At 38.5% G+C, this 72,089-nt stretch overlaps 2 protein-coding genes and 1 long non-coding RNA gene across 3 annotated transcripts; all 3 read right to left on the bottom strand.

Annotated features, from left to right (window-relative positions):
* Nucleotides 1-14,705: 14,705 nt before the first annotated feature.
* Nucleotides 14,706-19,892, bottom strand: LOC132603178 (uncharacterized). The gene is made up of 2 exons (XR_009567992.1): nt 19,561-19,892; nt 14,706-14,982 (listed from the first exon to the last, which is right to left on the bottom strand). It is a non-coding gene; the product is annotated as an uncharacterized LOC132603178 (long non-coding RNA).
* A 2,581-nt stretch (nt 19,893-22,473) lies between these two features.
* LOC132603179 (uncharacterized) lies at nt 22,474-24,049 on the bottom strand. The gene is made up of 2 exons (XM_060316107.1): nt 23,733-24,049; nt 22,474-23,255 (listed from the first exon to the last, which is right to left on the bottom strand). The coding sequence occupies exons 1-2, from the start codon at nt 23,887-23,889 to the stop codon at nt 22,987-22,989; spliced, it is 426 nt and encodes a 141-aa protein (XP_060172090.1). The 5' UTR covers nt 23,890-24,049; the 3' UTR covers nt 22,474-22,986.
* A 13,644-nt stretch (nt 24,050-37,693) lies between these two features.
* Nucleotides 37,694-44,231, bottom strand: LOC132603180 (protein MANNAN SYNTHESIS-RELATED 1-like). Its single transcript, XM_060316109.1, has 6 exons — nt 44,053-44,231; nt 42,233-42,362; nt 41,702-41,772; nt 40,086-40,171; nt 38,948-39,548; nt 37,694-38,246 (listed from the first exon to the last, which is right to left on the bottom strand). Exons 1-6 carry the CDS (start codon nt 44,155-44,157, stop codon nt 37,965-37,967), a joined length of 1,275 nt encoding a protein of 424 aa, XP_060172092.1. The 5' UTR covers nt 44,158-44,231; the 3' UTR covers nt 37,694-37,964.
* Between the last annotated feature and the right edge of the window lie 27,858 nt (nt 44,232-72,089).

Genomic DNA, 72,089 nt, shown 5'->3' on the forward strand with positions numbered 1-72,089 from the left:
CTTCTAATTAATACTAACTTTTTCTAAAAGAATTAAGGGTATTTAGTCATTTTAACAAAAGAATAGTTTACCAATACTTTTTACCAAACACATCAATTGTTTATCAACACTTTCAATATTTTTATCCAAACACGTAACAACTTATTTATGAGATCAATTTCAACACTTAAAAATGCTTTTCAACTCTTATAACTTATCAGCTATTTATAATCATTCACTTTTATCCTTTTTCTTTGCGGGAAAATCTTCAACAATTCAAGGTAACCAAATATGCAAAATGACTCTTATCAAGGAGTTAGAAAACAAAAACTTATCAGGCCAGGAAAATATTTTCATCATACCAAACAAGCCCCTGTCGTTGGATATGTAGAACCTGGTTTAAGTAGTCTTCTAGGATGAAAAAATGTATATATCTTTTCCCTAATAGAAAAGATGAAGTGTGACAAAACATCCATAATCCACCGTCAATTCTTCCCCAACCATCCAATATCCTAAGGCCTATCTGATGAGGTCTTTCATTGTTTTCATGTCTGTCCATAATATATATGTTGAATTACTTTCGGCTAATTACCTATACATGTGAATTGTGACGTTTGACATGGTTTGTCTTTCTTCCTTTGTTTATTATTTCATCGATAAGGTTTTCTCCTTTGTACTGTCACTTCCTGTTTCTTTGTCTTCTTTTTCCATTTCCTTTTGGAAATAACGGTCGCCAACTACTTTTTCTTCCCCCCCCCCCCCTTTTTTTTTTTTTAAACTTTAGGCCTTCATAGTATGATCTAATTAAATTAAATTCGCATCAATAATATGTTTGGCCAAACTTTGAGAAATCAAAAGTGTTTATTTTATTTCTAAAAAATACTTATTTTAGAAAGTTGACGTGTTTGACCAAACTTTTAGAGAAAAATTAATTGTTTTAGAGTAGTAATATAAACAGTTTTTTACAAGCAAGAAAGAGTATTTTTTTCCCTAAAAATACTTTTGGAATATGGCTAATGGCTAAACACTTTTCAAAATAAGCAGATTTCGAAAGCTTGATCAAACAGACTAAAAAAATAAGCATGTTCAACGGAAGAGTTCCAGAGAGGTAAAATTCTCTTTATCAAGAGGGTTCATCATTCTCATAACTCAAAGCTAAAATTTCTGATTAAGAGTGAAAGAATTTTCACCATCGCACTGCACTGATAATAGTCATCTGTTATTCAACGGGGTCTTGCAGTTATTACCAACCAAAAACGAACAATATATATAACGTTACAAGCATGTCCACCACATAAAATATGTAGTAATATTTTAAGAAAAAAGGAATTCACCTAAATAATTCAAAATAAATACAAAAACTGAAAAGGTATTATAGGCTAACGGCCAATGGAGCTCCTGACCTAATAAAAATCAACCAATCATATGATACTGACAAGATTATATTATTATATTTTATTATATAGATTATGGTTCCAAAGGTGAAGTGCAGGTTATCCACTTAGCTATATTATCTTTATATCCTCTTTACCCAATTGCCCCATTTGATCAGTTTGGTCAGTTGGCAGTTGCCCATACTTTGCTTTTCAGCAATTTATAGACAAGTGTTGTTTCTTGGGAAAGCTTTTGAATTTGAGGCTAGGGTTTATTTCAAATGTATATATGTATGTGAATGGGTTCGCGGGATTCCTTTGCTTATATTTTCAAAAATCCGCGATCACTTTCATGTAGTAGTACCTTTTTTTAAATCCTTTTATTAGGTAGAACAGATTTTAATCTCAACTATAATGATCAGAGAAGTTATAAGCTCAATGATAACTCTCCTGATGATCATAATAATAATAGTAAATTAGTAATATAATAATAATAATAATAATAATAATAATAATAATAATAATAAGTACAAGCTCAATGATAACTAGCCTGATGAAGGAGAGAGTTTCTTTATTTGCTATTGCTATCATAACACAAAGAAGTCTAATAGTTGCGCGTTTTCCCTTCTTTAGCCCTGAAAAGAGAATATGCATCTCTGGACTCTTTCCATCTCATAAGTGAATTTCCTTCAAAGATACTTGTATACGGTAGAAATCGGATATGAGGCGAACCGGTGGAACGAGGAACCAGAGGAAGGAATGAGAATGTGAGGGATACTATTCGCCCTTGACCGGGGTAATGCTTGGGCCGGTGCTGGGCAAGGGCACCGACAGGTTTGCCTTCGACGTTGTCGTAGTGGCCAAGCCCGGTGACCCGAGCATCCAAGCCCGATGACCCGAGCATTCATGGCCGTTTGTCCGAGTAGCCGTTGGTCCGTGTGGCCGTTGCATGCGGGCCACACGCCAGTAGCGTCCTGCCACAGTCAACTACCTACCATGCGTGTGTCAGACGGCACCGTCAGTCTAATCCCACCAAATCTGTGCAGAGCTGTCCTTGTTATTATTATTTTATTATTTCCCATTGTATGAGACCCATGGAGGTGACACTATAAATAGGGCATATCCTCCTCCTTTGAGGGGGTTGGCTCCTTTACTTTCCAAGAACATTTATAATAAAAGAGTTCATACATACAATCTCTCTTTCAACATCTGATTCGGCCAAGGCCGTTTATTTATATTTATGTTGTGTTTATTCCATCAATTATCCCACATTGTTTATAAGCGTTTGTATTCATAGCGAATCGCCATCATTAGCCATTTTATTGAGGAACTCTCACCTATACATTTTCCCTATCTAACATACATCAAGATCCAAGCACATATCCTATACCCACATACAAATTTAATTAATTATCCGATTCCGGGGTAAACAGTTTGGCGCCCACCGTGAGGCAAGGATAATAGTAGTCTTTGGCCTTGATTTCTATTATATTCATCAAAATAAAAAACGTCCCTGCGAAAACAGGCTAAATGGCTGACATCGAACAATCCGGTCATGTCAATAACACCGAGATTGTGGCGGAAAACGAAGGAAACGGACTACGGGCATTACCGAACGCCGCTGACCCGAACCCCGTCGATTCAAGGGAGGGACTCAACCGGAAAAATACCGTGGATCAAGAGAATGCCACCCTACTGGCCACTGATCCTCTAAATACTCACAATTCCGTTACATTGTCCCGGGATCGGGGCAGGAGAGAACCGGACGCACCAAACGACGGTGTTAACTTACGTTTAATTTTCGAAATGTTGCAGGAACAAAGAGCGGCAATCGCCGAGCAAGGAATGGCAATTGCCCAGCTGCATAACGGAAATGGTGAAGCAGGGCCGGAAAAGGCAGAGGGTATTGCTGAAACCGGAAGAAACGAGGCACGAATGGTCGAGAGCAACGGCTCCGGGGCCGGCTCCTTTACCGAGGTTCTGAAGATGCTCGAAACTTTGGCAAAACGGGTAGATTCAACCGAAAAGAGGGTCGAGACATATAATTCTCGGGTGGACCAGATACCGGGGGCTCCACCTTTGCTGAAGGGGCCGAACTCGAAAAGGTACATTCAAAGGCCTTCTCCACCGAGTGCGGCCCCGAAACTGATCCCGAAGAGGTTCAAAATGCCCGATATACAGAAGTATGACGGCACAACGGACCCGCACGAGCACGTGACCTCATATACCTGTGCCGTAAAGGGTAATGATATGGAGGAAGACGAGATCGAGTCGGTGTTGCTGAAAACATTTGGGGAAACTCTGTCGAAGGGAGCGTTGACGTGGTATGACCACCTACCCGAGCATTCGATCACTTCTTTCGAAATGCTCGCCGATGCCTTCATGAAGGCACATTCCGGTGCCATAAAGGTGCAGGCCCGTAAGGCCGATATCTTCCGAATAACTCAAAGGGACGATGAGCTACTACGGGAGTTCGTCACCCGGTTCCAGAGGGAACGGATGGAACTCCCCCCGGTGCCAGTAGAATGGGTCGCGCAAGCTTTCACAAAGGGGCTCAACATGCTAAGTTCAGTTGCCTCGGCCAAATTGAAAGAAAATTTGCTGGAATACGAGGCCGTGACATGGGCCGATGTCCACAATGTGTATGAGTCGAAGATTCGGGTGGAGGATGATCAGTTCGAGCTCTCTTCGGTAAAGTTAAAAGTGAATAGAAGTTCCGAGAAATCGAAGAAAGGTTATGAAACGAAGTTCGAATTATCAAAAGAAAGGTTTCGGCCATACTCCCACTCGGAGAGATCAAATTTCAGGTCGGAAGGGCCAAGGGAAATCCCGAGCCACTTCTCAGGCCGAGGCAGCAAGCGGGTCGAGCGCCCGTCAAACAGCCGGGGACTCTCGTTCAGGAGCGATGCCGGAAGTTCCGCCAGCAATAAGGGTCCACCGAAGATTTCGGAGTACAACTTCAACGTCAATACCTCGGGCCTTGTCTCGGCCATCGGTCGCGTACCGGATGTGCGATGGCCGAAACAACTAAGGTTAGATCCGGGACAACGGGATCCGGACGTGGTGTGTGACTATCACGGAACCCATGGTCACAAAACTGAGGATTGCCGTCAGTTAAGAGAAGAGGTAGCCCGGTTATTGAAAAACGGCCACCTCCGAGATCTATTGAGCGAGCGAGCCAAAAATCACTACAAGGAAAGGGAAGCTCATTGAAGGGTCGAACCGGTTGAGCACCAGCATACAATCAACATGATAGTGGGGGGTATTGACATTCCCCGGGGGCCGATAATGAAACGGACCAAGGTCTCTATTGTTCGCGAAAAATGCATCCGAGACCATTCAACCCGGGGCTCTATTTCCTTCGATGACGAAGACGCGGAAGGCATCATTCAACCGCACAATGATCCGCTGGTAATTTCTATACTCATCTTTAAAACTAAGGTTAAACGTATTTTGGTTGACCCAGGTAGCTCGGCCAACATCATCCGATGGAGAGTGGTCGAACAGCTAGGGCTGCTAGATCGGATCGTATCGGTGGCTCGGGTACTCAGTGGGTTCAATATGGCTAGCGAAACTAAGAAGGGAGAGATCTCGTTGCCCGTGAACACGGATGGAACCATTCAGCAAACGGTGTTCTATGTGATCGAAGGCGACATGAAGTATAATGCGTTATTGGGCAGGCCTTGGATACATAGCATGAGGGCAGTTCCCTCAACACTACATCAGTTGCTGAAATTCCCCACCCCGGAGGAGGTGAAGAGCATCCGAGATGAGCAGCCCGCAGCAAAAGAAATGTTCGCAGTAGAGGAGGCGGCGCCCCGGCCCAAGGAGCCGGCTCAGGAAAAGAAGGGTGTAACCGGAGGGGAGGTCCCCAAATAGCAACCAAAGTATATCGGGCCAGATCCAGTGCATGAAGAAGATGACTTCGGGATACCCAGATCCTTTTTCATGCCGGATGACTCGGACGCGACCAAATCAACCGTAGAGGAGCTGGAGCAGATCATCCTGTTCGAGTTCTTACCGGACAGAAAGGTATACCTGGGCACGGGTCTTACCCCGGAGCTCAGGCGCAAATTAATTGAGTTTCTTCGAGTTAATGTCGATTGCTTTGCATGGTCGCATATAGATATGACAGGTATATCACCAGAAATAGCATCACACAAACACATCTTGGACAGGAAGTTTCCCCCGGTGAAGCAAAAAAGAAGGCCCATGGCGGAACCAAAACACGCCTTCGTGAAAGACGAGGTAACAAAGCTTTTAAAAATAGGTTCCATCCGGGAGGTGAAATACCCGGATTGGCTTGCTAACGTGGTGGTGGTGCCCAAAAAAGGTAACAAATTTCGAATGTGTGTCGATTATAAGGATTTAAACAAGACATACCCGAAGGATTCATTTCCATTGCCTCACATCGATAGAATGATCGATGCGACGGCCGGACATGAAATGTTAAGTTTTCTCGATGCTTACTCCGGGTACAACCAAATCCGGATGCACCCGGAGGATCAAGAGAAAACGTCCTTCATCACCCGTTATGGGACTTACTGTTATAACGTCATGCCTTTCGGACTAAAAAATACCGGTGCAACTTACCAACGCCTAGTTAATGGAATGTTCGAAGAACAAATAGGGAAATCAATGGAAGTTTATGTTGACGATATGGTTGTTAAGTCCCTGGAAACAGAGGACCATTTAAAGCATTTGCAGGAAACCTTCGATGTACTCCGCAGATACAACATGAAACTCAACCCGGAGAAATATGCCTTCGACGTAAGGTCTGGTAAATTTCTGGGGTTCATGGTGTCAAACCGGGGAATTGAAATCAACCCGGACAAGATCAAGGCCATCGAGGACATCGAGGTCGTGAACAACATAAAGGGGGTACAGAAGCTCACCGGGAGGGTAGCAGCGCTGAGTCGCTTCATATCGAGGTCCTCGGACAAGAGTCATCGTTTCTTCTCTTTGCTCAGAAAGAAGAACGACTTCGTTTGGACACCGGAGTGCTAAGAAGCCCTACGAGAGTTGAAGAGGTACTTGTCTAGCCCTCCGTTGCTGCACACACCAAAGGCCGATGAGCCACTTTTCCTCTACCTAGCTGTCTCCGAAATGGCGGTAAGTGGCGTTTTGGTCCGAGAAGAATCAGGTACGCAATTCCCTATCTATTATGTAAGTATAACTTTGGGGGATGCAGAGACCCGTTACCCCCATTTGGAAAAGTTGGAATTAGCACTGGTAAGCGCTTCCAGAAAGCTCAAACCTTATTTCCAATGCCACCCCGTATGTGTAATAACCACTTACCCTTTAAAAAACATCATGCATAAACCTGAGTTGTCAGGTAGATTAACAAAATGGGTTGTAGAGATTAGCGGTTACGATATCGAGTATAAACCTCGAACGGGCATTAAATCCCAAATCTTGGCCGATTTTGTAACAGACTTTACCCCGGCTATGGTCCCGAGGTTGAAAAGGAACTTTTTCGGACCTCGGGAAAGACCACGGGCATTTGGTCTCTACACATGGACGGGGCCTCGAACCTTAGAGGTTCCGGACTAGGGATTGTCCTTAGGACCCCAGCTGGGGATGTCATTCGACAATCCGTTAAAACTGCTAAATTGACTAACAATGTAGCCGAGTATGAGGCTATGATTGCAGGTTTGGAATTGGGTCGAAGCATGGGAGCCGAGATAATCGAAGCAAAGTGCGATTCGCTTTTGGTCGCAAACCAGGTGAACGACGTGTTCGAAGTAAAGGACGAACGGATGCAGAGGTACCTCGAAAAAACCCAAGTGGTGCTTCATCAGTTTAAAGAATGGACCTTGCAGCACATACCGAGGGAGCAGAACAGTGAGGCCAACGCATTGGCAAATTTGGGATCCTCGGTCGAGGGGGAGGAAATTGACCCTGGGGCAACGGTGCACTTATCAAACACGGCCATAGAAAGCGGACACGCCAAAATATACACAATGGGCTTAACTTGGGATTGGCGCAATAAGTACATCGACTACTTGCGTGACGGAAAGCTCCCGAATGACCCGAAGGAATCACGGTCACTACGGACCAAGGCCGCCCATATTTGCTTAGTGGACGGCCAATTGTATCGACGCTCTTTCCTCGGCCCCCTGGCTAAGTGTTTGGGCCCCGGAGAAACGGAATACGAGATGAGAGAGGTACACGAAGGAACCTGTGGCAACCATTCCGGTGCGGAAGCTCTGGTTCGAAAAATCATCAGGGCCGGTTATTACTGGAATCGGATGGACGAAGACGCTAAAAGTTTTGTCCGAAAATGCGACGGATGTCAGAAGCATGCTCCGATGATTCACCAGCCCGGGGAGTTGCTGCATTCGGTGATCTCACCTTGTCCTTTCATGAAGTGGGGAATGGACATTGTGGGTCTGTTACCTCAAGCACCAGGTAAGACCCGTTTCATTTTGTTTATGACTGACTATTTTTCTAAATGGGTTGAAGCACAGGCGTTCGAAAAGATAGAGAAGGAAGTCATCGACTTCATATAGGATCACATCATCTGCCGTTTCGGCATCCCCTCCGAGATAAATTGTGATAATGGTCCTCAGTTCGTGGGTGGCAAGGTCAACAATTTCCTCGAGGGATTGAAGATCAATAAAATCGTGTCAACCCCGTATCACCCATGCGCGAACGGACAGGCAGAATCCACGAACAAAACGATAATCCAAAATCTGAGGAAAAGGCTTGAAGCATCGAAGCACCATTGGAGGGAGATATTGCCGGAGGTGTTGTGGCCTTACAGAACCACATCCAGATCGAGCACAGGGGAAACCCCGTTCTCATTGGTTTACGGAGCCGAAGCCCTTATCCCCGTGGAACTCGGTGAACCAACCCTCCGCTTCAGGTATACCACTGGAGAGTCAAACGGGGAGGCCATGGCCGTGAAGCTCGACCTCGCAGATGAACTACGCGAAAGCGCGTCGGTCCGCATAGCGGCCTAAAAACAGAGGATGGAAAGATACTACAACCGAAGAGCCAACTTTCGGCATTTCCAAGTTGGGGATTTAGTGCTTCGAAAAGTTACCTTGCACACCAAGAACCCCAACGAGGGAAAGCTGGGTCCGAACTGGGAAGGTCCGTACAAGGTAACCGGTATAACGGGCAAAGGATCGTATCAATTGGAGTCCATGGGCGGGCAGCATCTGCGTAATAACTGGAACGTGGCCCATCTAAAGAGATACTACTGCTAAGGTATGGTCTCCCCGTATCCTCTTATTAACTTTTCTCTTTTGCAGGAAGTCAAGAGCGGGACAAAATTAGAATTTAGATCTGAAAACACGTGTTGCACTCTTTTCCTTAGTACGGTTTTGTCCCAAAATGGGTTTTTCGACAAGGTTTTTAATGAGGCAACGAGTACAACGTGTTACTTAACAAATATGAAGGGCGAGTACCCGGATACCCGGTGTCGCATCCTCCGATTGGGGACATAATAGCACTCACCCGACCTCAGAGATCGAATAAGTGCTAGGGGAGTACTATGCAACACCGAAGATGACCCCGATTAAAGGAGACGGAGAAGCTCAACATTTGTCACGGCAAAACTAAGGCCCGGCCACAGCCTCCGATGTAAGGACCAAACGATCATAATGAATCGTGTCCCATTCAACATTTGCTACGGCAAAACTAAGGTCCGGCCACCGGCCATAGCCTCCGATATAAGGACCAAACGATCATAATGAATCGTGTCCCATTTTTCATTTACTACGGCTAAGGAAGAAAGAGTTAAAATTCTCATATGTACAAACATTTTGCAAACACAAAGTTATCAAAAGTTGGGACAACAGCTTTCTGTTAAATATACCCAGTTGATAACCATCGTATCTCGATACTGCCTCATTCGCACACCCTACGCCGGGTACCTTGGTCGAAATTCGACAAAGGCAACAAGATCACAATGATCCAAGCCAAAATTTGATAAGCCATCGGCCCCAAATATCGGATAAGACTTACGGGCACGATGAATTAACGACTACAAGTCGACTTGTCCTAGAACGGACCAAACAACTATAGCAAAAGCAGTAAACAAACATTCAAACGAAGAAGCAAGAAAGATACACCTTTCATTTATACAACGGATGTCTCTTACATCAAAAGAAAAAACAAAGTCCTACAAAGGCAAAAAATAAAAAACAGAAAGCAAGGCACAAACCCTATGCTATCCGGCATGACTAGAGGTGGAGGAGTGCTCGGACTCGGTTCGCTCGGAGTCGTCTGACTCGGACCCGAGGGCACGATCGGCTTCTTCCTCCATCCTGTTGGCCTCGAGTATCAGGGCCGGAAGATCAGAGAGACCATGCTCGGCTTGCTCGAGGGTGATCCGCCGAGACTTCCACTTCTCATACTTGGAAGCAATAGCAGTGTGAGCCTCGGCTGCCTCAACACTTCTCCATGTTTCCTCCAAGTCGGCCTCAGCCTTGGCCAGTTTCACTTCGAGATTGGCCCGGTCCTCCTCAAGAACACTGATCCTGCCAGTGGCTGCCTCCAGCTCAGCCTTAAGGGCGTCATTGGCGATAACCGCCTCCTCGAGCTCGGTTCTTAGGCCTTGGCATATCCGAGATCGCTCTTCGGCTTTCTCTTCTAACACCCTCCTACGCTCTTTGGACAAAGCGACCTCGGACTGGAGCTGCCGGTTCCTCTCGTCCAGGCCCATTGCATCAGCCTTCACTGAGTCCAGCTCCCCCCGGAGTCGGGAAACAGTGGTCTCGAGCTCATCTAGCCTCGAGGAAAACTGGGCTTTATCCCGGCTAAGGCCGATCTTTTCAACCTCAAGGCTCCGGTTATAATCGGTCATAGCGGCCAGTTCACTCTTCAAGCGACGGTTCTCGTCCTTAGCCGCATCGAGCTCAGGACGGAGGTTGGCCAGCACAGCCGCCCGATTCAACTCTTCTCCCATCTCCTGAAGAAGATGCCGGTATTTCTCCGTTTCTCGACCTTGGGCATCCAGTTGGCCTCGGAGATCATCTATCTCATGTTGGGCACGGATGAAAGCTTCATTAACCATCACCACACTCTACGGGTGAAACAAGTCAGAAGGCTTAGGCGAAGTAAGGATAAAATCCACAGATAAACCGTACAAGGATGACAGAAGAGCTTACCCAGTTGCTTGCATGCATACCCTCGTTAATGAGGCACTACCAAGTGAGCCCGGTCATTTTGCGCTTGTCCGAGTCAGAGATAAGGGGCCGCAAATAGCTCGCTACGCCACCGGACGCGATAGAAAGCTGCAGTCCTCGGGTACGGTGACTACGGCCGATCTGGTTCTCCTTGGCTCCACGCTCGGGGCCGGGAAGATATTTACCAAGATGTCCCTGACCCAGATTCGGGGATCCGGCTGGCCGGCCTCGTGGCCCGAGAAATAGGGAGATGACCAAAGCCCGCTGCTTCGCCGGTAGCAGGGGGGTGCTCGAGAACATGTCGTCAAAATCGTCCACCCGCAGAGCCGGGGTAGATGAACTTGGAATAGCCTCAATATTTTCGGCAATGTCCGTGGGCTCTGCAGTTGCAACCGGCTCATGCTCGGAAGACGGATGGGTGCTTGCGGGGGCTCCGCCCTCCGGTACGGGGGCGGTCCTTTTATCGGCTTCAACAGCAGCCGCTTCCCCGGACCTTTTCCTTTGCAGGGGAGTGTCTTCCGAAGAGGTTTCACCTGAAATGTCGACAAAGTCAATCGACCGAAGAGGAGCTGGTGAAAATATTTCTTCCGCACCTGAATGTGGAGCGGGAACCAATAGACCTTCGCCAATGGAAGGAAGGGGCGGAACGGAGACCGTCTCCTCCGGTATTGGAGCCACGGAGGGAACGGAGCCGACTTTCCGAACAATGATGTCGGGCTCTGTCTCTTCCCTCGAAGGACGGGCAACACTCCTCGCTTTCTTCCTTTTTGGCGTCTGCCCCTTTTCGGAGGGCCATTTTCTTTTTGCGGCATCGGTGAGGACACGAGAGGAACCCGCTGTGTCAAATTCGGACGCCGGTGCTGGAGGGGCGGTCCCCGACTCCGATCTGGGGGCTACCGAGCCCTTAGGTAAATCTAAAAAGACAAGATGTTAGCACAGATCAAAGGACGGAACAAGTAAAGGAGAATGCAGCAGAATAAAAATAGGAGGCTACCGTGATTTTGGGCGATCCATCGGCCACGAGACAGGTGAGCCCATGTCCGGTCGTCATAGGGATGCTGGGCGAGGAGCACAGTGACCTAGTCATTCAGATTCCGGATGACCGGAGGAACGTACCCATTGGCTGGCAAATGTAAGAAAGAAACAGTGAGGAAGCAGAATCAAAATTTGACGAAGCAATACTAAGGCAATTGTTCGAGTCTTCGGACTTACGCTTGTTATTCCACTTCTCCGGGAAAGGCATGTGCTCGGCTGGAATTATGTCCTCGGTCTTCACCCGGACGTATCTGTCCAACCATCCCCGGTCTCTGTCTTCATCCATTTTCGAGAAGAATGGATTCGGGCTGCGCTTGGCCAGTTTCATTACGCCGCCCCGGAACAGCCTCGGGGAGTATAGGCGTATCAGATGGCCCAGTGTGAACTCCTTCCCGGCGTTGTTGGCCAACAACCGGAGACACGCCACGACCCTCCAAACATTTGGGCCGATCTGAGCCAACGTGACGCCGTAAGTACGGCACATGTCGAGAATGACCGGATCCACCGGAGGGTCGAGTTTGAGGGTGAAGGGGTACGTGTAAATATACAGAAACCCTTCACAATGGTCGGTAACGGATTCATCTGGTCCGGGGGCGAAAATCAGAATCGGACGGGTGTCCCACCGGCAATCGGCCCGGACTATGTCGAGCTTCTCCTCGGTAATAGACGAGGGATACCGCCTCACATCGAACCCCCTGTCTTAAACGGAGGAAGTCTTTTTGACCTCAAGGTCTTTTTTGAAATTAAATTTAGCCGGTATGATATCCGAAGCCGTGGGCTCGAATTTAGCCGGGGACGCAGACTCGGCTCCCGGGGACGCTACCGGTGGAGCATCATGGGAATTGGATTCGGACATCTTGGGAATATGAAAGAAAAAGGGTCGAAGAGAGGAATTTAAGAAGAACAAAGGAACTGATGGTTCGAGAAGAGGCGAAGCGTAAAACGGAGACGCTCGAGCAAAGAATATTCGACAGCAGTGGTGTCAAAGTTGGTTCTTTCGCACACAATATGAAGCAATGAATCAATAGGAAGACCAAATATGGATTTGATTGTGTGTGGTGCAAGTGGAAAAAAGGAAGAAATGAAGTGAAGTCGGAGAGGATGCAGAGCGTGAAAATGGTAAAATGAAGGGGTGAAGGGCCTTATATAGGCATGGGAGAGGAACGGTTACCGAGGACGACCAATCATACGGCGCCACGTATCCCCATCATTAATACGAAGCGACTCTAAACGACATGAAAAAGGCGGTTGACAGAAGTGGACCACCAGGGGCGAGACACGTGGCCGATAAAAGGGGATGCGTTACGCAACCGTTCCCGCCAAAATATGAAGATAACGCCGGGCTGACAGAACCACCAGTTTGGGAGTTTAACCACTCCCCGTTACTCCGACAGATCGGAGATCCGGGAAGTGTGGGGGCTATCTGTATACGGTAGAAACCGGATATGAGGCGAACCGGTGGAACGAGGAACCGGAGGAAGGAATGAGAATGTGAGCGATACTATTCGCCCTTGACCAGGGTAATGCTTGGGCCGGTGCTGGGCAAGGGCACCGACAGGTCTGCCTTCGACGTTGTCGTAGTGGCCAAGCTCGGTGACCCGAGCATCCAAGCCCGAGGACCTGAGCATTCATGGCCGTTTGTCCGAGTAGCCGTTGGTCCGTGTGGCCGTTGCATGCGGGCCACGCGCCAGTAGCGTCCTGCCACAGTCAACTACCTACCATGCGTGTGTCAGACGGCGCCGTCAGTCTAATCCCACCAAATCCGTGCAGAGCTGTCCTTGTTATTATTATTTTATTATTTCCCATTGTATGAGACCCATGGAGGTGACACTATAAATAGGGCATATCCTCCTCCTTTGAGGGTGTTGCCTCCTTTACTTTCCAAGAACATTTATAATAAAAGAGTTCATACATACAATCTCTCTTTCAACATCTGATTCGGCCAAGGTCGTTTATTTATATTTATGTTGTGTTTATTCCATCAATTATCCCACATTGTTTATAAGCGTTTGTATTCATAGCGAATCGCCATCATTAGCCATTTTATTGAGGAACTCTCACCTATACATTTTCCCTATCTAACATACATCAAGATCCAAGCACATATCCTATACCCACATACAAATTTAATTGATTATCCAATTCCGGGGTAAACAATACTTGAGTTCGATTACAACTAAGAAAAGCTTAGCGAAAGAGGAGGAAAGAGCGTAAATCTAAATCTAAAAGTTTCAGTTGCTACTTTCTCTGCCCTATACTGAAAAAAGGAGCATTGTGAAATAGCACTGACATGTGTATCTAGGGAATAGTTTCTACAGAGTGAATTCTCCCCTAAATTTAACTATTCAATTTAATTTCGGAGAACCAAAATTCCAAATTTAATCTAGGACTATTTAATATTTTTTCATTCATTCTCATCCAATAATAAAAGACGTTTTTTATTTTTTAATTGTTTTCTGAATTTTGATGAATTATAAGATTAGAAAGGTCTTTTCATAATTTTATCAATTATTTGAGAATTATTAATACCTAAGAAAGATCTTTTTAAGTTTTGTTAGTAGGCACCTTTCCGTCACTTAACACCATGGTAGGAATTCTCCATTGCAATCATCTGGCTTTAATGCTATGAGTAACATCTCCATCTATTATTTTTGAAATAACGAGCGTAGATATGTAAAATATTTGCATTTTGATACCACAATCCTGTTTAGTCTCTCACCTTAACTTCTCTCTTCTTCTTCTGACTAAACTTGTAATGAATGTATTTAGTCTTACTTGTACTTATCCTAAAACCCTTACTCTCTAAGGTGCTTCTCCATACTTCAAGTTTTTGGCTGACGCCCTCGTTAGTATCACCAATTAGTACAAAATCATCAACAAATAACATACTCTAGGGGACCTCATCTTTTATTGTGTTGGTTAGCTCGTCCACAACTAGGGTAAACAAGTAGGGCTCAATGTCAGTCCATAGTGTAAACCCATTGTTATGAGAAACTCTTATGTATTACCGACTACTATTTTTAGGCTAGTGAAGACTCCTTAATACATGCCCTTTATGACATTTTGTCACGACCCAAAGTCGCTTAGTCGTGCAGGCACCTACCATTTTCTACCGTGGTAGGCGAACCCGTCCCTTAATCATTAATTCAACAACCATAAAGTAAATAGGAAAATAGAAATATAAGTCTCAAATGTAAATATAAATAAGTGCGAAATACAACACTAATAGAACCCCAAGGAACTGGTCTGAATACAGTACAAGAGCCACTACTAATCAACTACAAGTCTGGAATAATACAAAATCTCAAAATACAAATACTGTCTCAGAATGCAAGAAAAGACAAGTATAAAGAAAAAGTCTCCGGGCTGCGGATCCATCAAGCATGCTCACCCTAGACACTCAACAACAAAGCCTCGGGATCAGTCGCGAGGAGTGGACGTGGAACCTGTCACACAATCTGCACTCATAAAAGAATGCAGCAAGGTAGTATCAGTACAAACACTATGTACTGGTAGGTATTACAGCTCGACAATGTACTGGTAGGTAGTATAGGCCGAAAACAGTTAGCTACCATGTATAAAGGAAGAGACTAAGAATAGACATGCTCACAATCAAGTATAAACACAATACAATCCAAGAATAACCACTCAAGTACAGAAATAAGAAGTCTGAATCCAACAAGTAAGTGAATGTAATAATGAGTGCTTATGAAATGCAGTGATATGCAATGGCCAATGAAATCCCCGTACACATATGCTACGGGAGAAATACCCCCACGCTTCGACAGTTATGACTCATGGGAGACCCGCGAAGTCCATGTACCACTCTCGCGATCCCGGCAAAGACCTCGGGCATCGGACACTCTCTCGATCCCGGTAAAGACCTCCGGCATCGGCTTCTTATCTCTCTCATCTTCATCATCAGAACCAATTCTAAGCTCATTAGTGTATGATGAAAGATGAGAATGAGTGCTATGCATAATATCAATGTTAATGGGAACATATCAATATCAATCGTGTCACACATGGACACATATCACAATATCAAGAATATGCCATGTTCTTTCCTCTATCCGAGATGATACCCAATAAGTGAGAAATAACGGTTTCACAATCACGATAAGGCAACTAAGTATCAAGTCTAATATCATTCACGTGGCAACAAGCCAATAGATCACTATAAGGCAACAAGACCACAATCAAACAACAATATCAACCTAGGAAATCCATCCCAACTTCATACCCGAAGGCGTAACATGCTTTCTCCGACAATCACTAACTCTACATATGCTTCACTAACTGAAGTCTAACCATAAGGTAATCCGTAACCTACCTGGCAGCCGAGCGGGAGCCACAAACAATCAAATCTTCGCATTGCCTTTCTGGAGAGCCTCCAAGTACTCAAAGTCTATTCATTACCGAATTCTAAGTTAGAAATAAGAAACAACGATACCTATATAGCTATACTATCTTTCGAATCAAAATCAACTATGGAAAAAAGGGAAACCGGCCCACAAGGGCAAGACGGGTGTTTCAAAGGTGAAATTGGTAACCCAACATTCTAGCGGTTCAATTCTACTCTCCAATTGCTAAATTAACTCAAAATTAGGTAAATTTCATCATTCAAGTCAAAACCCCCAATTTGGGTATAAACTCTAACTTTCAATCCTTCAAATCATCAACATAAAAAGAAGATTCAAGCCTATTAGTCACTAATTCATCAAATCCATGCTTAGACTAGTCAAATCCATCAACAAATCTCGTTTTGAAAGACTAAAACTCAAATAATTAAGTAAACATCAAAACCATCTTCCTTTTTAAGATCTATAGATTTTCTACCATGGATTCATGCTTAAGGAAGGTAAATGAATGAAATCTAGGTTAGAGAACTTACCCTCAAGAGAAATACGGTTGAAACCTTCTCAAATTACCTAAAAGATTCTTAGGAACAATAAATGTAGGGGATAGAAAATGAAGGGTTTTAACTTAGCATTAAATAGCAATTTGGTCCACGACGTTCACTGCAGCGGTCACCAGTCCATTACAGCGGAGCCGCGCCAGCGGTCCTGTACATGTTACCGCGAGCCCGCTACAGCGGATCCCCGTCCGCTGTGGCGACTCACCACGATTCCTCATAACTCGCCATAGCGGACCAGGCCTCGCTGAGGCGGGTTCGCTATAGCGCATAGGGTGCCGCTACGGCGGACACCAGACACGAGAAAATTTCTAGTTTTTCACTAACTCAATCCCAAAATTTGACAATCACCCGAGACCTCCCAGATACAAACCAGACATGCAATCATGCATAAAAATATGCTACGGACTCACTCGTGGTCTCGGAATTCCCAATGGAGGTCTAATTGACCGGATCAACACCCAATGGCCAAAGACCAACTTTTCAACCAATAACCCAAAAAGCTTCTGAGTGCCTCGGGGACCGAACTGAACATCCCACCAAGTCATAATCGACCATCCGGACCTCTCGGAATCGATGGATTTCAGAAAAAAGATTCGTTTACCCAAAAGTCAACAATAGGTCAAACGTTTTTCAGTTTAAGGCTCTCTGTCCCAAAACATTATAATCCCGCCCGATCACCTCGGGGACCGTACTTCCCACCCCCACGGGTCAAAATCATACTAATAGGGCTCAGGGAAGGGTTAACGGAGGTAAATGGATAAAAAGCGCTATAACAACCAAACGGGTCGTTGCACATTTTTGCATTTGATATGAACTTATTTCTTCTCCATCACCCATTGGAGGATCTTTCGTGATACTATATCATATATTTTTTCTAAGTCAAAAAAACACCATTTGTAGATCTTTCTTCGCGATAAATTTTCATCAATCTTCTTAGCAAAAATATAGACTTAGTTGTAGATACACAGGTATCAATCTGAACTGATTCTCGTTCTCTTTTGTCATTCTCTATAACTCTTTCTCGAAGTTTCATCACGTGACTCGTGAGCTTAATGCCATGATAGTTTGCACAATTTTGAATAACTCCTTTGTTTTTATAAATCAAAATCAGGGCACTCTTCCTTCGTGCATCCTACCACTTCTTAATATGACATTGAATGGCTTTATGCACCATTCTACCTCGGCATCTGTAAGACACTTTCAAATCTCTATTGAGACACTAGCTGGACCACAAATTTTATAATCCTCATATTTTATGGCATCCTTTCCCTCTGGCGGCTTAGTTCAACGAGTGTAGCTAAAGTATTTATCATTCACAGATGTATGAAGGTATAAAATATTATTCTCTTGGTTCGAGTTTAACAATTGATCAAAATAGTCTTTTCATCTCTCCTTGATTTCATTATTCACTGACATCAGTTGTTGAGAATCATTTTTAACATTACACTCGGTTTAAATCCATACCCTTCTTCTCTGTCAGTCGTTTAAACATTTCTTTCTCCTTTTCTCGTGTCCCTAATTTTTCATAAAAATCCATCTAGAACTTCCCTTGAGCTTTTCTAGTACCCTTCTAGCGTTTGTCTTAGCTCTCTTGCATTCCTCAAAGAATTCTCCGTCTTTTACTTTTGACAACTTTTATAACACTCTGTTTAGCTTAAATAACGCTTTGTACTTTCTTATTCCACCGCGGGATTTTCGTGGTCTATGCATGAGACCGTTAAACACATCTAGCACTTCAGTTGCTACTTTTTTAATGCAAACATGTCATTTCCTTTAACAGGATCTCTGATTCTCCCTGAAGTCTCAAGCTCCCTTCTCCCGTATTATTTATTTTGGAACGCTAACTGGTTAGCTCCCTTTAATACCCACCACCTAATTTATGGTTGTTTGCAAGCCATCATCTTTCTCAATCTACTATTATAATTTACATAGAAGACTAACCTATGTTGGATGGTCATAGCTTCTCCTGGAATAACCTTACAGTACCCGTGCATGTACTCTAGCTCGTCTTCTTGTAATGTTAAAGTCTATTTGACTAAGGTTATCCTCACTTTTTAAAGTTATTAGCTGATGAGAATCTCTCTTCTCAATATATGTATGTTAGCTACCACTAAATCATAAGCTAAAGTGAATTCTAATAATAACCTTCTTTTTTGTCATTCCTAGTACCATAACCATAACATCGATACTTGTTCAAAGTCTTCGTTATCTTTACCTGTATGGCATTTAGATCTCCCCTCTAAGGATTTATTGGTCTCTTGGAATCCCTCGAACCAAGTTATCCGTATTCTCCCAAAACTTAGCTTTAGCTTCTGCGTCTAATCCTATTTGTGAAGCATACACACTAATAACATTGATTGTCTCCTTCCCTCATACAAGTCTTACTGCAATAATCATATCCTCAACTTACAGTTACATCTACAACTTTATCTAATTCTTGGTTCTATAATAATTTTTATTTGTATCTATTTCACAATACCATAATTTATAACCTGTGTTACCTATCTCTCTAAACTTTTGTCATGTCCATTTACTTTCCAAAAGACATGTAATATCAACTCTCCTCCTTTTTAGGGTATCCACTATTTCATTGAATTTCCTGTCATAGTGCCTAGATAGTTCCAACTACCTACCCGAATCAGACTCTCTTGTATTAGCTAGATTATTTTACCCATAGTCCATGATTTGGGAACCCTTTCATATTTTGCACCACATTCAAACTCTCATGCGGTTGAACCAACTTCTTTACCCACACTCGCCCATGATGTAGGAAGCCTTTCATATTTTGCACCACAATCAAACACTGTTGTGGTGGAACTACTTCCTTACCCCCATCCTTTCATGATTTGAAAAATCCTTGCTTATACTCCCTCACACGTAGGTGATGTGGTGAAAACCCTTGCTCTTTTTTCATCATATATGGGTGTACCACAACTCTCTTTCTTTCTGCGGACTTAGAATCGGTAATCTAAGCAAAATCCTGCAGGCGGAGTTAACATTAAGTAAAATTAATGTTTCAAAATTCACAAGTTGAGTGGTAAGAATAAAATAAGATAACAAAAAATAACCTAGAAAGAGTAAATTTAAATTCAGTACAAATTAGAAAAAGAATACATACAATTAAAGACATGATTTAGGACAAGGGTGTCCTAACTCCCATCAAACTAGCCCCTTATAACTTAATGTTCTTGCCCTGGATCCTCTTTCTCTATCCTCAAAAGAAGGAAAAAAGACAGAGCTGCTGCACGCTTTGCATTCTTTGAATAAACAATGGGAAATCTCAATTATTGGCATTTCTTTATCTAAAATAATAAATAATAATGTGACATGAGCTGTGTGGTCATTAAAGAAGGAAGACTTGCATACCAACCTTTACGTGTGAATGTGGTGAAGTCTAATGTTTTATTAGTCGTAAGAGCCAAATTAAAAGGCAAGCTGATTATTTTGAAAAGGGACGTAGCCTTTAGAAACTCTGAAAAGTGGCTAATTTAATTCAATCACTCATAATAAAAACAATTAATTACTCTTAGGCCTTCGAAGAGACTTTTGGAAAATGCCGGCTCTTTGCATTTAATGTACTCCCTGCGGTACAAATTAAGTGTTCATTAAGTCTTTTTATTTTAATTTAAAATAAGTGTCCAGTTACGTAATTAAGAAGAAATTAACTTTTTTTTCCCTTCAAATTTACTCAAGGTAATAAATAAGCAAGAGTCTTATTAATTAATAGCAGTTTAATCAAAATATCTATTTTTCTTTAAGAGTTAGTGTTTTCTTAAAGGGCATGAAAAAAATTAAGTGAACACTTATTTTAAATCAGAGGGAGAAACAAATAGAGGTTACTAGAGGGAGTAACAAATAGAAGTTAAATTTCTTCATTCTATATCAGTTCTCACATTTTTATTTACATATCCCTTAAGAAACTATAAATAAGAAGTATATATTTGTTAAGTAAATTGAAGTATTATAATGTGTGAAAAACATATATCGTTTGAGATAAGATTATTATCTAATGGTGGCAAAAAAGGTTCCAAAATAGCATTGATTTTAGGGCAAATTACATAAATGACAAACATTTGGGCTTTAATCAAGCCACATAGCATATGTTTCAATATTTACATTTTGTAGCAACATGCCCAGCTTCCAGCGTGTGTATTCATTTTTTTCACTGTATCCATTTTTTATTTTCGCTGTAATCATGAATACAACGAATTTTTTCCCTATGTTTTTGCACTGTATTCATGAAAATGACTATCTGTATTCATAAATTGGATTGATGTATTCACATATACAATGAGTAAAACTGAATACATAAAAATAGATATACAAAAAAATTAACAAACACCATATTTTCGGTATGTATACAACAAGTACAGGCGTATACAACATAGATACACCAAATTATTAACAAATACAGGCGAAAAACACTGTATATAACAAATACAATCGAGAAACACTGTATACACTCAAATACTGAATACAAGAAATATTTTCGGTATGTATACAACAAGTACAGGCGTATACAACATAGATACACCAAATTATTAACAAATACAGGCGAAAACACTGTATATAACAAATACAATCGAGAAACACTGTATACACTCAAATACTGAATACAAGAAATAAAATTGACTGTATTCATTTGTATACACTTCAAATTCACTGTATTCATTTGTATACACTTCCAATTCACTGTATTCAGTTGTATACAAAAAGATCTTCTTCGAAAAATGCAAAAAATATTGTAAAAAGTGTATGTATACACAGATCTGGAAAAAAAAAACTTCCGGTCAGATTTGAAAAATACCGATCAGATCTGTGTACACCTTGTTCTCCTTCACCTTCTTCTCCGTCATCATCACCTTCACCTTCTTCTCCGTCATCATAACCGTCACCTTCTTCTCCACCGGTATTTTCGCTGGACACGTGGCGCCTGAGAAAGACGACGAAGTTGCCAGTGGTTTCGCCGGAGAAAGACGACGGAGGGAGGACGGAGGGAGAACGACGGCAACGGTGGTTTTCGCCGGAGCTCCGATGAGTGTGGAGGAGGAGAAGATGTTAGAGAGAGAGAGAGTATGGAGGAGAGTGTTGTAGATGTTACAAAGAGGATGAGAAGAAGAAGTTATGTATTTTACTTTATTAATTACTAAATGATATTAATATACAAATGTTTGTTATGAGAAGTAATTAAGTTAAACTAAAGCTACTAAATGTCATTACCCACTAGAAGTTTGTCAAGCCATGTAGTTTGCCCTTGATTTTATGCCTTGAATTTATGTGGATTCTAATTGTGAATTTCCCCGAAAAAGATTTAAAGATTGGATTTATTGATAGTTTGCCGTCAAAGCACGTCCAGGAGGAGCTTGGCCGAGTCATTTGGTTGGTGGGGTGGGATATACAAAAATATCTGATTAGTTGAAATATCTATCCCATCTTCTATATCGGACAAGTAATACCATCATTTTAGTACGAATGATGACATAAAATAATCTTTGAACTAGTTAATAACAATAACTTAATGTAGAATAAAATAATGTCACATTTTATTCTGAGATTATTATCCTTATCCACGAACCAAACAAGCTGTTAAGAGTTAGAGCCTCAGAATGGACCCGTAAATCGAGACCCATCACCAATTATTTCCTGTTATAAAGAACACGACCAATGATCATTTCTCACTTTTTTGGAGCATATCGTTGACTCTTGACCAAACTCAAAAAATTTAAGGTACGTTAGCAAACCCTCTAAACATATTAAGATACAAAAGTTTTAATTATGTTCATCCTAAATAACAATACAGACAAAAATGGTACACCACACTATATATGAATTACAATATCATGATTTCTTTTATGGGAAAAGAAGTGTGAGGAACAGAATAAGTAGAATTGAATTCACATTTCTTGCGAGGGGAAGACTGTAAATCTTGATCATTAGAAGAACTAATATGATTTGAAGGGTACACATTTTTTTAATTCTAATAGTAAAAACTCAAACATTTTGACTAATTCTCTATGAAAAGTACAAATGGTGAATTTAACAAAGCCTTTCCACTTGAAGCAACTTCAATTAATATACAATGGATCAACCCACTTGGTTTGACCAAGTCTGGTCATAATTCACACCTTTCATGTATTCAAAAACCACCTCCTATACAAATTAAATACATGTAAAACATGCCACCCTTTTGCAAATTTTGGCCACACTACACATCAAAATTACATAAAATCCTCAAAAAGAGAAAATTAAGAAAAAGAAATCCTAATTAAAACTACTCTCACATGTGAGCACATGTACTACCACTCATCCTCCTCTTTTTGTTTTAATCCTCGACAACAGCAACAACATAACATACGCAGTGTATTCCATAAAGTGGGATCTGAAGAGGATAAAATGTACCCATACTTTATCTATACCTTAGGAGGATATGATAATTTTTTTTTATCTTTCAGTGTGACTCTAATTTTCTACTAATTTGAACATTAATCAAAAAGTTAGAAAAAAGAAGATTTTGGTAATACTAATTGTAGACCCGAATCCATATTCAATAGGAATAAGTGACCCGGTTGATGACCCGACCCTTGAGCATACCATTGTAGAGGGCCATCCTATTGGCTGGTATTTCTTGCACTTTCCTACTCTTCTTTAATTCATTTGAATCCAAATTTGAAGAACAAGAAGAAGCATTTCCATGGTGGAATTTATTATTATTAAAATGACGAAGCTTTCTATATTCTTCACTATTCCCACTTGGCTCCACAACATCTTCTGCAAATTTCACTTTCTTCTTCTTTTTCTCCTTCTTCTTTCCATCTACACAAAAACAAAAACAAGAACAAAAAACAAGAAAAATCCATCAATATATGATAACACAAAAAAAAAAATCCACATTGTTAATGTATTTTAATCTGCTGTAGCATATTCTTTCAGCGTCTTTTATATGATGGTATTTGATTGGAAAAGCTAAGTAGAGTACTGGTTACGACTCACGACTCAGTAGTTTTGACCAAATTTTATATTTGCAAAAAATAATTTATTTGAATTCTGAATCCTTCTCTGTTTAACTAACACAAAATTTAAGAAACTTCACATATACCAAAAACCAACCTTGGAATTCATACTTTTAAACGTGTCATGACTTTTCATTAGCCAAAAGAGCATTTCATCTACTTTCAAAATTCAAATGTGAAAATATTTCAAATTATACAAAATCAGATATTCTTCTATAAAACAGACTAAAAAAGAAAGAGTGTCATATAAAATTAAACAGACGTAATAATCAATACATACCTGTGGAGATGCAAGATCGAGGATGGTGATGAAGAATTGGATTAAAGGAAAAATCTTGAGATTTTTGAAGACGAAGGGTAGCTAAAAGGATCATAGTAGCAGAAACAGCCATGGCTGTGGCAAATACAACACCTTGAGAAGTCAACAAAGAAGACATATTGGTAGTTGTTGAAAGATGAAAGAAAACTTAGAAAGAAGAAATATTGGTGGGACTTTCTTGGAGTTGAGAGTTATTATAAGTAAGAGAGATCAATGGAGACAAGATAAATAGTGTTAAGTTTTTGGAATCTTGAATTAATTAATTTTTGTTCTAGATGAAATAAGGTAAGTAATCTGGAGGAAGGATCAATTATTATTGGTTAAATTAATAGTTTTGTTGGTTAGACTTTTTCTTTTTCTATTTTTGGGTGTAGAATGTGGAAGAAGTATTTGATGACGTGGCAAAAAGGTGAATTAGAAATGAATCAGTATGTAAGAAATGTAATGGAATTTTTTAAGTAAGAGGGATCAATGGAGACAAGGTAAATAGTGTAAAGTTTGTGTAATTTTTGAATTAATTAATCTTCTAGATGAATGAATAAAGTTTTTTTTTTTTAATTTCTCGTCGGGTGTCCGGTACCCGCATTAAAGTCTGACTATATCTGGATTTGCACCACTTAGGGCTCATTTGGGGAAAGCACTCCTTACCAAAGATTTTTCCATACTCGTGACTCGAACCCGTGACATCTGATTAAGGGAGAATCAACCTCATCCGGTGCATCACATCCTTTATTGGTGAACGAATAAAGTAATGAGAAGGAAGGATCAATTATTATTGGTTAAATTAATTGTTTTCTTGGTTAGTCTTTTTTTTTCGTGTAGAATGTGGAAGAAGTATTTGATGACGTGGTAAATAGGTGAATTGAAATGAATGAATATGTAAGTATGTATATGGAATTTTAAATTTATATAGGCTTTTGGGAAGAAGAGAGGGTTGCGATTACCATTATTTTCTCCCTTTATCTTATTTGTGATGCCCCGTCAATACAAAATTAAAACATTAATTATTAATTATAGTGTAATTGCTTATAATATAATTATTAATTAGGGTTGCGATTACCATTATTTTCTCCCTTTATCTTATTTGTGATGCCCCGTCAATAGAAAATTAAAACATTAATTATTAATTATAGTTTAATTGTTTATAATATAATTATTAATTAGCTAACTTAAAAGCTTTTAGGAAAAAAGAGAGGGTGTGATTACCATAATTTTCTCCGTTTATCTTATTTCATGTGATGCTCTGTGTACAAAAAAAATAATTAATTATTAATTATAGTTTAATTGTTTATAAAATAAGTATTAGTTAGCTAACTTAAACACTTTTAGGAAGACACAGAGGGTGCGATTACCATTATTTTCTCCCTATTTCTTATTTCATTCATGTGAGGCTCCGTGATACAAAATAAAGTAATGAAAACCAATAATTAGTTAATTCTTTAATTGATTAATATAAGTAGCAGTACACAAATATTAATAATAATAATAATAATAATAATAATAATAACAATAACAATAATAATAATAATAATAATAATAATAATAAATTTAATAATATGATGTAACATGCCACATGAAAGAATAAATTCGATTAGTTAAGTTTTTTGAAGGTCTGAAATTTGTAATAATATTATTTGTTAAATCATGTGGAATAATATTTCAAAACAAAAATAGAATGTAATAATAATAAAACAGGTAAAATGTCCTTTAGTTGATGTGCACAACACGGCAATAGCCCCAATACCACGTTTGAAACTATAGTGTGAACTCTGATATAATTTCCTTGCTAAACAATATTATTTATTATTTTCTTGCTCTTTTTTTTTTTTTTTTTTTGTAATCTGTCATCTAAAAAAAGTATAAAGAGCAACTCGGTGTATCAAGCTTCGACCACATTTGGTCTAGTACCTTGAGTCGAGTGAAATATTTTGATATTTTCTTGCAAATTTTACCTTAAACAATGGTGTGGATCAACACCCTTTATATTTTAATATACAAGATATGATCAGGGGCGGATCTAGAGTATCAGCGTAGGTTTCCAGAAACCCAATAACTTTTATGCAGACAATGTATTTATATTAAGAAATTTATTAAATATATAAGAAATACATGTCGAGAACCCAGTAACAAAGTTGGTTTTTGGTCCAGTGGTATTAATCCTTGATGAGAGTTTTATTCCCCTCGAGCACTTTATAATAAAGTTTTATTTTTAAAATTTGAAATAGCTCGAAACTCATAAACTTCAAATCCTGGATCCATCTCTGATCATAATATATGATTAAATTTTATAAGGAAATATTGTTCTAACAAGAAAACGTTTAACCTCGCAAATAAGGTAACAATTGTGTCACATATGTAAAAGTTTCTGGAAAGTTGTTAGTTCTTGAAATTAACCTCTATTTACAGATCAATATTAATTGGGCGAAGTGAAAGAAAACGAGGCCATACAGTAATTGAGAAGCAAACTAATTGGCATAAGAAATAATTTTACTCCATTAAGCAAGGCTTTTGCGAACAGACTTTGTGATTCTCGAGAAGGTGGTATGATGTTTCCTTTAGTCTCTTTTTCATATTTGTTTTCCACGTTAAGTCCTTTGTAAAATTAAAAATAAAATAAAATTAGCAAGGTCTTTGCTAGACTTGAGTGAGTCATACTTTAATGAGATAATTACACTCACTATCAATTGGGGTATCAATGCTATCAAATTTAGCCCATATTTAAGTTTCTTGCCCACAGTAGCCTATCTTCAGTTTAAACAAAAATTACTTTTCAAAAAATGACCCATTCCCCTCTTCCTCCCCCTCTCTCTCCACTGCCTCCTTCTTTTTGTTTTTTTATTTTTTAAATTTTTTAAATTTTTTTTTGGAGTTCACCACTGCCTCCTTTTTTTTAATTTTAATTTTTTTATTATTATTTTTTAATTTTTTTATTGGAGTTCGCCACTGCCTCCTTTTTTTTTTTTTTTTTAATTTCCCATCTCCCTCTGTTACGCCGGATCTTTAATTTTTTTTATTTCCCCCCTCCCTCTGTCACGCCGGATCTTTGATGTTTGAACAGTTGGTTCAGGTGGTGGTATTGGAGTTCGCCGGAGAACGGAACTCCGGCGATGATTGTATATGGGTGTATATGAGTGTATAATATTGTATGTCGGTGTATATGGGTGTATACGCTGGAGAACGGAACTCCGACTATGACTATATATAGGTGTATATGGGTTATAATATTGTATATGGGTGTATTATATTGTATAATATTGTATATGAGTGTATATGGATGTATATGGATATATGAGTTATAATATTGTATAATATTGTATATGAATGTATATGGGTGTATAATATTGCATACGGGTGTATAGGGTTCTATATGGATATAAGAGTTATAATATTGTATATGGGTGTATAATATTTGTATATAGGTGTATATGAATGTATATGAGTATATAGATTATAATTTTTGTATAATATTGTATATGAGTATATGGATTATAATGTTGTATAATATTGTATATGAGTGTATATGGGCATATGAATTATAATACTCTATTAAAAAAATTAAGAAAAATAATAATAAAAAATATTTTAAAAAAATAAAATAAAAAAGGAGGCAGTGGAGAACTCCAACAAAAAAAAAAAAAAAAAAAAACGAAAAAGAAGGAGGCAATGGAGAGAGAGGGGAGAAGAGTGAAGTTTTGGGTTAGAGCTTTGTAATGTATGTTTTAGGCTTATGTAAGTGACCCAATCATATATTTATGAAATTTCCCCTACTTTAATTGTTCCTTTAGAGGTTTGGGGGGGGGGGGGGGGGGGTGTTTGTGTGTGTGTTTAAATTAAATTATAGAATTATTTTTCCATATGTTCCTTTAACATATTTCCACAAACAACCGCATGCCAATAGACGACATAAAGATATCACGTTATAAAAAAAAAAAGCGGGGCGCACCTTCCACAATTAAAAAATGAGTAAATTTTCAGTGAAATTTGTGGGAATTTAGTTTGATAATAATATTTTCAATGAATTTTTTTTACCAAAAATCCTCTAGCGATGAATTAAATTTCAAAGAAATATTTGTAAAAAATTAACGATTTTCTGGTAATGCTCCCCTCTCTGCTCTTTTGAAACAATCATGAATCCGTAAAGTCAAGGAAGCTAACTTATTTCCATCAACCTAGATGCCTATACAACTTCTTGGCAACACCAATTATGTTACTTCGAAAGCTCAATGCAATGCTCTTTGCCATGGCTATGATCTGCTTTCATACATTGATGGTAATTTTTTTTTTCCACCTCCAGCTGATCCAAACTACCAAACATGGAGGAGATAAGACAACCTTCTTTGTCATGCTCTTATAACATTTGCTAATCCTACCATAGCCCGTTGGCCAATAATTCAGTAAAATAATTAATTAATTTTAACGCAAAAACTTTAAACATAAGAAATAAAGGAAAACTAAAAAAGATTCACAAGTGAGCATAATAAGCTATAAGGTTAGTCAATTAATAAGCCCATCAATAGGAACAGTTGACTGACTATGAAGAATTGACTCGATATACATTGACTACACATGCATATGCATGGACTTTAATATTAGTCATGAACTTTGTGTACTTATAGTTGCCTTGAAACCAATCGGAAATTCACATTAATTCATATTCTATCTCTTTATTATCCGAATGTTTTTATTGCGATATAATATCTTTATATTATTTGATATTATTTGGTAGCATATTTGTAGGGAGATAATTACCATATATTAGTTAGTTTCCTTGTTTCACTAATTACCATATATTAGTTAGTTTCCTTGTTTCACTAATTACCATATATTAGTTAGTTTCCTTGTTTCACTAGGATTTTAGTTTCCTTGTTTCACTAGGGTTCAAGATTGTATCCTATATATATTCTCTCTTGGTGAATGAATGAAATAAGTTAAGATTGTATAGTTTCTATATGGTATCAGGCCACGCGTTTTTTTTCTTCTCTTCATCGTAAATTTCCATGGCCGGTGACGCCGTACCTCCTCCTCCACCACCACCCAAAATTGAGTCTAATTCTCCCTATTTTCTCGGTCCTCAAGACCGACCCGGGGACTATATCACGCCTACTCGTTTCAAGGGCGCATCAAATAACGCTGCCCTCGGTCAGCACTTTACTTCCGATCTATGGAAGGCTATTACGGGATTTTTTGGTAATGCTACAATTCCCGAAAATTGCTTGAATGGTAAGTTTGATGTTTTTTCTTGGATTATTAACACTGGTGCTACTCATCATGTTACCGGTGAGAAATCTTGGTTGTTTGATGTCCATACTGTTGGTTGTCCTATTGGTTTGCCTAATGGTGAAAAGGTGCTTGCTTCTTTGGAAGGTTCTGTTCGACTGTCAGATAAAATCACCTTACATCATGTCCTTTATGTGCCTTATTTACGTTGCAACTTACTCTCCGTCCCCCAACTTACTGATAATTTACATACTATTGTCTCTTTTAATTCTTATATGTGTACTATTCATGACCCACTGAAGGAGCTGATGGGAACGGGAGTTAGGAGGGACGGACTATACTATTTTAGCAAACCGGACGTGGTGCAACATGTGTCTACTGTCGTGACAACGTCCGCATTGGAATTGTGGCATCGACGATTGGGGCATCCTTCCGAGAGAGTAGTTAAGTTGTTTCCTCATGTCAGTAGTGATAAGAGTAGTTTAGCAAAGGATTGTGAAGTGTGTTTACGTGCTAAGCATCCTAGAGACAAATTTCTTTTAAGTGATAATAATGCATCTAGAATATTTGAGAAAATACATTGTGATTTGTGAGGCCCATATCGCCATGTTTCGTCGTGTGGAGCTCGTTATTTTTTAACAATTGTTGATAATTTTTCCCAAGCTGTTTGGATTTACTTGTTGGTTGATAAAACAGAAGTGTTTTCGATGTTTATGGCTTTTGTTGCTATGGTTGATCGACAATTTAATCAAACAATTAAAGTTGTACAAAGTGATAATGGTACAAAATTTAATTGTTTGATCGATTATTTTTCCGCCACTGGTATTTTGTTTCAAACCTCTTGTGTGGGTACTCCGCAACAGAATGGGAGGATAGAGAGGAAGCATAAACATGTGTTGAATGTTGCGAGGGCTCTCAGATTTCAGGCCAATTTGCCTATTTTTTTCTGGGGTGAATGTGTTCTTGCTGCATCTCATCTCATAAATCGTACCCCCACACCCAAATTGGAAAATAAAACACCTTTTGAAATTTTATTCAATAAACCTCCTTCTTTTGATACTATTCGTACTTTTGGGTGTTTGTGCTTTGCTCATAATCAAAAAACTCAGGGTGACAAATTTGCTAGTCGGAGCAGAAAGTGTTTGTTTGTGGGATATCCATTTGGTAAGAAGGGGTGGCGGTTGTTTGATCTTGATACGAAGGAATTTTTTGTCTCTCGTGATGTAAAGTTTGTGGAGGATGTGTTTCCTTTTGCTTGTCCGGAAGATGTTAATATTTCGTCTAGTTTTTTTTTATAAGGGTGCTGAAATTGATCGTGATTTTATGGTGTACGAGGATGAATTATAGGGCGAAGTTGATAGTTCGGAGGCTGCCGAGTAGCAACCGCAAACCACTGCCCAACCAGCGCCTGCTGGCAGCCAGGCCGAGCTGCAGCCAGCGGCCACTGTCCAGCCCGCTGGGACCCAGCGCCAGCTGCCAGCGAGGCTGAGCGGCTGCCAACAACCACTGCACAGCCCGCTGGGAACCCAGCGCCCGTTGGCAGCGAGGGGGGGGGGGGCAGCAACACCATACCCCAGTCACGAATGTGGAAGGTGGCTTGGGGCGTGGTTTTCGGGAGAAATTTCCCTCTGTTGTGCTTCGTGATTATGTGACACACTCAGTTTTTGCTAATAGTCCGTCCCCTACAACTCCTGTTAACAATCAATCCTCAGGTACTCCCTATCCTTTGGCACACTATATTAATTGTGACAATTTTTTTTGTAAATTATCGTAAGTTTCTTGCAGTTATTATTTCGGGTACGGATCCTAAGACCTTCAAAGAAGCCATGAAACACGAAGGTTGGAGACATTCAATGAAAGAAGAGATACGTGCATTGGAAAACAATGGTACATGGACTTTGGAACATCTTCCTCCCGGTAAGAAAGCACTTGGTAATCAGTGGGTGTACAAGACCAAGTTTTTGTCAAATGGAGATGTGGAACGGCTCAAATCGCGCTTGGTTGTGTTGGGAAATCATCAACAAGCGGAGATTGACTACAATGAAACTTTTGCTCTGGTCGCCAAGATGACTACTGTTCGAGCCTTCCTAGCCATTGCAGCATCCAAAAATTGGGAACTTCACCAAATGGATGTTCATAATGCCTTTTTACATGGTGACCTTGATGAGGAGGTGTATATGAAGCTCCCTCCCGGGTTTGAAAGTCCAGATCCTACGTTGGTGTGTCGTTTGCGCAAATCGCTGTATGGGTTGAAACAGGCCCCTAGATGTTGGTTTGCAAAAGTGGTGACTGCTTTGAAAGGGTACGGTTTCCTTCAATCTTATTCTGATTATTCTCTTTTTACATTTACTAGAGGGAATATTCACATTAATATCTTGGTTTATGTTGATGATCTTATTATTTCTGGGAATGATTTCGCTGCACTTGCAACTTTCAAAGCCTATTTGAGTGATTGTTTCAAAATGAAAGACCTTGGGTCTCTCAAATAGTTTTTGGGTATTGAAGTAGCTCGTAGTTCATCAGGGTTGTTTTTGTGTCAACGCAAGTATACTCTTGATATTATCTCTGAAGCAGGATTGTTAGGTGCAAAGCCAAGTAGGTTCCCTATTGAGCAAAATCATAAACTTGGCCTTGCAAATGGAGATTTGTTGTCGAATCCGGAGGTTTACCGTAGATTAGTCGGGCGTTTGATTTATTTGGGGGTCACTCGACCGGACTTGGCATATTCTGTTCATATTTTGTCTCAATTCATGCAAGAACCCCAGATTGAACATTGGGAAGCGGCCTTACGAGTGGTCCGTTATTTGAAAGGCACACCAGGACAGGGTATTTTGTTACGTGCCGACAGTGAGTTGACTTTGCAGGAATGGTGTGATTCTAATTGGGAGTCTTATCCGCTTACTCGTCGTTCGTTGTCAGGTTGGCTAGTATTTCTAGGTCAATCTCCCATCTCTTGAAAGACAAAGAAGCAACACACAGTTTCTAGATCTTATGCAGAGGCTGAATACAGGTCCATGGCTGCGGTCACTTGTGAGTTGAAGTGGCTGAGAGGTCTGTTGTTGAGTTTAGGTATACAACATCCCAAGGCGATCAAATTGTTTTGTGATAGTCAGTCCGCTTTGCACATCGCAAAAAATCCGGTTTTCCATGAACGAACAAAGCACATTGAGGTAGATTGTCACTTTGTTTGTGATGCAATTAATGAAGGTTTGATTTCTCCGTCACACGTTTCAACATCTTCACAATTGGCAGACATTTTTACCAAAGCTCTCCGCAAAACTCAGTTTGACTTCTTGCTTTCCAAGTTGGGCATTATTGATTCCCATGCTCCAACTTGAGGGGGGGGGGGGGGTATTGCGATATAATATCTTTATATTATTTGATATTATTTGGTAGCATATTTGTAGGGAGATAATTACCATATATTAGTTAGTTTCCTTGTTTCACTAGGATCTTAGTTTCCTTGTTTCACTAGGGTTCAAGATTGTATCCTATATATATTCTCTCTTGGTGAATGAATGGAATAAGTCAAGATTGTATAGTTTCTACAGTTTTCCATATTGCAGTCAAATCTTTCTATAATAGCAGGGTTTGTCTCGGTATTTTTTTATTGCTATAGCGATATACTATTATAGAGAACATATAATATACCATAACATGAAAGATTGGTTCTACATAAAACGTGATTGTTATAGTGAAATATTGTTATAGAAACTGTTGTGGAGAATTCTCACTGTATTACGCTGGACATCTTTTAACCTGATAATTCTGAATCTAATTGACCGAGCTTGGTAGTGCAAGTTTGTCACTCAAGTGAGGGCATTAAGGTGATGGGACAGATTTATAGGGGAATCTTAGTAGCTCAATTGGTTGGCTACATGAATTTTCACCTTGTTGGCGAGGGTTAAAAAAAAAGATATTTTTTTACCAACCAAACGTGTTTGTTTGACTTTTTTTCTTGACATATATACAATAATTGTACCTCCTCAACGTGTTATGGAAATGTACTAATAGAGCACATAGTTGGGAATAATAAAGTTTGTAAAGACAAAAGATATGCCTTACTTATGAGTAGATGTGGAAAACCTTAGTTAGCGTTTCTGTCCCTTGGTGATCATTCGACTACATAATATAAGATAAAAATTCTAATTTTTGCTCTCTTTGGATACACTGAATAAAAAAGGAAAGATCACAATTTTGATTTATTTTTTCATCAACACCCTCAGAATTTTTCTTTTGGAGTTTTTTGATATTATTGGTTAGATGTGAAATGGAAGACGTGTGGAAGGAGGAGACATCAAAATAGTCTCCGCAATTGATTGTTTTCATGCTTCACATGGTAGTTTGCACTGTTCCTTAAGTCTTTTCCTTTTTCTTTAGGCATTCGGCTTTTGAAAATCATTGATCGGACTAATTTAGATCGGAATTATATCGATCAAGCAAACCCATACACACACAATAGTAATACGCAACCTTGAACCTATAAAGATTAGATCTTAAATCCACCTTAATTTCCAAACGGCCAAGGATTTGGTATTTGTATGGTATTATTACGTGATTGAATAGACATTTGCTTAATTTGGGTCCGACTTCACATTTTTTCATTCATTTATAATTTAATTCAGAACCTTGAACTTAGAAAGAAGGATCTTAAATTCGAGTCTGTTAATAAACGGCCAAAGATTTGGTATTTGCATGGTATATCAAGTGATTGAGTAGACGTTTGCTTAATTTGGCCATACTTTCACATTTTTCTCATTCATTTATATACTCATGAAAGGAATATGTTTTTGTATTGCGTGTGTGTTTTGGGTGCCTTTTCGATGGATAATTTGTGTCATAACCAAAATACCTAAGTTCATCCCTACCATGTTTATGCATGCGTTTATCTAATTTTCAATAATTGTTTTTTTCTCTTTTTGGACTATTATTATTAAATTGTGTATTGATTCTTATGCTTTCATCATTTCTCTTACAGAAAACCTTTTTCCTTTTTCTCTCTTCATAATGCGTTTACAATTTTTCAAAACAAACGCGTAGACTTTTCAGTTTGGAGAACGTAACTACTTAATAAAAAAGGGAATAGAGACAAATCCATAAATTTATTATGGACATACAGTAAAATAAAAAGAACTTCGCCAAACACTCCAAAAAAAGAAAAAAAGAAAAAAAAAAGTTTGACGTTGGATAGTTCTTGGGGTAGTTTGCAGGAATGTCCTTCGCTGGGGTGGTCTTTAATTTTTATCCCTCAAATTGGTGGTCTTTAATTTTTGCCATTCGCTTAATATCCCGAGGTCCGGGGTTTGAACCCAGGTTCTTAAGGCAGAGGTTTGCAAAATTTCAGTAAAGTTTTTTTTTTTTTTTTTTTTGCCTGAAGGCAAAGTTTGAAACTCTGGCTTTGAAACCCAACTTATTGCCTTGCGATTTTTTTATTTTTTTTAAATTCTGACAGAGCGGAAGTTCGAATCCGGAACCAGAAGACTTTTAGTGAAGGACAAAAATTAAAGACCACCAATTTGAGGGACAAAAATTAAAGACCAGTCCTTCTGAAGGACATTTCGCGCAAAAAAACTCTTAAGTTCTTGAAGAAGCGATCTACCACAATTCGTATGGGTTATTCTAGCCCAAGAAGATAGGCAAACTTGGACAAGGAGGCCCACAAAAGCTACTCCTTTAGGTTTGTAATAATACTTTGGAATAACTACATGACATAATTAACTCTACTACATATTTATATTTAGTAGCTATAGTTTAAAATAATTACATCTCATAACTAATTATAATATGTTAAATACAACTTCTAGTTACATATATATATACAAAGTAGAATACCCCATATCATATTATTCACTTCCAACCTAAGCCTCTCATCTCTCTTTCTCCCCTCTCCCCACCCCCCTACCCACTGCTCCCGCGAGGAGCTTCCAGCGCCGTCTTCTCCAGCGAGGAACAGTTAGACAATTTTCAATTTTCAACCTTCTCATCCAGTTGGCATCCCTTCTTCTCATAAACCTTCTCATAACTGAATATATGGCATCTCCAACTTGCTATTTGACTTTAAAAATACCATTTATTTAGAAAATTCATAATTTTATTAATAATTATAAGATTTTATTCGAGAATGATTTTGCTAACGGCGAAACTGGCCGACGGTGTTGTTGTTGTTGACGGCGAACTGGCCGACAGCGAAACTTGTTGTTGTTGACGGCGAACTGGCCGATGGTGGCTTTTGAAGGTTAGATCTGGTTAGATCTTGGCTGAATCTGACCGGATATACTCAGTTCTGGTCAGATTTTGCTTTGCTGGAATCTGGCTGACGATGACTTTTCCGGTCAGATTTCGGTGCCGGATATGGAAAATCATGTTTCCTTTTTAGTGTATTCATTTTTTTTTTGCATACAATTCAGTGTTTTGTCCATTTTATTTTCTTGTATTCTGTTTTTGAGTGTATTCGTTAATTTTATTTCTTGTATCCAAATGAATAGAGTGAATTTATTTCTTTGTATTTAATTTTTGAGTGTATTCGTTAACTTTTTTAGTGCAAAATTCTGCGTTTTGTATACAACCGATTAAATATAATAAAGTGAATACATTGTAAAAGTATAATGAATACAGTTGAGTTGAATGCATTTAAATTGAATACAAAATTCAATAAATTTTAATGACTGTATTCATGAATATGGCGACGCGAATACAATAAGTAACAAGTGCTGAGTTTTGCTATATGTTTGCAACGTCATGTAAATAGGTAAAATGTAGCTAAAATGCATAAATAAGGCTTCCAAGTTAGTCATTTATGAAATTTTCCCTAATACTTTCGTCGTTCTAATTTATGTGACATTCTTTCGTTGTTTTAGAAAATATCTTTTAATATTTAATAACAATTTAATATAAATTGCCTATTTTATCCTGAATGGGATAATTTATAAATATCTACAGTTTATTTTTTATCATAAGTTTAAAAATCTTTTTTTCTTTTTCATACTCTATGCCCAGAAAAAACCATCACAAAAATTAGAACGGAGGGAATACCAAATAGTTACCTTTAGGACTGATAATTAGAATAAAGAGAACTTTACAGAAATGTACCACCAAGAGTAACTTTGTATAAGTAAAATAGTCCAATAATTATTTATATCTGGACTAACCACCATATGGTTGCGTTGTATTTTGGGAAGCTAAATCTCATTCAATATTACTTACTTTTTTACTTTTGCATTTCTCAAGCCTGTAAACACCTATTCCCGATGTAATCTTTTGTTTTTCCTAATTAAACACCTTATATACACTGTTATATACGGGTGCACATTGATTATATATTACTAATCATTGAATATGCACTACCTGAAGGCATACAATTCAAACCCTTCTCTATCATATATGTTGTATAACTGTGTATACCAGTTGAATATCCATGGATTTCCTATATAAATGTTAGTATATACACAAATATACATTGTTATACACGAGTTAACATTGGAAGGTCAAGTTATGCTGTTTGATAGAATCATCACAGCTTTAGACTAGTATTGATTTATCAAGCAACAAATTTCAAGGAGAGATGCGAATTTTTTAATATCAGTCTATAAAAGTTTAAACTTTACTTTACTATACCAAGTGTAAACTTGGCAATGAATTGTTAGTAATGATTGGTGATATTGCTTGCTGCAGGTGCTTTCTTCTTTATATTGTGATGAAATTGTAATAGAACTCATGTTAGGATGGACAAGAAACAATTGCTTCTTATGCATCCAACGGTAAGGTTTAATGGTCTAAGGTTTTCGGTTCAAATTTCAGTAGAAGCAAAAACACTATATGGTTTTCTTTCTATCTATTCAAGTCTTGATGGATAGAGTTACTGGATACTTATGTTTTTGGGAGGTAATGGTACCCGTGGAACTAGTCGAGGTGCGCGCAATTTGACCCGAAAACCAAAGTTATAAAAAATTATATATATATATATATATATATATATATATATATTGCTGCTTATTTAGCTTTAACACTTCATGTAGGATGTTCTTTGTCTATATGTGCTCTGTTAAATTACAACATGTTGAAATTTGAATGGATAGAAGGAACATTTTCACAATATCACAATCATAGACCCACAATTCAGTACTTACTTTTTTTAGCTTAAAAATTGTTACTACCATCTGAATAAACAGTGAAATCATCAAAACTTGTAATCATTCAAAGCTACAAGATTTGTGATTGTTGAACATGCTTCTGAGAAATTAAACTCACCGTCATTTTCTTGCCTGGTAGTAATAGATTTTCCTACATGAAGTTTGTGAACAAGTGATTGTCTGAAAATGAGTAAAGAAATATCCATCTTTCTTCTAAACACGATGAATTGAACTCAAAAGTCATTAGATGGTTTTTATGAATGTGAAATAAGTATTCTAAGAAAATTGCTTTTGGTTAATCAATCATTTGATAACCCAAAGTCATTTAATTTGATAAATAATCCTATGAGTCAGACTTAGTAGAATTTGATTAATCCCATTTTCTGTCATTAAGATGGACTTGATCAAAAAAAATCATTAAGATGGAGAACTGAACCAAGAATTTTGTTTCTTCAACATCAGCCAAAGCATTGTTCGCGATCCGTAATTATATTTTATCATCAATCCAATCTCCGTTCACGTTTTTCCACAAACTCATTGCCAGCAGAGTTCTCAACAAATTACCTTAGAGGCATATTTCTCAAGGTACACAATTCAGTACTTTTTGGCTTAAAAGTTGAGTATTACAACAATCTGAATAAACATAGGAAAACAAACAAAAGGAATCATCAACACTTGTGTATAAGACGTTGAAAACTACAAGATTTACATTTTCTAAACACCCTTCTGATAGCTACTATATCATCATATTTATTATTTCTGTTGGACTTAGACTAATCTACAATTTTCTCACATGTTGAATTAAAGAAAACTAGACACAATTTGCTTACACTTATATGACTGATCATCAACAAAAGCATGAATAAGCCCAGTGTGATTTCTTAGAGATGTATGGAGAGACATAGTCCACAGCAGAAGCAGATGAAGAAGAACCTTTTTGTGTTGGATCAAGTACCTCTGTCTTTCCTGAGGCAATTCTCTTTGCCACAACATTAGTGTAGAACATGTTGGAGATTGTTGGTACAAAAACATCAGCTTGTGTACAAATTTGGAAGTCAATAACTTTCTCAAACTCAGAATCTTTTGTGATCTGGTACTTAGCCCTTTCATATGCAGGGATTATTGCATCCTGTTGCAAGTGCATAAAATAACAGAGTTGTTAAATAATCAAGAAACTAATGTACACTTAGAAACAAGATAATCAACATTTCTAAAATTAATAATTCTTCAACCTCCTAGGTTTATTAGTTAATCTCCCTGCCCCATTTTACATGACACTCTTAGTCTGTTTCAAATACAGTGACACAACTCTTACTCTATATTCGAGGAACTCTTTAACTTTAAACTTTCCATCTTACCTTAATGACATGTTCGTATAACCATAGAAATGTTATGGCATGTTTAGGATCTAGACAACAAGTTCTCTAGGTACTTTTAGTATGTACCGAAAGTTAGTCTTCTTAAAATTCCATTGTCAGTCAAACATCGTAATATAAAATAACGTTAAGAAAGTATAAAATAGCATTAGTTACCCTCTCTGTTCCATCTTATAAGTCACTCTTAGTCTGTTTCAGAAAGAATTACACAACTCTGTATTTGGAAACTCTTTAACTTTAGACTTCTTGACGTATTTACCCGTAATGATATGCTCTTATAAAAAAAAAGAAATATCATGACATGTTTAAGATGTAAATCACAAGTTCTCTAGGTAATTTTTGTTAGAAGTCAGTTTTTCTTCTTAATTTCCGTTCTAAGTCAAACATCGCCAAATAAAATAAAACTAAGAAAGTAATAAATATATAGACAAATGTGCACAGATAGAGATGTTACCTTGGTGAAGCTATTGGGGAACATCTTCCTGAAATCATCAAGGCTGCTATGCCATCCACTTTGAGTCAAGTAAATAGTGGCATGCCTTTGAAAACCAATCTTCTTCAAGAACTCACCAATCTCTTTGGCATCAAAACAGTGCTTACTTTTCATCACATTTCCTTTACACATACTTGCCAAAGATTCAACCTTCAAGTCCACAGCAACAAATTGTCCATTTGTTTTATAACTCAAACTTCTTAGTGTCCCAACCATTGTGCTAACCAATTGATTTAACTCTTGTTGCAACTCAAGACTCCCAAATATTGCTAAGCATGCATTAGGGTCCATTGATGGAGTTCTCTTTACATTGTCTTTTTTTATGATCTCTTTGGCTTTTGCCATAGTTGAAGATGACATGTCTGTTGAAAGCATTAAATTCCCTTTGGAATTGAATATTGGCTGAATTTTGGATGTAATGAAGTCTTTGGTCACCATGAAAGGCACCTTTATGTTAGTGATGTTTACATTTGATGCTTCCAATGGTGGATCTTTGACAACTTGAACTGTGCCATTTAAACTTGTGTTGAATCTCTCTATGTCATAAATATCACCAAATTGCCTAAAGTGTTTTTGTCAAGTTAATCAAATATAGACCACATATAATAGAAGAACCACATGAGCATTAAACATTTAATTTAAGTTATGACTTATAAATTATATTGTTCGGACTTTTCAAAAATCTTAAGGGGTATGTGTCGGATTCTCTAAAAGTAATACATTTCTGAAGCATTCGACACAGATACTACAACATTTTTAAAGAGTCCGAACAACATGGCTTATGAATAAAAGGGAAAAAAACATCCTTTTCAACCAAGATTAGACATTGAGTGAGATTCATTAAGTAAATCTTCATCAACTTGAAAGGAAATTTTCTTTCAATTCTGTACAACTTTTTCATGCATTTCTAAATCACCTATTTTTAAAAAATTCCTTATGAAGACTCATTCAATTACAAAAATAAATTTAGTTGATTTGTAAAATCTTTCATTTACCTTATATATAACTTTTTATTTTTCCTTTTCTTCATTCATGTTATTGAATTGCTAATGAATAGAATAATTTTCCAAAGAAAAAAGAATGTAAATGACTAATTTACCTCTTATTGCCTCTTTTGGTTCCTCTTATTTCAGGAAGGACTAGAGTTGCTCCAAGGTATTTGGCCACAACCACTGCATCAGCAATCTGAAATGCATATATTGGATGCATGATCTAAGTTATGGGCCTAAAACATATCTCTAATTACTAGTATTATTTATAGAAAGGTGTCATGTGAACCAAACAGACCTCATTTCATATGCAAATCTTCCTTGAATTTATCTCGATGTTCACGTTAAATTATGTTAATTTATCATAGTTAAATTATAAATTAAGATGAAAATGTATATTAATTAACTATTATTTTATGATAAGAGTATATTTAAAGACACGTGTCTTATATTTATCGAGTTAGTTTAAACATTAGATGCAAACAAATTTTTACACTAGCTCCATCTGTGTTCGTAAAGTCATATGTCAACACATTTTAAAGACTTTAAGTTATGTCTATCAACAGTGTAAAAAAAATAAAAATCTCATTCATTCAAAAAATATTTATAGATAACCCTTCTTAAAATATGAGATTTATAATTTTAAAAATAAATAAACCACTTGCTACAACAAGTAAATATAATCCAATAATATAAAATTTTCTTATACTAATAATAGGTATAACTTGAAATCTTTATTAAAAGTATTTTGCCTAGTCAAAATATATACTCCTATCACATAAATGAAACCACAATAAGAAAAAAAAGAGAAATGATGCCAGCTAGGTGACACGTGGATTCCCTTTTTCTTAACAAATGACCCCCCCCCCCCCCCCACCCCCCAAAATAAAAAATATTATTTATATTTTCTTGTTTTTTTTATTTTTAGCGAAGTCTTCCTAATTTTTTTCCTTTGTGATAGAGTTTTTCAATTTGGTGTCTAAACACTAGAATGACAACCTTGTAGAATAACTCTTAGGAAACAACCAAAACAAGAAAGAAGCAACAACACAAAGGGATTGAAAAAAAATGAAAAGGATTTAGCTTATATACGTAAATTTATTTTTATAAAAATATGCATAACATTAATGTATGTATTTTAGAGACGGGGCTAAAAAATTAAATTTATGGGTTCTGAACTAGAAACCACAATTTATTGAGTTCTTAAAATTATCTATACATATTAAGTTAATTTCTAAACACAAACATAAGATGTAAGCCAAAATAACCGGGTTTTGTCGAACCCATAGACAAAGCTCTGGCTTCCCACCCCCATATAAACATATTATAAAAAGTAATTTATTTTATTTTACAAGTCATCAATTTTATTTTCTATAGACAATCACCCCAATTATATAACAATTAATTGCACGGCTTGTCCTTCAAATGGACCGGTCTTTAATTTTTGTCCTTCAAATGGCCTGGTCTTTAATTTTGTCTTTCAAAATCAAACTTATGTCTATAGGGGCATAAGTTCTTAAGGATACTGACATAACTTATGGATATTATAATGCATAATTTATACCCCTTTAGGCATAAGTTCGATTTTTGAAGATCAAAAATTAAAGACCAGCCCATTTGAAGGACAAAAATTAAAGTCCAGCACAAAATAGGGACAAAAGTGCAAATGAATTTGATATGTAAAACTTTTTTGCCTGCTCATAAAAAGAAAGATGAAAAAAAGTACCTGTGTAACATGATCTTCAGGGTTGTCTATTAGCGTAAAGAAGATGTAGCCTTTTGCTTGCTCTTCATTTGCTGAAATTAAAATAACAAGAAAAAAAGAAGAAGTTAAAATTGAAAGGATTATGACTTTGTCACTTTTCAAATAGTGACAGATGGTTAAAATGCCCAACTTTATCTTATGGGTTTAATTTTTTCCTTTTTTATTGCTTCCTTTCCCTTTTTTTTCGGGATTTTTACAAAAATATACAACCAAACAAACTGCACCTACATAGCCAAATTTTTAGTTTACATTCGCATAACCAACTTCTTTTTTTCCAAACAATATCAATATTTTACAAACATTATACAACATTACCCACTTACGTAAACAATGTGTCCACCTTGTATAATAGTATATAAGCGGTGTAAGGAAAAAATGGGCTAAACTGGGTAAATATTCTTTTCCAGTAGACATAGAGCGTAATTTTTCCTTTTTTACTGTTTTTTTTTTTTTTTTTTTTTGGTGCTAGTAAAATAATTAAGCTGAACTTACTTGATAATGGCTTCCTCCAACAAGGTTTTAGGGAAAGGTTATCCCTCCAAAGTCCTCCATTTGTGTCTGAGAGTTTAACAAGGCTTTGCTTTGAAACTTTAATCAAATCATATTGCACTGAAAGGTTTTCCTATAACAAAATTCATTCCAATAACTTAATTAAATCATGTGAATTAAAGGAAACACGAAAAAATAACAAATCAGGTTTAACTTGAATATTTGGATATGCTTCAAGATCAAAAGAATAAGCAAATTTTAAGGTCTAATTTTTATATACCTGTAGAGTAAAAAAGGTTACACTATTAGATTACTTTAAAGGTAAATAAAGATAACTGTATATCCATTATCAATAGTAGTAATCTGAAAAATAAGATAACCTTTCATAGTAGGTTAAATTGCACCGATTGTGTAAAATTTCATTTGCACTATCATTTAGATATAATGTAATATATAATTGAATCAGTACTAAGTAGTCTTCAATAAGATAATTAAGGGCATTGACTTTGAAGACAATTGATTTAATTTGTTCATAAATTATTTTTCTTTTGTGAAACCCTTCATGTACATAAGTAAGCGTTTGAAAGAAGTTCCCTACTTTATTTTGATTTCCAAAAATACTTCAGAAATTTTGGCCATTTAAAAGGAAAAAAGAAAAGAAAAAGTTCACGAGTTAGAAAACGTATATGATAAAAAATGAGGGAAAAGAACTATGTATTTCTTTTAGAAGGATAGCGTTATATATACTCTAAAACAAGTGTAGTACGTTAAAGTAAATCTATTTATCATAAAATATGTGGAGAACATCCATTTCAAAAGCTTCATTTCACTGGACTTTTAGGTATGCATATAATTCAATATGAAGCTGAAAAAAAAAAAGACTCTTCAATTATACAATCAAGTTTTAAATTTAGTTCACATTTGATATTACTCAGTAAAAAGAGAAAAGCAATTACTATATGGTTACTGGTAGATTTGAGAAGACAAATTATAGATACGTGAAAGAGCAAGATAATTAGACTCTAAAGAATACGTGCAAAGGCTTGCTGCCTAAAATTAGTCTATTTCTTGTTTTTCTTTCCTTTTTGTTTTGTTTGCTTTTTTATTTTATTTTTTATGAGAGCCTCAAGCATAGTCATATTTTATTTAATTTCTTAGATGGCAGTGCTAACATCATGAACACTAGCTTGCCAACTAGAATTGGTGCACAATTTTTAACGGTTAACTGTAAAAAGCAAAGTGTCACCTAGTCAAAAGTTCTTTTTTCCCCTCCCGACTTCTCTTTACGGTCCTGATTAATCCGGATTCGCACGTCTAAAGCTCATTAAAGCGGAAAATATTTTCTACCATGATTTTTATCATTCTCAGAACTTGAACTCAAGACATCCGGTTAAGAATGAAGGAATTTTTTCTATCCAACCACAACCCCCGATAGTTAGAAAAGAAATTCATATATTCTAGTTACTTCTCTTCAGCCAAGTTCTTGAAACTCATGGAAACCTCCTCCTCATCATCATCAGCATCTTCATCTTCTTCTTCTTCTTTTGATTTCTGATTGCGATCATCTTGTATCTCTTTTTGTATTTGGAGGTGTGAAATCATACATTAAATAAATATTCATTTTCAAGTACTCAAGCTGAATTCAGCTCCAAAAAAAAAAAAGGTTCAAGATTGAGTCTTGAAAGTATGGTTTTATTCAATCATCTACCACAACATTATAGCTCGAACAACACTAGTACACATAAATGAAGAAGTTCTAAATATCATAAAAAAAAAAAGTTAAAAGGCGAGACTAATGAAACTAATTAAGGGTTTATACTTACCACATAAATAGGATCAAAATGGTCTCTTTTAACCATGTTGCAAAGCATTATAAGCATAGAACCTGTTAGTAATCCAGCCACCACTTGCCTTACATCCCTTGCCATTTCCTTCTATTTAGTATGTCCTCTCTCTTTCTCTTTCTTTTTTTATTTCTCTAGCAAGACATATATATATTGTGAGGGCCATATACTCCCTATGTCCCCTTTTATATGAGGCTTTTTTTCTTTTTCTTTTTAGCCTTTTTTTAATAAAAAAGAATAGGATCTTTCTAAATTTGAATTTTTTTAATTTTTTTTTTATATCCTTGATGAGATGATCTTACATGGTTGTGATGTATTTAGGATCAGAAACTTCAAAGGTACTTTTAGTATATAGTAAAAGTCTGTCTTTTTTTTTATTCTTAAATTTTTTGTTCAGTCAAACATTGTTATATAAAATGATAAACAAGAGTATTGCACCCCCTCTTGTCCATGATAAATATTGTCTTAGCCGGATAAATTTGGTCCAAATATAATTGTAGCTTTAGAAAACTAAGAATTTATTAATTATTTTTTCAAATCTATCCTTGCAAAAAAATGATCTATACTATAATAATTTGCTAAGGAGTCTTTCCATGATTATTTACTAGATTAAATAGGGGACATAATTTAGTCAAATAACTCTTATTAAAGTTTTAACGGATGCACGAAAATTTTAAACAATGCTTATTTTGGATTAAGAAGTAGCAAGGACGGATGCAAAGTTAAGAACTCAATAACTTTGACTTACACTTTATATATGTGCTAAAAGATCTTTCAAAATGCATTGACATTAAAATTCAAATGCACTAACTCAAAATTTGAACCATCAACAAGGGTTATGATGGAGTGACATGTACTCTTTTATCCTTAACCAGAGGTCTTGGTTCGAGTTTTCCTGAGTATGGAGTCGCCATTGTTAGGGAGCTCTTTATCCCCCAATGTGGGACTTCTCGATGTGAATCCAAATTTACTCGAGCCCCAATACAAACATCGGACACTAGGTGGAAACCAAAAAAAAAAGTCAAACGTTTAGTTGGTTTAGTGATTTTTTTTTTTTTGAATTTATAAAATTCAAATTCTGGATCTACCTCTTGTTATGTGTCTATGGGTGTGTTTTGTGAGTGAGGAGGGGGAAGAGACAAAGGAAGGAAAGGACAATAGAACGCCGAAAACAGTTAGGAAGAGGATGTAGAGAATAAGGAAAAGGAAACACTTCAATTACAAGTGACAGACTAAAGACAGCTCGCAAAATGCAATACATACATACTATTCCTATTAGCATTGTGTCCTTTCACGTAATGAAATGAAAGGGGATCAGCACAGACCGCTCCATAAAGAGAATTGCTTTTGTCATATTGACATGAAAGGATATATGGGTTTTAAATGTTTTTTCTTCTTCTTTTCTATGTATGGAGTAACTTTTAAGTATTATTGACCATGTAGAGTCTATGAGAATATTCAAAATTAAAGTAGCGTCATTGAATTTTAAAAAGACAGAACACATCGAAGGTCCTTGAACTTGTCAATAAGTCTCATTTAAACGTTCGAACTACGGTCTGTTTCACTAGTGTTCCTACTAGACATTTTCAGTTGAAATTTTAAAAAGTTTTATAACATGTTCCGAGCATATGTTACATAGATAAGTTAGTCACTTAAAATATGTCTCTTCGAGTCGTTTCAATTTTATCGGATGTCCCCGAAGGGACTACCACTTAAAATATGTCACATCCCTTAATTATATGCATTCGTCTCAACAAGCCGTAAAGCCTCATGCATGTTCTAATTGAGGTTGATGTGTATAATTGAAAGATATGATATATTTTATGTGGTTAACTTAGATGTTTGGAAACATACACAACAAAAAAAAAAAAATCTAAAATTTGAGCCTGAATTATCTAATGGGAACACTTTATTACATGTTTATGTAATCAATTGGAAGAGACCCTAGTTCAAGTATATGTAAAGTTTAATGAGAAGTTTTAAGATATGGTCGAGCTGTAATACACCTTTAAGAGATTCCATATGAACAATGGCATCACATTGCTTGCACACTTATTTCAATTGAGAAACTAGGTCTCTTAAATACTTCGTATACTCGTCTATAGAGGCAGACTTTACTATGCCATCTGTCGAATTTGTTTTGTTGCACGTACAAAAAGACAGAGCTATATTTGGGCTTTTCCTATTTCCTTTTGCTCTTTAGGTAGAAATTGAAAGTCAAGCCATCACTTGTGACAAGTTAGCAGCTGTCTCTAAAAGGTGACATAGAGGATTCCTCATTCCTCGTGTTCGTCCAAAATGATCTAAAAACCAAAACAATGTATACCCTTTGATTTAATTTGTGTGAATTTATTTGACCTGTGTATATAGTTTAAAAGAGAAATTCTAAAGTATTGAATTGGTAAAAATATATCATAAACGAAGACTATTTGACCGAACACGTGATAAGCATAGAGAAGATCACAGTCAATTGTTGAACTGATCAACGCTAGTCAAACCAAAGATCAGTCGGATTATCCGAGAATTACCACCTAGGCGTGCCTCGCTTAGATCGAATAAAATCTGGAATGATCCATTCGGAAAGGGTCGGGGTGCTCGGATAGAGGATAACCCATGATCTTAGCCATGTAATGGCTGAAACAAGCGAGGATCACGGAAACTAGTTACTCTTAGCTATCCAATAAAATCCCCCACTTCTTCATAATTGTATATATTTGAATTTTCACCTGTTTACATATAACTTTATGATTACTCTTTGCAGACAGAATGATTCATCGTTGGTTTTCAGCAATGCTCATCATCTGAGACGAGAATCAGTAAACAACTCTTTTTTTTAACAATCAATTATTTCTCTTTAATTGTCTATGTTGTTATTCTTATTCCGCTGCTCTCGTTATATTGACATTATCAAAAGATTAACATAATTTGAATTAATTATGTTACTTGTGATCTCATTCTAAATAATATAATTAGTTGACCTAATAAATAAAATTTTGACGAAATAGTTTGATGCCCACCGTGGGGCCCTAGCAATAGTTATTATCTCAAAACACTGCTAATTGCTCATTGATTCTGTGTTTGTTAATTTAGTAAAGCATAATGGCTGAGGAATAACATTTGGTTGGAATCCGAAATGCCACCAGAGTCCAAAACGCCAATCCAATCCAAAAACACAAATGAAGCCTTAAACGTAGATGAAGTACCAAACGAAAAGGTACCAAACGAGGATAGAACACAAGACATGGACGAGGAACAAAGCTAGTCCAAGAGTCAGGGTAGGACATATATATCTCAAACGGTACGTCAATCGAGGAAGCTGCACCTCATAGACGTCTAGACAAAAGGAAAAGGAAAAGTGCTGCTCACATTGGAGGAATTCATAACCCAACAACAAGCCTGAACTCAGAAATTCGGTGATGTTTTATTATCCTAATCAGAATATAAAAAGGGTATTGCCCGTACGATTGAGAAAATAACAGGCTAGAGATATCCTTAATACCACCCCAAGAAGTTTTGGTGCTAGGAGACTTCTCCCACAACCCAAGAGTTGGAGGCTCGGAGACTGGGTGGTACAACGAATTATTTACCCTAAGTCGTAGAACCCGCTCTTGGAGAGCCTTCTAGGTCAAATTAGGGAGCAAAATGACCAGATCTTGGGGACTCAACTCGTCCTCAAAGGTATCGACATAGAGAAATACTTCCAACAACCGTAAAAGCCAAGTGCAGCTTCCATGCCTATTGCAAAGAGCTTATCGGCTGTAAGAACTTGTAAAATTTATGACCAAGGATTCCCTGGAAAAAATCAGGGCCTACACAACTGGATCAAAGGGTACCCCACCAAGCAGAAGAGAGAATTGATTCTGGTAAAAACTGTCACGCCCCGAATCATGGCCTGGGCATAACACGATACTCGATGTTTGACTACATTTGACCGAGCGAACCACATGACTAGCTGAATATACATGGGACATGTACAGATGCCGAATATAATTTATAAACATGTTGAACTACTGCAAGTCTGATTAAATCTTATAAATAAGGAATACTGAGATAAATCTGAGAATGTAAAGGTGTAGCCGACACGGCTAACATAATATATGAAAATACTGACTGAATGCTACTCTAGTCTATGAAGCCTCTGAAGAATATTGAAATGTTGTCTTTTTACCGGGACAAGGCCCTCGGCATACCTGATTGTCTAATGTAAATAATGACTGAAAGTAAACAACGACCCGAAGGAAATTGGGGCTCACCAAGAACCGATACGAAGGATATCCTAACAAACTAATCTGTCATCCTGAAAATCAGTACCTACATCGTGAAATGCAGGCCTCGGACAAACGGGATGTAAACGTTACACCTTGGAGTTTCGTTTCGTGTCGCTCGCTTTATGAACATGCCAATGTAAACCTAAAATGGATATGAAGCCCTTGTAAGTTAAAAGGGGTAAGTGAAGATTCTAATTAAGATTTCCAAAGGCATTAGGGGAAAAAGAAGCAAGTTTGTCGGAGGAGCTTAAGGTTGAACTATGTTTTGGGAGTTTCATATCATTTGAGCTATGATTTGCATGGAACCACCTTGAGGAAGAGATATGAGGTCCCTTAGATAGTTAATGAAGTTCTATCTAAGTGCCAAGAAGGTTCCATAAGGATTGGAGATCAAACGAATTGAAAGGATCGCTTTTCTTCGCGAAACCGGGAGGAAGTGGGCAGTGTGCGGTCGCACACTCAATGTGCTGACCCGCACACTAGGTGCCAACTTGCCAGAATGGCTGGCATTTCTGCCCATGCCATGGTAGGAGTGTGAGGCCACACACTCAGTGTGCTGAGCCGCATACTCTTCGCAAAGTTGGTCGGGGTGTAATTTGACCGCCTTTTTAAAACCCAAACGACCCCAACTTTATTTCCACCTTCTCTCACTTATTCCCTTACCTTTTTAGAGTCCTATTGAGAGCTTTTGAAGGTTATAAAACCCTTCCCACCTTTCCATATCATCAAGAGAGAAGATCAAAATCGAGAGCTTAAGGTAATCCATAGAAGGTGAAGTTGCTTGCTTCTTTTCAAACTGGTGTTGAATGTGAACTTGGAGGTAGTTGAGTGAAGTTATTTGGTTATAAGGTATGTTCTTCATTTTTATTCTTGAGATTGTGTTGATATAAAAGTTTAGTACCCCTTAGAAAGGAAAAGAATGAAAGTGGAGAAGCCATGGATGGTGTAATGAAAAAGATGACTATAAGTGAACTTAAAAAAGGGATTTTGGCTAGACTTCGGATTTAATTGAGTATGACTTCTTGATTGTGATATTATGGATGTTATTATTGTTGTTTGGGAGTTGTTTCGTCATTTTGGTAGAAGTTGATGATATAGGGGAAATGCTGCCCGAATTTCATTAATTCGTTAACTATGCTAGTGTGAGCTTAAGAGTGTTTCTTCTAGACTTAACTTTAGTATAATTCATCTTGAATGTAGAATTTCCGATTTGGAGGGAGAACGTTAAGCGATTAAAGAGTCGTTAAGGTATGTTAAGGCTTTTCCCCTTCTTCATTTTGACATGATCTTATGAAATGAGCCAACAAGTGAGTAAACGAGCTTCCATATTACTCTACTCTTAGCAGTACTAGAAGTACCGCAGTCTTTGATATTCATGTTCCCTGTTGTGATTGTTCATCTGCTCATGGGTCCAGTTTTATGTATACAGTTTATTCACGCATTACATTCATTCATATATGCATATTGACCCGTGACCAGAAGGCGTTATATACGCAAGTATTATATGTATATGGGGTATGGGAAATGAACAGGCGTTATATACGCATTACCACCTGATCAGATGGTGCACCATAATGATGATATAAAGATCGGGTTGCATGTACCGCAACAATGTATATGATGATGATGGCCGCCGAGAGGCCGATATGATATGATGGGAGGCCCATAGAGGCTTAACAGGCGTTATATACGCATATACATACGTATGACCTACATTGTTATGCATGAGCATGATTATCGTTGAGAGTACACAGATTATGCGCCCACAGAGGCATTGTCAGTTATACAGATATATGCATGCTTACAGATACTGGTTCATACAAATCTATGTGGACAGTCACTTATGTACCGGGCCAAGATGTGCGGGATGTTGTGCAGGTATTGACTAGAGTAGTAGTCAAAATTTGATACGCTCAAATTACACCTATTAATGATGTAAAGCGGACGTTGTCAAATATAGTAACCCAACAAGGTTGGGGTCGAATCCCACAGGGAATATGGAGAGAAAATAGTACTAATCGTATGCGATACTAGTCTTTAAAGGCTTTAATACTATTCCTGATAGTTTGAAATAGTTGTTGAATAATGTAATTAAGTATTTTGACTGAAATTGTATTTAATGCGAAATAGAGACTAAGGCTGTGTTCCCCAATTTGATTAGATATTATGCTTCTGGTTTCAATGTGATATATTTCTAATGGTTGTTCTGTGAATATGCACGTGGTCTCTTAAGAACTTCTTAATGTTTTCCAACAGTTAAGGCGTATTTCCTCTTTATGATTCTTCCGAATGTAAAAGAGTTGCAATCGAAGAATGACCAAAAATGCCAATTTAGACTTATTCTCATCCCTAAGTTAGTCTATTAAACGAGGGTTAACGCCTCAAGTCATTGTCATTCAATCTTACCAATAATAACTTTCTTTCCCAAGAAAAGTTAATATAATGGCTTAGGATGATGCTTGCAATCATCACCCAACGCTAAATCACAAAAACTGTATGAATACCAACAACCATTATGCATATATCAATAATAGAAACCCATTTACATAATATCCATCATGGGACTCACAACCTTAGCTTTGAAGTTAGCTACTCATAATCTTGACTAGCAAAGAAAGCTTAAAAGTTGACATAATATACTTACAATGCAATTACAAGGTGGAATGGAAGTGAAGTAGTTGCCTTAAATGCTCCAAAAACTTCTAATATGAAAAACCTAGAGTTTATGCTCTCAAAAATATATCTGGTTGCTGAATTAAAACCCTACATTAAGTTTTTGTAGAGTCAAAAATCGCGCCAAGTTTCTGGATAAAAGTGCCCTTACGCGGCATAGTTACGGACCGTAACTCAGGTTACGGTTCGTCTTTCAGGTCGTCATTTGCCATCTTGATGTTACGACCACCATGTGACGGACCGTAACCTGTGTTACGGACCGTACTTCTGAGGCGTAACTTGTTACATCACTTGACAACTTTCTGGAAATTTGGCTGATGTTACGGTGATATGTTACGGACCATAACATGAGATACAGACCGTAACACCAGAGCGTAACATCGATGGTTTCAATGAAAACTTTCTGGAAATTTGGCTGATGTTAGGTGATATGTTACGGACCGTAACATGAGTTACGAACCGTAACACCACTTCGTAACACTGATATTTTCAATGAAACCTTCTGGAAATTTATGTCATGTTACGGTTTAATGGTACGAACCGTAACATGAGTTACGGATCCCGTTACGGTCCGTAACATGAGTTACGGACCGTCATTTAGCTCCCATTTGTCCGTTTTTCAGCATTTCATCTCATTTCCGACCCTTAGTTAACCAACCCTATAAAACACAAAAATAACATAAGAAACAATGTAAAAACACTTAAAAACAAGCAACACTTCTCGTTACAAAGGCATAAAATGTGCCGAAATTCACGGTTCATCACCCAGGCTCAGCAGCAGGGAGTCAGTGTTGACCAGGCAGACAAGGCTGGTAGTTCGAGGGTTAAGACCTTCCTTGAGTTAGGTCCTCCAGAGTTCTCTGTGGAATTAAAATATGAACCCCCAGTATTTTATTGATGGTATGTAGAGGACCTTAAATGTTATACACGCGGATGAGGTATCATCTCCGTGGTTTTCAGGCCCGAGATTCGATCGGTTTCCTTATTCCGGAGCAAGCCAGAGTTCCAGAGCATCAGGTTCTCAGTACAGACCGGATTCAGGCTAGATGAGGCCCCCTTTGCCGCGGTGTGCCTAGTGTGGCAAGTTACATGCCAGTCAGTGTTGGCTGGGCTCAGAAGGTTGCTATGCTTGTGGCCAGCTAGGTCACAAGGTGCAACAGTGTCCGATGAGAGAGAGTGGGAGAATGGTTCAACCCACAGGGTCCGCAGCTGGTTCATCTTCTGCAGTGCGCCCTTCAGGGCAATTTCCTCAGACACCAGCAGGGCGAGGTAGAGGGAGGAGTGGAGCATCCATCTCGAGCGGTCCTCAGCACCACATATATGCACTAGATGGTAGGCAGGATCGCTAGTCGTCTCCTGATGTCGTCACAGGTATATTATCAGTCTCCTCCTGTGATGTGTATGCACTGATTGACCCAGGTTCCACTTTATCATATATTACGCCATTTGTTGCTGGAAAGTTTGGGATAGAGCCCGAGTTGATTAAACCTTTTGAGGTGTCTACACCAGTTGGTGATCCAGTCATAGATAAGCGAGCATACTGTTACACCTTGGAAAATTTCCCGTCAACGTACATTGAATAGGCTAGCAAAGGGCACGACGTATACAATGTTTTGATAAGAAAGAAATATCATTTGATGATCCTAATCGAGATTCGAAGACATTTGACGTAAGGGAAGAAGGTTGTCAAGGAAAGCAAGGGATATGTTGCGTGTCGGGTAAGTATTATATGTGAGAAAACGCGATAGTGAACTATAACCACAATTATGGAGAAATTGAAGTGAAATTGTGAAATGCGGATAATGTAGATAAATGATGATTGTTGCCTATTATATTGTGAATGTTGTTATCGATGTTTGGGAGTTGATATGGAATATGGGGAAAGTCGTATAAACAAAGGAAATGCTGCCTGATTTTCTTTAGCTTTAGTAAGCACGTTTAAGTAATCAATTAGCTAATGTTAATGCGAATTCTCTTGAAGGTAGAAACATGGGCATTGAAGAAGAACAAGCAAGCGATAGATTAGTTAAACGAAAAAAGTATGTGAGACTAGTCCTTTCTTTCTAAGGCATGAATCCTATGGCATGATTTTTCATTCTTTTCCATGAATCTCGTACATCCCGGAAAACTAAGAGTCTATGTTCATGAATAGCCATATGAGATAAGAGATACATTATGAGCCAGTGATGATGATGATGAGCTTAAGTCTAAAGATTCTAGAGTTCATGATATGATGTTCCTACAAGTTAATGATGTTGTTCATTGTATATACACTCACCTTATATATTATTTCCTTCAAGGTGAGGCAGAATTCTTATAAATGCTCCATAATGGGATCGAGGGTTGACGACCTTATGTCACCTCGATAAAGTATAGCTGTCTTTGATTTTCTATACATGCATTATGATAAGTACATGTTGATGATATTACACCGCGCCTATATGGCCGGGCAGACACCGCTAAGGCGGGCAGCGTATACACCATGTCAAGATGGCATGGGCAGACACCACTAGTGGGCGGCATGAGATGGTACCCCGGATGCGGGAGTCCTGGATGCAGGCTAATGATTATCACACCGTACCTATATGGACGGGAAGCTTATACATATATGCATACATGATATGATGATGATTATGAAGTAAGCCAGCATGCATTATTTCTTTTATAATTGACAGTCAGTTACAGATTGCTCCTTATTTGATGCTTCCTTTATCTCATTGACGTATTATTATTATTATTTATGCCTCTCATACTCAGTACAATGCTTGTACTGACGTCCCTTTTCTTTGGACACTGTGTTCATACCCACAGGTAGACAGAGAGGTGATCCAAACTCGTAGAAGTCATCAGCAGATCTACAAGAACATTCCATTATTCCGGAGGTGCTATTTGATTGATTTGTTTGTGTGTGTGTGTATATATATATATATATATATGTATTTTGGGCACAACGGGGTCTTGTCCCGTCCCTATGTCTAGCACTCTAGTAGAGGCTCGTAGATACGCAGGTGTGGGTAGTATGGTCTCACGATGCTACTATTGTGTATGTATTATTATTTTGATAGCCGAAGGGCTTATGTATATAAAAGTAATTATGTTTCCAAACGAAAAATGATTTTTCTATGATTTGAGTATGATGAGTAGTAGAATGAGTGGTACTCGGTGGTTAGCCCCGGGTACCCGTCACGGCCCCTAGTCAGGTCGTGACAGAAGTGGTATCAGAGCAGTTCAATCCTAGGAAGTGTCTACGAGTCGTGTCTAGTAGAGTCTTGTTTATGGTGTGTTGCGCGCCACACTAATAAACAGGAGGCTACAGGGCATTTAGGAAAAATGACCATCTTTCATCTTAAGAGATCGTGTGATAGAGCTATATTATAAGATTTTCTCCTCCCTAATAGTGTGCTATGATTTCAGAAATGCCGCCAAAGGAAAAAGCTACAGCCGCCCAAAAGGGCAAGACTACGATGAAAAGGCGGATAGAAAGAGATCCGCCAGTGAATGTAGAAGAGGGTGAATCACATAATGAGGCTCCATCTAATGCTTCCTCCACCCCACCTATTACAGAAGAACAAGAAGGGGCTTCAGCTCCAGCTCCTATGCCTCCAGTTCCCCCACCGGTTGCTCAGGTCAATAAATGACCGAGGCTATCCATTTATTGATGCAGTTAGTTGCCGCCCAGGCACAGCGGCAGACTGCAGGTTCAAGTGATCGGACAGCTAGTACCAGAGCCCGTGATTTTATGAGTTTGAATCCTCCGGAGTTTTTCGGGTCAAAGCCGGATGAAGACCCGCAAGGTTTTATTGATGAGATGCTGAGAACATTGAGGATTATTCATGCCTCCAAAACTGAATCTGTGGAGTTGGCATCTTATAGACTCCGAGATGTGGTGGTATTGTGGTACAATAATTTGCTAGCATCAAGAAAAGAAAATGCGCTCCCTCCCGTGTGGCAAGAATTTGTAGATGCTTTCATCCGCCACTATTTGCCACTCGAGGTCCGCCGAGCTAGAGCAGATAGGTTCTTAAATCTAAAGCAAGGAAATATGAGTGCCCGTGAATATAGCCTTCAATTTAATTCATTGGCTAGATATGCCCCGACTATGGTGGCCGACATGGGAGATAGAGTGCATCGATTTGTGAGTGGCTTAGGGCCACATTTGTTCAAGGATTGTTTGACAGCTTCGTTGCAAGATGGGATGGATATTCCCCGAATACAAGCCCATGCCCAGAATTTAGAAGGATAACAACCTCCACAAAGGGGTGATCGTGATATCGATAGAAGGCAAAGTGAGAGGGCCAGATCTATGGGGGCAGGAAGTGATTATAGAGGGGGATCAAGGCAGATACATTCTAGACGCTCAGGCCAGTCGGTGACTAGTGCACCTCCACGATTTACGGGTAGGAGATTTGATCGCTCCTTTCGTTCAGGACAGGGTCAGAGTTTGAGGGCCTCAGATTCTCAGTTTGGGGGAGATTATAGCCAGAGGAGACCCCTAATACCGCGATGCAGCCGGTGCGGTAGATTGCATTCCGGACAGTGTTACCAAGGTTCAGATGCTTGTTATGCCTGTGGCCAGGTTGGGCATATGATGCGAGATTGCCCATCGGTGAGTGGTAGAGTTGGGGTTCAGCCCACAGGATCAGCGGTTGGTTCCTCTTCAGTACACCCGGTAGGGCAGACTTCCCAAATTCCAGCAGGCCGAGGTAGAGGCCGAGGGGGAGCATCTACTTCAGGTGCCACTCAGCCCCGTGTGTATGCTTTAGCCGGATGATAGGATCTCGAGTCCTCTCCGGATGTGGTTACAGGTACATTATCTGTATTTTCCCACGATGTGTATGCATTGATAGATCCGGGTTCTACCTTATCTTATATTACTCCGTATGTTACTGGTCGTATTGGGGTGAAACTTAAGCCAATAAAACCTTTTGAGGTATCTACTCCGGTTGGTGATCCCGTGATAGCTAGACAAGTGTATAGAAATTGTGTAATTGTGATATGCGACCGCCAGACTAAAGCTGATTCAATTGAGCTGGAAATGATAGATTTTGATGTGATTATGGGTATGGATTGGTTGGCCTCATGTTATGCTAGTGTTGATTACCGAATGAAAGTAGTTCGATTTCAATTTCCGGGAGAGCCCCTGCTTGAATGGAAGGATAATACAGCATCTCCAAAAGGTAGGTTTATTTCCTACCTTAAGGCAAGAAAGATGATAGCTAAGGGCTATATTTTTTACTTATTTCGAGTACATGACACCGAAGCAAAGTCCCAACTTTCCAATCCGTTCCGGTAGTGAACGAATTTCCGGATGTATTTCCAGATGAGCTTCCAGGCCTTCCTCCAGAAAGAGAGATTGATTTCGCCATTGATGTGTTGCCGGACACCAAGCCTATTTCTATTCCTCCTTATCGAATGGATCCGGCAGAATTGAAAGAGCTAAAGGCACAGTTGAAAGATTTGCTTGAGAAGGGGTTTATTAGACCCAGTTCCTCACCATGGGGAGCACTAGTCTTGTTCGTGAGAAAGAAAGATGGTTCCCTACGAATGTGTATCGATTATAGGCAGTTGAATAAGGTGACAATAAAGAACAAATATCCTCTCACAAAGATTGATGATTTGTTTGATCAACTACAAGGTGCCAAGTGTTTTTCTAAAATAGACTTGAGATCGGGTTATCATCAAGTGAGAGTTAGAGAAGAAGATATTCCCAAGACGGCTTTTAGAACGAGATATGGCCATTATGAATTCCAGGTGATGTCGTTTGGGTTGACTAACGCTCCGGCAGTGTTCATGAATTTGATGAATAACGTATTCAGCCCTATCTTGGATTTATTCGTAATAGTGTTCATTGACGATATTCTAGTATACTCTCGCATAGAATCAGAACTTGCAGATCATCTATGTATTGTTCTTGGCATTCTTCGAACTCGAGAATTATATGCAAAATTTTCAAAGAGCGAGTTTTGGCTGAATTCTGTGACATTTTTGGGCCATGTTATTTCAGATGATAGCATTCGAGTTGATACTCAGAAAATTGAGGCTGTGAAGACTTGGCCAAGGCCCACAATGCCTACAGAAGTCCGTAGTTTTCTGGGATTGGCAGGTAACTATAGAAGATTCGTAGAGGGATTTTCCTCTATTTCAGGCCCATTGACGAAGTTAACCCAAAAGTCAGTTAAATTTCAGTGGAATGATGCTTGTGAACGCAGCTTCCAAGAGTTGAAAGACAAATTAACCTCAGCTCCAGTCTTAACACTCCTAGAAGGGCCAGATGGTTATGTAGTGTACTGTGATGCTTCCGGTGTTGGGTTAGGATGTGTGTTAATGCAGCACGGTGGAGTCATTACTTATGCTTCGAGGCAGCTGCGGAAACATGAAAAAAGAACTACCTAACTCATGATCTCGAATTGGCTATAGTCATTCATGCATTAAAAATGTGGAGACATTACTTGTATGGTGTGCATGTCAATATTTATACAGATCACAAGAGTCTTCAATACATTTTCAAACAGAAGGAGTTAAACCTGCGGCAGAGGCGGTGGTTAGAGTTATTGAAAGATTATGATGTGAGCATTTTATACCACCCCGGAAAAGCAAATGTAGTAGCTGATGCGCTTAACCGCCGATCAATGGGAAGCCTATGTGAAATTCCTCGGGGAAAGAAAGAGATGATTCATGAGCTTCACCAACTAGCTAATCTTGGAGTACGTTTAATTGATTCAGGTGGTGCAGGAACCGATATTTATGATCCCACAGTCTCGTCCCTGAATATGGAAGTGAAAGAGCGTCAGTATGAAAATCCTCATTTGTGCCATTACAGAGACACATTTCATAAAAAAAAGTCCCCATTTGAAACTTCTATGGATGGAATTCTTAGATACCGAGACAGGCTATGTGTTCTGAATGTCGCAGAATTGCGCCGTCGAATCTTAGAAGAAGCTCATTATTCTCGGTATTCTATTCACCAGGTGCAACGAAGAGAGACATAGCAGAATTTGTAGCCCAATGTCCAAATTGCCAGCAAGTGAAAATCGAACATCAAAAGCTAGAAGGATTATTGCAAGCAATGGAAATCCCTACTTGGAAGTAGGAAGTGATCAACATGGATTTTATCGTGGGGTTACCTCGTTCTCGAGGCAAGTATGATTCTATATGGGTGATTGTGGACAGATTAACGAAAGCAGCTCATTTTCTTCCAGTCAGGACCACATACTCGGCAGAAGATTATGCGAAGTTGTATCTCAAAGAAATTGTGCGACTCCATGGTATTCCGATATCTATTATCACAGATAGAGGAGCGCAATTTACAGCCAAGTTCTGGAAATCTTTCCAAGAAGGTCTAGGTACTCAAGTAAAGCTTAGCACGACATTTCATCCGTAGACTGATGGGCAAGCCGAACGTACTATCCAGACCTTGGAGGATATGCTAAGAGCATGTGTTCTAGATTTCGGTGGTAGTTGGGTTGATCACTTACCTCTAATCGAGTTTGCATACAACAATAGCTACCATTCCAGTATTCAAATGGCTCCGTATGAAGCTTTATATAGAAGGAAGTGCAGATCCCCAATTGGATGGTTTGAAACAGGAGAAGTACAGCTAATAGGCCCTGATTTGATTCAACAAGCGGTAGAAAAAATCAAAGTGATCCGAGACCGATTACTGACAGCCCAAAGTCGCCAAAAATAGTATGCGGACAACCACCGGCGAGACTTGGAATTTCAAGTTGATGACTGGGTATTTTTGAAGGTGTCGCCAATGAAAAGGGTGATGAGATTTGGCAAGAAAGGGAAATTAAGTCCTCGATACGTTGGACCCTATAAGATTATCCACAAAGTGGGTCAAGTAGTTTACGAATTGGACTTGCCTTCAGAGCTTGAATCAGTCCATCCAGTTTTTCATGTCTCAATGCTCCGCAAGTGTGTTGGAGATCCTACGAGGATTGTCCCAGTAGATGATGTTCAAGTGACAGAAAAGCTAGCATATGAAGAAGTGCCTATTGCCATATTAGACAGGCAAGTACGGAGACTTCGAAATAAGGAAGTAGTTTCAATCAAAGTCTTGTGGAGAAATAACAACCGAGAAGAAATGACTTGGGAGGCGGAAGAGAAAATGAAATCCACATACCCTCACTTATTCCAACCCCTAGGAGAGATCCAAGATAAAACATTAACATTATGAGGTATGTATGCTTTCTTTTCATGCATTTGGTCGTGTGTGGCCAATTTATATTGTTATTGTGTTGTGGCCCTGTGAGGCAATATTATTATTTGTTGTTGTGACAGGATGGTAGTGCCATATTACAGGGGAAACTCTGGCGAAATTTTCATAGAATTCCTGAGTGTTTAACATTCGAGGACGAATGTTCCAAAAAGGGGGGAAGAATGTTACACCTTGGAAAATTTCCCGTTAACGTACATTGAATAGGCTAGCTAAGGACACGACGTATACGATGTTTTGATAAGAAAGAAATAGCATTTGATGATCCTAATCGAGATTCAAAGACATTTGACGTAAAGGAAGAAGGTTGTCAAGGAAGGCAAGGGATATGTTGCGTGTCGGGTAAGTATTAAATGTGAGAAAATGCGATAGTGAACTATAACCACAATTATGGAGAAATTGAAGTGAAATTGTGAAATGCGGATAATGTAGATAAATGATGATTGTTGCCTATTATATTGTGAATGTTGTTATCGATGTTTGGGAGTTGATATGGAATATGGGGAAAGTCGTATAAACAAAGGAAATGCTGCCTGATTTTCTTTAGCTTTAGTAAGCACGTTTAAGTAATCGATTAGCTAATGTTAATGCGAATTCTCTTGAAGGTAGAAACCTTGGCATTGAAGGAGAACAAGTAAGCGATAGATTAGTTAAACGAAAAAGGTATGTGAGGTTAGTCCTTTCTTTCTAAGGCATGAATCCTATGGCATGATTTTTTCTTCTTTTCCATGAATCTCCTACATCCCAGAAAACTAAGAGTCTATGTTCATGAATAGCCATATGAGATAAGAGATACATTATGAGCCCACTGATGATGATGATGACCTTAAGTCTAAAGATTCTAGAGTTCATGATATGATGTCCCTACAAGTTAATGATGTTGTTCATTGTATATACACTCACCTTATATATTATTTCCTTCAAGGTGAGGCTGAATGCTTATAAATGCTCCATAATGGGATCGGGGGTTGACGACCTTATGTCACCTCGATAAAGTATAGCTTTCTTTGAGTTTCTATGCATGCATTATGATATGTACATGTTGATAATATTACACCGCGCCTATATGGCCGCCAGACACCGCTAAGGCGGGCAGCGTATACACCATGTCTAGATGGCATGGGCAGACACCACTAGTGGTCGGCATGAGATGGTACCCCGGATGCGGGAGTCCTGGATGCAGGCTAATGATTATCACACCGTACCTATATGGACGAGAAGCTTATACATATATGCATACATGATATGATGATGATTATGAAGTAAGCCAGCATGCATTATTTCTTTTATAATTGACAGTCAGTTACAGATTGCTCCTTATTTGATGCTTCCTTTATCTCATTGACATATTATTATTATTTATGCCTCTCATACTCAGTACAATGCTCGTACTGACGTCCGTTTTGTTTGAACGCTGTGTTCATGCCCACAGGTAGACAGGGAGGTGATCCAGACTCGTAGAAGTCATCAGTAGATCTACAAGAGCGTTCCATTATTTCGGAGGTGCTATTTGATTGATTCTTTTGTATATATATATATATATATATATATATATATATATGTATGCATGTATTTTGGGCACGACGGGGCCTTGTCCCTTCCCTATGTCTAGCACTCTAGTAGAGGCTCGTAGATACGCAGATGTGGGTAGTATGGTCTCACGATGCTACTATTGTGTATGTATTATTATTTTGATAGCTGAAGGGCTTATGTATATAACAGTAATTATGTTTCCAAACGAAAAATGATTTTTCTATGATTTGAGTATGATGAGTAGTAGAATGAGTGGTGCTCGGTGGTTAGTCCCGGGTACCCGTCACGGCCCCTAGTCGGGTTGTGACATATACAGAGGCTGTGTAGTGATAGTTTGCGATCGCCATACCCTAGCAGACTTGATTGAGTTAGATATGATTGATTTCGACGTTATTATGGGTATGGATTAGTTGGCTTCTTGTTATGCTAATGTTGATTGCAGAACAAAGATAGTTCGATTTCAGTTTCCTGATGAGCCAGTTCTTGAGTGGAAGTGTAATGCCGTTTCGCCGAGGGGTAGGTTTATTTCCTACCTAAAGGCAGAGAAAATGATCAGAAAAGGGTATATTTTCCACCTAGTTCGAGTTCAAGATGTGCAAGTAGAGCCTCCGACTCTTCAGTTTGTTCCTATGGTGAATGAGTTCCTAAGAGTGTTTCCAGATGAGCTTCCGGGCATTCCTCCAGAGAGAGAGATTGATTTTACTATTTACCTATTGCCAGATACGCAGCCAATATCTATTCCTCCTTATAGGATGACACCTGCGGAGTTAAAAGAGTTGAAGGAACAGTTGAAAGGTTTGCTTGAGAAGGGCTTTATCAGGCCTAGTACATCGCCGTGGGAAGCGTTGGTATTGTTTGTGAGAAAGAAAGATGGCTCCCTGCGAATGTGTATTGATTATAGGCAGTTGAATAAAGTGACGATAAAGAATAAGTACCCACTCCCGATGATTGATGACTTGTTTGATCAGCTGCAAGGCGCGAAATATTTTTCGAAGATAGATTTAAGATCGGGATATCATTAGGTTAGGGTGAAGGAGGAAGATATTCCGAAGACGATGTTTCAGACTAGGTATGGCACTATGAGTTCCGTGTTATGTTGTTCGGGTTAACTAATGCTCCAGCGGTGTTTATGGACTTGATGAATCATGTATTTAGACCCTTCCTAGATCTGTTCGTGATTTTGTTTATAGGTGATATTCTGGTTTATTCACCGTCAGAGGCTGAGCACGCAGAACATCTACAGGAAGTGGTTGGTGTTCTTCGAAAAAGAGAGCTATAGGCGAAGTTTTCCAAGTGTGAGTTCTGGTTGAACTCTGTGGCTTTTCTGGGTCACATTATCTCGGAAGAAGGCATTACCCTAGGTGCCCAAAAGATTGAGGCTGTGAAGAATTGGCCAAAGCCCACGACACCAACAGAGATATGTAGTTTCTTAGGCCTGGAGGATATTATAGAAGGTTCGTAGAAGGATTTTCCTCTCTTTCAACCCCATTGACCAAGTTGACTCAGAAATCAACTAAGTTCCAATGGAGGGGTGCTTGTGAGCAGAGTTTTTTCAGATGTTAAAGGATAAGTTGACTTCAGCACCCATTTTGATGCTTCCAGAAAGAGCAGATGGCTATGTGGTATATTGTGATGCTTCAAGTGTTGGGTTAGGCTGTGTTTTGATGCAGCACGGTAAGGTTATTGCTTACGCTTCTAAACAGTTGAAGAAGCATGAGAAGAATTATCCAATCCGTGATCTTGAGCTAGCGGCGGTGATTCATGCTTTGAAAATATGGAGGCACTACTTGTATGGTGTTCATGTTGATATCTATACTGATCATAAGAGCCTCCAGTATATCTTTAAGTAGAGGGACTTGAACTTGCGTCAGAGACGATGGTTAGAGTGGTTGAAAGACTATGATGTGGATATTTTTTAGCATACCGAAAAAGCTAACGTGGTAGCCGATGCCCTCAGTCGTAAATCTATGGGTACCTTGTCACATGTTCCGCCAAAGAGAAGAGAAATGGTCCGTGAAGTTCATCGACTAGCTAGCCTCGGAGTACGATTGATAGATTCAAGAGATGCAGAAGTTATAGTTCAAGATACAACAACGTCATCTTTAGTAGTTGAGATAAAAGAACGTCAGTACGAAGACCCTGTCCTAGTTCATTACCGAGATACATCGCCTCAAAAAGAAAAGACACCATTTGCGATTACAGGTGATGGAGTACTCAGATATCGAGATAGATTATGCGTTTCTAATATTGCAGGTCCTCGTCAGCAGGTTATATGGGAAGCCCATTATTCTCGCTATTCTATCTATCCGGGCACAACAAAGATGTACCATGATTTCAAAGAATTTTATTGGTGGGATGGTATGAAAAGAGACATAGCAGAATTTGTTGCCTGATGTCTGAATTGTCAGGAAGTCAAGATAGAGCACCAGAAGCCCGGAGGCCTATTGCAGGCTATGGAAATTCTGACATGGCAATGGGAGGTGATTAATATGGATTTCATTACAGGTTTGCCCCGCACGCAACGGAAGTATGATTCAATATGGGTCGTAGTCGATAGACTTACAAAGGTTGCTCATTTCTTGCCTGTCAGAACCACTTATGCAGCTGAAGATTATGTGAAGCTCTATCTTAATGAGATCGTGCGACTTCACGGTGTTCCTACAACCATTATTTCAAATAGGGGAGCACAGTTCACAGCTAACTTCTGGAAATCTTTTCAGAATGGATTGGGAACTCAGGTGAGTCTTAGTACTGCATTTCACCCGCAGACAGATGGACAGACGGAGCGTACTTTACAGACACTTGAGGATATGTTGAGGGCTTGTGTGATTGACTTTCAAGGCAGTTGGGATGATTATTTGTCTCTAATCGATTTTGCCTATAACAACCGCTATCATTCCAGTATTCAGATGGCTCCTTATGAGGCTTTATATGGCCGGAGATGTAGATCCCCTATAGGGTGGTTTGATATTGGAGAAAACCAGTTAGTGGGCCCAGATTTAATCCAGCAAGCAGTCGATAAGGTGAAAACAATCCGAGAAAGATTGCTAACAGTTCAGAGTCGACAGAAATCCTATGCGGATAATCGGCGACGCAAGCTAGAGTTTGAGATAGGCGATCGGGTTTTCCTGAAAGTGTCTCCTATGAAAGGAGTATTGAGATTTGGAAAGAAAGATAAGTTGAGACCTCGATACATAGAACCATATGGAATTATTCGTACAGTAGGTAAGGTGGCATATGAGTTAGAGCTACCTTCTGAGTTGAAGTCTGTACATCCGGTATTTCATGTGTCTATGTTCCGTAAATGTATAGGAGATCCTTCTAGAGTCATACCGGTAGATGATATCCAGGTGACTGAGCAGTTATCATACGAGGAGGTCCCTATAGCGATATTGGATAGACAAGTCCGTTAATTGAGGACTAAGGATGTAGCTTCTGTTAAAGTGCTTTGGAGGAACAACAATGTTGAGGAAATGAATTGGGAAGCCGAAGAGGAGATGAAAACTAAGTACCCGCACATGTTTCCATCATCCCAGGAGACTCAGTGTGACGCACCATCATCCCCAAGTATGGTTTTAAGTATAGTTATTGTGATTGGTCGTGTAAGGCCATGGTATTGATAATAAATGTTGTGCTTGGTCGTGTGTGGCCATGGTGTCGTGTATTGTAGTATGTGGCCCTGTGTGGAATTATTTTGGGTTGCTGTGTGCAGGGTGGATCGGTACATTTACAGGGGAAAATTTGGCGAATTTTTTATAGAATGCTTGAGAGTTTAACATTCGGGGACGAATGTTCTTAAGGGGGAGAGAATGTTACACCTTCGAGTTTCATGTCACTCGCATTATGAACATGACAATGTAAACCTAAAATGGATATTAAGCCCTTGTAAGTTAAAAGAGGTAATTGATTATTCTAATTAAGATTTCCAAAGGTATTAGGGGAAAAAGAAGCAAGTTTGTCGGAGGAGCTTAAGGTTGAACCATGTTTTGGGAGTTTCGTATCATTTGAGCTATGCTTTTCCTGGAACTACCTTGAGGAAGAGATATGAGGTCCCTTAGATGGTTAATGAAGTTCTATCCAAGTGCCAAGAAGGTTCCATAAGGATTGGAGATCAAACGAATTGAAAGGATCGCTTTTCTTCGCGAAATCAGGAGGAAGTGGGTAGTGTGCGGTCGCACACTCAATGTGCTGACCCGCACACTGGGCGCAAACTTTCCAGAATGGCTGGCCTTTCTGCCCAGGCCGAGGGAGGAGTGTGCGGCCGTACACTCAGTGTGCTGAGCCGCATACTCTTCGCAAAGTTGGTCATGGTGTAATTTGACCGCCTTTTTAAAACCCAAACGACCCCAAATTCATTTCCACCTTCTGTCACTTATTCCCTTACCTTTTTAGAGTCCTCTTAAGAGCTTTTGAAGGTTATAAAACCCTTCCCACCGTTCCAATCAGCAAGAGAGAAGATCAACATCGCGAGCTTAAGGTAATCCATGGAAGGTGAAGTTGCTTGCTCCTTTTCAAAGTGGTGTTGAATGTGAGCTTGGAGGTAGTTGAGTGAAGTTATTTGGTTATAAGGTATGTTCTTCATCTTATTCTTGAGATTGGGTTGATATAAAAGTTTAGTACCCCGTAGAAAGGAAAAGAATGAAAGTGGAGAAGCTATGGATGGTGTAATGAAAAAGATGACTATAAGTGAACTTAAAAAAGGGATTTTGGCTAGACTTGGGATTTAATTGAGTATGACTTCTTGATTGTGATATTATGGATGTTATTATTGCTATTTGGGAGTTTTTTCGTCATTTTGGTGGAAGTTGATGATATAGGAGAAATGCTGCCCAAATTTCATTAATTCGTTAACTATGCTAGTGTGAGCTTAAGACAGTTTCTTCTAGACTTAACTTTAGTGTAATTCCTCTTGAATGTAGACTTTGCGACTTGGAGGGAGAACGTTAAGCGATTAAAGAGTCGTTAAGGTATGTTAAGGCGTTTCCCCTTCTTCATTTTGGCATGAGCTTATGAAATGAGCCAACAAGTATTATATGTATATGGGTATGGGAAATGAATAGGCGTTATATATGCATTACCACCTGATCAGCTGGTGTACCATAATGACGATATAAGGATCGAGCTGCACGTACCACAACAATGTATATGATGATGATGGCCGCCGAGAGGCCGATATGATATGATGGGAGGCCTATAGGGGCTTAACAGGCGTTATATACGCATATACATACGTATGACCTACATTGTTATGTGATGAGCATGATTATAATTGAGAGTACACAGATTATGCGCCCACAGAGGCATTATCAGTTATACAGATATATGCATTCTTTTACAGATACTGGTTCATACAAATCTATGTGGACAATCAGTGATATTTGAGTTTCAGATTCAGTTCATGATTCTTATGCTTTTGCTACTCTTATGCTTTACATACTCAGTGCATTATCCGTACTGACTCCCCGTTGATCGGGGGGCTATGTTCAAGCCCGCAGGTTCAGGTAGACCGACAGGTGGTCCAGCTTAGTAGGACTTCTATATCCAGCCGTGGTCAGTGCGCTCCATTTGATTCGGAGTTGCAGTCTATTTTGGTATGCTAGTATTTTGAGATGTACATTCTTATGTGTATGACGGGGTCCTGTCCCTTCCTTTCTATAGCTTTCACTCCAGTAGAGCTCTGTAGACAGTTGTATGTATTAGTCAGATGATGTAGTCTTGTCGGCTTTTATTCTTTTTGTGTACAGTATATGTAGCAGCCTAGCTGGCTTGCAGTGTTCTTTCAGCATGTATGTATATATTCAGATTGTACAGAGTTCATGATTTCACCCTCTCATGAGGCAGTATGAGTTCAGTTTCAGTTGCTTATGGGCCCTTGATGTTCAATATTGTCCAGAGATAGTATAGGGGTGTTTGGTCACTAGAGGTCAGACACTCGTCATGACTCATCGGTTTGGGTCGTTACAGTAAGTACATTTGAATTGTATTTGTATGTAAAACCAATTAAAAGAAATAAATAGCTGTGGGATGCTCGGGGAAAATGGCAACCCAAATCAATTGCATAACACATAGCTGAACACTGAAACTGAAACATAAGGATAACTGAGCATAAGAACCATAGTCTTAAGTACCCCTCACTGAGCATGAGGAAATAGTATGTTTATAATAGTTCAGAACTGTAGCCTCGGGCCCGTATGTAAGTGGACAATTAAGTGGTCTCGGGCCCAAATACATGTGTTCATCATTTAACAATTTATATCATGGATCCGAGACACATACTGTAATACTAATATGAAATACTGAAACATGAATTCACACTAAGGTTCTGATATGGAATACTGATTACTTCTATACTGAATTGAGACATAGATTCATGAACTATTCATGGAAATTATAGTAGTATTTCTACATAAGCATTTCGTGGTTTGTGACTGAGGCTCATGAGATGTCAACATGAGCTTATACTGATTACGTACTGTGTTCACAATATTCAGAATGATAATCGTGAACAACTATGAAATTATATTCTCAAAGGATAGAAGTTTTGAACTTTTCATGGACTAGGGCATAATCTCTATTTCTGATGTAATTCGTAGTAATCATGACGAACGAGGCGTGGGGAAGATCAGTAACATTCACACACGTAGAGGGTTAGCCTTAAGTACCTTATTAGTTTCAAAACCCAAAGAAAAATCCAAACTTTTGATGAAGAACTTCAATTCCTTCACTTGAACCCTTGAGAAGGGTTTTCTTGAAAATTTATGGATTGCATTAGTAGGAGGTATTAATTTGTGTTAAGATGAAGAAATCATCAATATTCAATGGCCAAATCTTACCTTGGATGATAGAGGAACCTTGGACGAAGTTGGGTTAGCTTTCTTTTCTAGAGCAAGTTTTTGTATTTGGGGTGTGGAGTAGGACCTAGGTATTTTAAAATGACGTTCCCGGTGCATGGCCGTGGAGCTATTTTTGATAACGTCCAAATCCACCCTATTAATTAGAATGGGCACGGTCGTATGCAAATATAATTTACCCAACTATGAGTCGGGGTCGAATCCCACAGAGAACAATATATAGGCGATTAGGAAAAGTAGGAATTATCACCAATAATAGCTATGCCAAACAATAGATAATATTTTGGTTTTTGGAGAAACTTATAACTAATGCAAAAATGTAAATTAACCTAGAAATCAAGTAAAATGATCAATGGCCACAAGCATGGATACAAGGGAAACTACGCTCAAGTAACGATCCAATGTACTTCATGATTTACAAATAATGGTGAGTTTATATTACTTAGCCTCGGATAATGACTCTAAATTAGCTTCTTCCGAAGACTAACTAGACTACTTAATTGAATATCCCTAAAGCAATTAGGAGCATTAAGAACACCCGAATATGGCTACAAGTGGTGTCGCCTATCCCTAGGTCGATTTCCATTAGATGAGGGTTAACGCCCCAAATTCTTGTTAATTAATCTTTCCCAATCCCGAGTTTGCCTCTTCCAAGTTTAAATCGAAATAAATGGGCAAGTCTTAGGGTTAGCTACTCTCTTAAGAATCATTCAAAATGAGATTAATTAAAGAAACAATAACCCACTTCATTAGGAATAAAATCATTCAACACATAAGCAAAACAAGAGATTCAATCCAAACTTAAACAATGTATACTTCCATAAACAAGGTTCAAGTATTGAAATGAAATACTACACACATAAATATTCAATACAAAACAAGGAATTGAAGAAAGGATTAAGAAATATCTCATTAAAGTGCTTCCAATCTTCTCCTCCAATGGTGTTGGTGATGAAACCCTAGCCTCCAAGTTTATGTGTTATGCCAAAGATGATGATATTTTCTCCCAAGTCATCATCTTATAGTTGCCTAATTTTTCCAAGTCCAAAAAATGACAAAATATGCCCCACATTTCAGTTGATGCAGTTCTGCCCGTTTTTGCAAATCTGTCCCCTTTTTGCAAAACTGTCGGACAGTTTTGCAAATCTGTCCAATTTGGCCTCTTTTTGACTTTATTTTCACTTGGTTTCTTCCGATCACTTCTAAATCACATAAAACCTGTAAAATAGATGTAAATGATATTAAATGCACTATTTTCTCAATCAAACATAGCAAAAATATAATATTAAAGAAGAGATAAGTTGGTAAAATACCAACTTATCAAACCCCCAAACTTAAACTATTGCTTGTCCTCAAGCAATTCAAAACATACAATCTCCTTCTAAGGAATCGACTCAATAGTGCACCAACATTATACCAAGTCAAAAAGTCTACTTTAAGCACAAAAAACATGACTTTGATTGGTACCAACAATTAATTCAAAACATATGAATCACCAACTTCTTCTTAGAAACTCCATTTTCCTTTCAAGTGCTCAAACACCAAGTTAATAAAAGTAGCAATCAAGTCATAACGCTAAAGCTTCAAAATTTGCCTCCTTATCACAAAACAACTTTCTTTTGTTCATTCCTCTCAATTGGAAAATAGAGCAATTTCACAACTTCTCATGTGCCCTCACACTCAAGAGAAAATCCCACACTTAGAAAATGTAATTCAAAACACAAATGGGATATTAAATAGAAAGAATTAACTCTCTTCTCTCACAAAGATGTTCAATTGCACACGTAGTACCATAAGCTTGCCCTTCATGTATTTCTCCACTAATATAGACACACTTGGTTCGAAATCAATTAGGACTTAAAGGGTTGTAATGTAGGCTTTTGGTTAAGGTAGGGACATAATTTGGAAATAGTGACTCAAAAACCTCCCTAAGCACTACAATTTTCAACAATCAAAGCACACTTCCTTTGAAATTTTTCCACCCCTTTCTTCATTTTTCATCTCACCACTTAGTCTTCCCATTATTCACACACTAGTATTTTTTTTTTTTGCACCGTAACACCGTCGATGGCGTTACGGTCTGTATATCCAACCGTAACTCAAGTTGTTCATTTATAGCACAGGAATCGTAACTCAAGTGACGGACCGTCACACGTGTTACGGTCCGTAACACCTCACCGTAACGTCATCCAAATTTCCAGAAAGTTTACATAGAAATCAATGGTGTTACAATGGGTGTTACGGTCCGTAACACATGTTACGGCCCGGAACACTGAACGACGGGCAACCAGTTAATTTTTTTTTTTTCACCTCTTCTCCTTTAAAGTAACTTCCACATAACAACTTTTTCCAACCATCACCCCCAGACTTAGGCTTTTCGCCTATGTTTGCACTTTCAACACATTTAAAGAGGTAGGGTACCAAAAGATGGATCAATGAAGAGCGACGTAAAGCTTGTAACATGGTTGTCAAAGAAAAGGTTAAAGGCTCAAAAGGGGTTGACTAGGGAAAATATGCAAGGGTAGGATATTTAAAGCACAAAAACGGTTCAAGGAAGGCCTAACATCATTTTTCAAACCAAGTGTAGTCTAGGATTTCGCCTTGAAACTCATTCCGGGCAAGTTCTAGACCACAAATAATGCAAAAGAACTCACAAATAAACCTCATCACACATGACACATGAAAACTCAAGTAGAATATGTATCCAAGAACCAATTGAAACAAATGAACTCAAAAAGTCACTCATAGCCTAAAGAGACTAATTAGTGAAAGTAAGAGCCAAAAATTGAATCTAAAAGTCACAACAAAAAACCTTACTTCAATCATTTTTCTTTTTCTAAAATCAAGAATTCATATGCCAAGGTTTAAATAAGTTGGTACCAAGCAAGCCAAAAATTAGCCAAGGGGCAAAAAATCACATCCCAACACCATTTTTACTCCTAAACTACCTAACTAAGAACGGAAATAAAATAATAAAAGTGACTAATCTACAACATGCAAAAAGAACGAAATTTTCAAAAAAAATTGAGCAAGTTCCATTTGTAATGTTTATCCACAGACACACCAACAGTCACAAAATAAGCCCGGCAAGGGCACACAATCAAGCATAACCAAAATATAATGTGCTACCACATGCCACCCCCAACTAAAAATATTGCAGTGTCCTCACTGCACAATGACAACAAAGGACGGTTTTTCAGAAGCAAAAACTGGACAGTTTTTCAGAAACTGGACAGTTTTGCAAAAACTGGACAGTTTCTGCAATTTTCAGCAGCTACTGGTTTGGGGCTGTCCGGAAATCCGACCTGCTCAAAACAACTCCAAAAATTTCGAAACTTTGCAGATTAGTCAAAAATCATAAGCAAAACCATTCCAAAAAATCAAATTTCAAAAATGATTTAAAATTTTTAAAACGATGGGTTGCCTCCCACCAAGCGCTTAAGTTAACGTCGCGGCACGACGGTTACCTTTACCACTTTTCCCTCCATTTGGAAGATATGAATTTGAGACCCAACTTTGAATCAAGATTATGATGACGCTCATGGGGCGGTGGTAGAAAAGCAAAGAGGCCAACTCTCGGGTGTCGCATTTTGCACTTCTTGGCCCTTAAGTGAGGCATGCCATTTTGTCTTCTTGGCATAGCAAACTTCAAAATAAAAACACTTTCTTCTTTATCTCCAAAATTCTCCATTGGCTTGATTGGTTCAACTTCCATATCATCAACCAAGCACAATGTTGAAAAATGGTTAGAATGTGATCCAATGCGCTTCAATTTCAAATTCACTTCATTTTTGACATCCTCACCCAAAAATGAACTAGAGTCTTCAAAAACCATTTCATGAACTTTTTATGCAACTCTAGTATCATTTCTTCAATCTTGGCATCTTGCATTATTTTTCGATTGGTCGGTTGGCAATTGATCATTAGCTCTTGAAAATCAATATTGACCACTTTTTCATTGGAAACCAACTTAAAACTACTATACATAGCCCTTTGATTTTGAGCATCACATGACTCAATCTTTGCATTCAATTCGGCCTCCATTTTTTGGATAACAATTTCAAGTAGCTCCACTTCTTGACTTTGCTCAACATGCATTTTTAGAAATTCTTCCATCATCCGTGAAAAGCCTTCACGGTGATCCCCATAGACTTCAAGATGTTGAGCTTGATTCATTAGCCAATCTTGGCTCACAATATCCACTTTGTCAAGTTTTTCTTCATGGTGAGAATCGTCCAAAGCTTGTAAACATCCTAACATGGTGAAATCCGTGTTTTGGATAGTTTCATCATCTCCATTTTGAACTACTTCCCACCATTTGGCCACAATTTTCCCATATTTTTCATTTCTCCCCATAATGCCACTCAACATTTCCTCAATTTCCTCTTTTAGAGTATTGGAGATTTCTTCTTTATGATTTGGCTCATTTTCTTCAAGTTGAACCACTTCTTCAATTTCACAACTCTTGTTGTG

Source organism: Lycium barbarum, chromosome 7, assembly GCF_019175385.1.
Source record: "Lycium barbarum isolate Lr01 chromosome 7, ASM1917538v2, whole genome shotgun sequence".
Classification (NCBI taxonomy): Eukaryota; Viridiplantae; Streptophyta; class Magnoliopsida; order Solanales; family Solanaceae; genus Lycium; species Lycium barbarum.

Bases quoted from the DNA above. Each gene is read 5' to 3' on its own strand.
- LOC132603179 (XM_060316107.1), bottom strand. From the start codon at position 23,889: ATGTCTTCTTTGTTGACTTCTCAAGGTGTTGTATTTGCCACAGCCATG. The intron at 23,256-23,732 runs GTATGTATTGAT...GTTTTTGTGTAG, and splicing joins TCGATCTTGCATCTCCACAG to ATGGAAAGAAGAAGGAGAAA.
- LOC132603180 (XM_060316109.1), bottom strand. From the start codon at position 44,157: ATGGCAAGGGATGTAAGGCAAGTGGTGGCTGGATTACTAACAGGTTCT. The intron at 42,363-44,052 runs GTAAGTATAAAC...ATTTTGTTATAG, and splicing joins ATTTTGATCCTATTTATGTG to GAAAACCTTTCAGTGCAATA. The intron at 38,247-38,947 runs GTAACATCTCTA...CACTTGCAACAG, and splicing joins TCCCCAATAGCTTCACCAAG to GATGCAATAATCCCTGCATA.